General features: G+C 35.2%; 4 protein-coding genes across 11 annotated transcripts; 3 read left to right on the top strand and 1 right to left on the bottom strand.

Annotated features, from left to right (window-relative positions):
- The first annotated feature begins 6,257 nt into the window (after positions 1 to 6,257).
- On the top strand, positions 6,258 to 32,247 carry LOC126841488 (neurogenic protein mastermind-like). 3 transcript variants are annotated; one of them, XM_050577995.1, is made up of 9 exons: positions 6,258 to 6,328; positions 6,480 to 6,693; positions 7,240 to 7,615; positions 25,490 to 26,788; positions 29,844 to 30,155; positions 30,229 to 30,424; positions 30,513 to 30,800; positions 30,873 to 31,102; positions 31,172 to 32,247. In XM_050577995.1, the coding sequence occupies exons 3-9, from the start codon at positions 7,382 to 7,384 to the stop codon at positions 31,694 to 31,696; spliced, it is 3,084 nt and encodes a 1,027-aa protein (XP_050433952.1). In that variant the 5' UTR covers positions 6,258 to 6,328; positions 6,480 to 6,693; positions 7,240 to 7,381; the 3' UTR covers positions 31,697 to 32,247. The 3 variants fall into 3 exon arrangements, with proteins under 3 accessions (XP_050433952.1, XP_050433951.1, XP_050433953.1); XM_050577994.1 differs by having other exon boundaries at positions 6,280 to 6,693; XM_050577996.1 differs by having other exon boundaries at positions 6,280 to 6,700.
- A 2,352-nt stretch (positions 32,248 to 34,599) lies between these two features.
- LOC126841487 (alpha-tocopherol transfer protein-like) lies at positions 34,600 to 52,809 on the top strand. Of its 6 annotated transcripts, none has more exons than XM_050577990.1 (8): positions 34,600 to 34,742; positions 40,839 to 40,987; positions 41,079 to 41,235; positions 42,193 to 42,448; positions 42,946 to 43,056; positions 43,431 to 43,536; positions 43,624 to 44,725; positions 50,731 to 50,889. In XM_050577990.1, exons 2-7 carry the CDS (start codon positions 40,852 to 40,854, stop codon positions 43,680 to 43,682), a joined length of 825 nt encoding a protein of 274 aa, XP_050433947.1. In that variant the 5' UTR covers positions 34,600 to 34,742; positions 40,839 to 40,851; the 3' UTR covers positions 43,683 to 44,725; positions 50,731 to 50,889. The 6 variants fall into 6 exon arrangements, with proteins under 6 accessions (XP_050433947.1, XP_050433949.1, XP_050433948.1 ...); XM_050577992.1 differs by having other exon boundaries at positions 34,615 to 34,746; XM_050577991.1 differs by lacking the exon at positions 34,600 to 34,742 and adding an exon at positions 38,352 to 38,622.
- LOC126841486 (uncharacterized) lies at positions 45,953 to 50,663 on the top strand. The gene is made up of 2 exons (XM_050577985.1): positions 45,953 to 47,990; positions 50,119 to 50,663. Exons 1-2 carry the CDS (start codon positions 46,487 to 46,489, stop codon positions 50,154 to 50,156), a joined length of 1,542 nt encoding a protein of 513 aa, XP_050433942.1. The 5' UTR covers positions 45,953 to 46,486; the 3' UTR covers positions 50,157 to 50,663.
- A 997-nt stretch (positions 52,810 to 53,806) lies between the features above and the next one.
- Positions 53,807 to 55,503, bottom strand: LOC126841483 (uncharacterized). The gene is made up of 5 exons (XM_050577982.1): positions 55,500 to 55,503; positions 54,798 to 55,004; positions 54,629 to 54,685; positions 54,100 to 54,144; positions 53,807 to 53,967 (listed from the first exon to the last, which is right to left on the bottom strand). Exons 1-5 carry the CDS (start codon positions 55,501 to 55,503, stop codon positions 53,807 to 53,809), a joined length of 474 nt encoding a protein of 157 aa, XP_050433939.1.
- Between the last annotated feature and the right edge of the window lie 5,445 nt (positions 55,504 to 60,948).

The following is a 60,948-nucleotide window of genomic DNA, read 5'->3' as shown; positions in this document are numbered from 1 at the left end:
ATTTTTAAAACATCATCAAACACTATATTATAGTTAGTATTCGATAAAATATGTTAATGAAATTATTTAAATTAATTTAAACGATTATAAATTCTAGCCAGTGTAGAAAATTTCAAAAAGAACAAACACAATTTTTTCAAAAAGTGATACAAGACATATTTTTTTGAGTTATTACCAGTTGACACTCTGACTATCCATATTTTTGGCCATCGTTTGTACTTAGTAATCACACTGTTTTTTTAATTTAAAAAACTCATTTAATTGGTCGAGCTTGTATCAGTTAAATATTATTAAGCCATAGCCTGAAGGTCTTTATATAAATTTACATTGTCACTGAACAAGATCAGGAAACGATGATGGTAATGTGCCATTCCTACTAACCGTTTTTTTCGATTAAACAAATGGTTACCAAATGATATTCTAAACAAGAACTTCACAGCTCGAACAGATGTTTAGAACTAGCCTTATTAGCTAGTGTTGGTGTTGTTAAGGGTTGTACACGGTATAAAAAAATACTACTTAGTTTAATATACAAGCAAAACGCTATAACCTAACTTACTTTTTTGCACCTATTATGATTATTGTGCATATTTGGGCAATACAGATATGTACTTGTACAAATTCTATCCAAAATATACCCAATTACTGTTATTACATCATAATATAATTGGTTGTAATTTATCTAGACTAAAACAACAGACATTTTATTTTATTGCCCAATCACTGTTACTATTTAGAGCATTATGCTGTCTACATATTTATTATCTAACTTTTATCTACTACACTAAATACTGTTACCTAACTTGGCCTCGGGGACATCGTTTATTAAGGAGTAATGTTTAGGCAATATGCCGGCAGTTGTGAGTGTTTTTAGCAACGATAAATATATAAATGTTTGTAACTCCACATTTATTGTTATACATAAAACAAAAATGTCCACTTAATCGAGTACCATTCTAATTCACTAAAAAGTTCCCACTAACAATGATTGGTTCAATAATTACTTCAGAAATTTAACATTTACCTATTTATACAATTATTTTCGCTCAAAATTTTGAGTATGGATAATTTTATTAAATCAACATAATACACAGTCGACTCATGTTGTCTTATACTTATGACTTTTGTCACCAAGTAAAAAATAAAAAAAAAGTGTTTTGACATAAGCCTTTAAAAGATGCAATATCAAACATTTTATATTATTAAACGATTTTTACTTAAGCTTTTATTGTTTGTAAATATACTGCTTTGCTAATAACTGTGTATTGTTTAATATTTGAATTAACAGGCTTTAAATTATTAAAATCATAACAAACAACGCCGTTATATAACTATTTTTATAAAATTTAATACATATATTTAATATTATATATTCATATCATTTCTATGTGTGTTTCATAATGTCAGATTGTTTTATTTGCTACACATAATATTACAATTTCGACGTTAGGTAAATATTCTATTACAAGTCACACGAGTAGTTTACACATTTAACGTGTATTTTTGAATAGCTGTTACTCGAATTAATAAATAATTAATTAAATAATTATTCGTAAGTTGTGTGAACTTGTTTGTAAGGAGAAGGTCTTACACAACGAATAATGTATAATATGTAATTGTATTGTTTTTGTGGCATTGAAGCTATTTATCTTATTTTTAATAAAAATAAAAATAAACCAAGTCTGGTATGTTTTCTTACTACCTATTACGCACTACTAAATAATAATGTTGGATTATCTATTGTGACACGTTTAGATAGGTACCTGTTTATTTTTTGGTAGATACATGTACAATTAGTGTTATGCATTGATTTTTTAACATTACAATCAAGTACAGCATTTTGCTATCAAACACAACTTTACCCTATTCATGGCCAATGATTTAATACTGTTTTAAGTATACACATCTAGGGATGAGCCAACATGAGTTGTGTGGCCAAGTATACAACATAAGTGCACAGGACAGTTCTCTCTTATTTGGGGGGGGGGGGGGCAAAAAAATATAGGTACAATTTATTTTTCTAAAACGCTACTCATTTGACAATACATCTAAAGCACTAGCGATACATGCATTATGTTAACACGAAATTGCGTTATTAACTAAATCTATACAAAATAAATTTGTTTTATTAAAAACGAATAATAATACTTTTAACAATATTCCAATAACATACATACAATATCTCTACTGATGGTAGTTTCTATTATTTGCACAGGTTTTTCAATGTGAACCACATTTTCACACATTTAAAAAACAATATAATATCGGAAAATAAAACACAACGTTAACCGATTATAATATTATTTTTTTTTTTTAAATATTAATAACACGGCTTAAGTTAATAATCCCAACACTGTACTCGAGCCTCGGTTATCTACACATGCTATAGAATTCACCCCTGATGGTCCTGAAAGTACCAAGACACAATGCAAAGAAAACTAAGTATAATATGACCTATAAACTTGACAGATGCATCGTGCCGGTGCTTCGGTGAGAATACTGTTTTGAGTCAGAAAAAATAGGTCGAAAAACATATGTAAACGAATAGAAGCCACTCTAAAGACATGAGTCATGGCAAATATAGTTGATAATATGAATATTATAAGTTACAACCGTTATCTTCGATAATACCTGCTTGGTCTTGTACATAATTTGAACACAAAAACTTCAAGTCAGCCCTTAAAGGAGTCAGCCTTCAATAATTATACTATTTTCCTGTCCAAATTAATTCTTATTTTTTTAGATGTTTGTTCAAAAAAAATGTAAAATACGGTCACATACCATATTACTATTATTATTGTTTCAAACAAAGAGTTTAAATGGTTTCTTTTCAATTTTCTGTTTCTATTTTGGTGCCTGGACCCTATTTTTTCATACCAAAAATTTTACCACGATTTCAGGCATTTGAAAAAATGATAAATACAATATGAACTTGTACTCCAGCAAAAAGATAAATTGATAAATCGATAAATTGATACACCTATTTATATTGTAAAAATAATATTTAGCATAGGCACAATTAGAAGGGAGGACTTAGGGAGTATTAGCACCCCCAATTTTAAAATAAGCACCCTCTAATATTTTTCCTATTTATGTGTTAACACATTTGCTTATAAAAATGTTTAATATTATGAAAAAAACCTAAAGGTTATCGCAGAGTTGATAACAGTATTTATTATTCAGTACCTATTGTTTATCAACTTTAATTATCTATCACTTCCATTGGTTCTGCGTCAGAGCAAAAAAGATTTGGCTTAGGGTTTGAATGAGACAGGACGGACTTTGCCAATACTTTAAACAGAAAAATATATAAAAAATGTAATTAACATAAACAAAGTTATTGACACATTTTCAGAACAAGCAAAGCGTACAACTCTTGTATAAAAAATACTTGTAAAATGTAATATTGTATATTATATTTTTATTACTTTTTGTTATAAAATTAAAATGCTAATAAACTAGCTAAATGTGTTAAATGTTAAATTGATGTATGATATAGAACATCCTTGCTCGAAAACACATTAACCTCGTTAATTAAAATTAAAATTAAAATACATGCGTACTTAGAAGAAAACTTTGGGGGGTGTCCAATTTTTTTCTGTACTACCACTAAAAACTTACTTATGTTAGTAAATATTTATAACATAATTTTTTTATATAATTGTAAATTAAAGATTTTTACTCACATAATTTAATTATATTATATTCTTTGTATACTATGTAAATTTTGTTTATAACAAAACTAAATTAAATCAAATTACAAAATCAAAAAGTCTTTTTTTTTTTTTATTAAGTTCTTATTTAGTTAACAATTTGTTAAGATTTAACATATGGTTGAATGAAATAAGTTTCACCGTAACATTATTATTGTTAAGTTCTATTTGTTAAGTTAACAAAACGTCAGTTAGGTTACCTAAGCGGTTACCTCGATTCCAACGTTCTCATTGGTTATTAAGATATGTGATAACTGATAAGTGATTGTATATTTTAATTTGTCAGTTTGTTATTATTTGGCATTTAATTTTACTTTCTTTTAACGTTTCAGTTTATATAAATAATTTATATATTATAATTGTTTAGACAGTCTATACCTTTCTAAAAATAGTTTGTCATCAGTCATTAAAATAATTTTTTTCTATTTTGAAGGCCTAAAAGAACAAGTAGGTAGTGGTAAGAATTATTTCCATTGTTATACTCAGGACAGGCAAGACGTAATAATATTATCTAAATTAGGTATAAAATACAAATAAATAATAAATTTCGATATTTGAGCTTATAAAGCTAGTCTGTGCCATTCCTTTCTACCTAAGCTACATAAAATAACTTCTGCTTACCTAATATAGAGTTATCGAAGGTGTCTTTTCTATTGTTTCCCTATAAACTCAATATAAAGAAGTTCCTCATCAAATATGTAAATCATTAACATACATTATTACTAGTATACTCAGTCAACAAAAATTATAAGACAATTTCTGAACTATAATAATATAAATATTATATATAAGTACTACTATACATTGTAACATGGCGATTAACTTTTTAATAAGCCGATTTCGGGTGATTAATTTAACAATGTGTTAAGGCTAACAAATCTCGATGAAACCCAATTTTCACTAACTAGTTGTTATATATAATTAACAAATATTGGTGAAACCGGCTGTTGATGCATATTATGGGTAGTTTTTATATTTTAATTACAATAACAGGGTCAAAAGTTCATAAACCTCAATAATATGTAATAACCACTGAGTACTCCAAAAAAAAAAAAATGTTATTTAAATAATGTACAATAAGATCCCACTAAATATATATTTTTATTGATGTGAAGCCATTCTGGAGAGGGGATGGGATGGTAATTATGTGTGAATGGGAATTGTTTTACAATAAGTTCGAAGGGATGGATGATTTAGGAACGATGTTAAGAGGAAATTGGTAATTACTCAGAGATTTTTGATAAGAGAATCAGCTGATAAGACCGAATGACAACACTAACTAAATTACCGCGTCATAAATATTAAGTAACTTGTATACAGATCAAGTATGTAAATCCAATATAATTACAAACTAAACGGTTTTTAAAAATTAAAGGAAAAACTTAATATTGTTAAACTCGTTCTTTGACGAAAAGCGTTGAAAACGATGTGACTTTTTTTTTTAAGTTAAATTATCAACATGTTACGTTGCTGAAACCGGCCGAGGGTATTTCTCGTTAGCGGCTTGAATAGAGGGGGGTGGGGGGGGGGGTTATGTGAAAATCCGGATGATGTCTTACGATAATATTATTATTATTATTATTATTTCAAGTATCTTTTTATTATTATTATGTAAAAAAAAAATTACAAATACTAGTAGGCGAGTAACAAATATAATAATAAGGTCTCTCTCTCCCTCTCTCTTTCTCACTATACAACAGCTCTACAGGAACCAGATCGCATTTTTTTTCCACCGCGGAACGTCGAAAACCGTTTTCTCCGCCACCCCTCCCCGCCGCCCGCCATCACCTCCACCTCCGCCTCCTACACCGGCGGCGGCGACCCCACCGGTGTGTGTGGCAGGCAGGCAGGCAGGCAACGGTGCACGATCGACTTCTTGGGACCGTTCGGGCGGCGGCGGCGGCGGCGGTGAGCTTGGTGAAATTTCCGGTTAACCGTGTACTGCAGCAGTACACGAAACGTACGGCGCACAATCGCGGGATTCCAGTGAAACGGTTCCGTGCTTACTTGCACGCGCAAAACAATACCAACAATATTGATGTCACCGCCAACGGAAAGACAACCAGCAATCGATTGTTTGTCATCAAAAAAAAAAAACAAATTATATTATCTCGATAATTTCATTAAACCCGAAGGAGCGGAAAAAAACTAATATATTTAAAAAATGTTTTGAACATTTTCATACCTACGACCACGGCTTGACATGTTAATAATAACCGCGGTCTTTTTTCCCCCGTAGATCACAAAATATGATTATCATAATATCATGTTATCACGGTGGACGGTGAAACGCGACGGCCACAAAATCGATACACGATTGCTAATAATAATATAATTTTACGGTCCGCATAATATACTTGTTATATTTTATTGACTTATAGGTGGTACAGTGAAAATTATAATAATATTATTAAGCGGTCGCGTTTTCAATATGATATCACTATGTTGTGATGACGATCGGCCGTGTTGTAGTGGCAACACTGCGTCCAACGTACATGTATATGTATTGCGGCGGCGGCGGCGGCATGGCCGTCCGTTTCCTAACTGAAAACAATGGCGGCAGTCGTATGACGCGTCTCGCACCGGCATCACCGTACGTTACACCGTCGTCCGCTGTACGCACATAATAATATTATTTGTTATTCATTTATTTTTTTTCAATAATATATTATATTTTTCCTTGTAAACATTTCAACCGTAATTTAACGCTCGTTTAGCCCGTTCGTCCAGAGTGTGGGGAATTTTATATTTTTTTCTTTTAACTAGATCAACATGATTGTCCATCGGTGGCGCGACCGACAACACCGCAGACCGACTAAGGTTTGACCACCGTATCCGTTCCTGTGTTCAAGCTCCTGGAGGTTCTTCTGGATCGGTCTGGGAATCCATCCGGTTTGTCGACAAGACTGATTTGACATCACACGATGACCTGTAAATCCCGTTGACCCATACGGGGCCTGTCGTCATGAAGTGACTTGAAGTAAGTGGTACGCAACGATAAAGTCTGTCAGATACGTTGTCCGTAAACACAATGTCAATTTCAATTACAAACGTTTTCCTCGCCGGTGACGTTTGTACAAATAAGTTAAACGACGCTAGACTTTTGAAATCTTCTTGTTAACGTTAATTTCACCCAACTAATCGGTTCGCAATATGAATCGCTCACACGCTATTTGTAATGTTAGTCAACGTTTTTAATCGTTACAGTTTCATTCAATACTATCGACAGCACCCGATGATAAGTCATGATCTACTCTAATCCTATTGTAAACATTCAAATTTATTGTTAAGAACATTAACACATTTCTTTTACCCACCTTTATCGCTGTTTATAGCTTTTACACTTTATTAATGTAAAAAGTTAACAGAATATCCTAACAAGATACTATGTAAATACAAAGTAACGAGTTGAAAAAAAAAAAGAGATGTTTACATTGGAATGTTTTTATTGTTGAAAATAATTGATCGTTATCATGTGATGTTTATAATTTACCAATTACTACATCATTGTTCTGTTTGTTTCTAGTGCAAATGTAAGTGGCTGATATTAAATCCATACCACTAAACTGGCGAGCTACCACCTGAACTGCGGTCCCGAAGGATTGGACCAAGGTGCATTGTTGGGGGGCGGCTGTGGTGTGTTACAGCAACAATCCGCCGCCCCCGGCATGGCCGATGTCGTTGTCCATAAGCGACAAGCGGTGATCGACAGGTTGAAACGACGAATGGAAGGGTATAGGAGACACAACCAGGACTGCGTTCCCCGCTACAGCAATGCGTTTGCCGAGCAACAAAACGTCCAAGAGACTCTGATGCTCAAACAAAAGTACATGGAAACCAAGAGCAAGAGGAACGTCAAGAAGAACGATAAGAAACCAATCGAAAATGGCAACGCCATGTCGGTAAGTCGATTTGTGCCGTATTCAAATACCTAGTTATATAAATCCAATTTTTAAAACTCTAAATTTTTAAGAAAAACTCAAGTTTTTTTTGAAAGAAACTGATATATTATGAAGTGGGTTTACGGTAGCTTAACGGGCCAAGTGCAATTGCTTGATTCTGATAAATTTCACTTTCATACACACGTGACAATTTTTTCTTTCCATTTAATTTCGGACGTTCGTCTTAAGCGTGTTGTTTATTTTCGGGCTGTTGATAAGTAATTATTGTTTATTTCAAGACGTTTTCTTTTTTGAAATCAATGCATGTACCTATGCAATAACCTATTAGTTTTAGCTATTGCATTTATTTATCGGCACACGTTGTTTAGCCTTTCATAATTGTACATTTCAAGGTTGATAATTGCTGATGTCTGTACGTTCCGGGGACCTGATTGATTGTTGCAATGGAATTATATTATGTGCTGTGGTTTGATAAAAAAACTCTTTATCAGGAGACGCGTTTAATTTCGGTTTTCTATGCCTGAAAAAATGAAATCTTAGATTTGAAATAACGATTTTTATCAATCAATTACCTATGCCGAAACAATTTTGAATAATTATTATAATATAATACATTTGAAAGGTGGTGATCGACAACGAGCCAAAGGGGTTCTCTATTAAAACATTTTTGGGTGTGATTGGCTGACGAAATGGCAATGCAATGCAAAAAATATTCTATTCTATCAACAGTCGATTTAAAATAATAACACTAATGAGACTTAATGTGGAGAAACCGAAGGGGAGGGGACGAGTGTAACCTCTGTTAGCAACCGCTAGATGGCTCGTTTAACAGTGTGTGTGTAACAACAATTATTATTATCGAGTTGCCCATAAAAATGTGTACATAATCGCGACCTTGGTTTTTAAATTTTAAATGCATTTAAAAATCATTTATACGAAATGCGCTTTGTCGAAGAAAAGGTGTGTGCGTGTGTGTGGTCGTAAAACAATATAATAGCCGATGGATAAATAAATCTTATTGGCGGTTTCAAAAACATTAAAAAATAAAACGGAAACAATTTACTCGCTATAATAGTACGAGAGAAATTTAAAAAAAACAAAATGGAATATTATATTTTCTTATCAAAGGCCGTGTTATCATCTCTTATCAGCGGAAACCGCGACAAAAACATTTTCGTCACTTTGTCCCAATAATTAGCACGTCTGGCGGCCGGGGGGAGAGTGGGTGGGCGGCGTGGGGGGGGGAAAGGAGAGATGCACAATATACGTGTAAATTCACCAACGCTGCGTGTGCAGCAGCAGAGAGCTGTTGTGTGTGGTGCATTTCGAGAGGTGGACGACGATGGCCCAGTTAGGATAACAATAATAATAATAATATTGTATGCATGTGTATGATGTGTTGTATACGGCCGCCGCCGGTACCAGTTGCTGTCGGTGAAAGGTAAAAAAAAAAAAAAAAAAAATGATAATAATAATAATAATAAAAGAGTACAATATTATTATGATGGTCGGACGAAAGAAATAACACAAGAAAAAAAAAACGGGGATCCTCGATATTATAATAATAATTATTATTTAGGTTTAACGGAATACACTGGCTATGGCTATGATGACCGTGTGTGCCAACCGCGTTCGGTTGCATTTGACGTGTGGACGGCGCGCGGCCGGCCCCCCTTCGGGTGTGTGTGTTATTTTTCCACATAGTAAAACAACAACGGTGAACATAATATACAATATATAAATTTTTTTATTTTAATTTATAAAACGACGAAAAATATCGCGCGTTTAACCTTTTTTATCGCCACGGTGTCACCGCCCGACGAATTAATAACAATAATTATTGTCATTACCCGTATTGCGTATGCGTTGTGCGCGCGCAATTTCAAATATTTCACCGACAGATAAAAAATGCATAATATACATGTACACAATTTGACCAACGTACAGCGTGTGTAGACACACGTATTATACGTCATATGTATGATATGTGTGTGTTTATGAAATTCAGGCTTATCTGCTGTAGTCTTGGATTTTGCCCTTGAGCCACCGTCGCGGCCGCCGCCGCCGCCGCCGGTATAGGACACATGCACACGCGCGTTAACGATGATTGTGTTCGCGTTAAATATGCGCGAGTAGAAAATATTGTATTTATTTATTATTTTTTTTTTGGGGGAAAAAATCAAAATATTAGTAGCCGTTTTCTTATTGTCGAACACTTGAACACACACACACACAAGCAAGACTAGGTCGGACGGCGTTTTTGCGGCGTTAACGTGCAGATGGCGTTTCGCTTTATCCTTGGCCGTTTTTCCGCTTAAAATAAAATATTGTAGTAACGCGGTAAAATTGGGTTTTTTTTTTTTTTTATCAACGTCCTTCCGTTTTTAATGGGTAAATAAAAACAACGTTTGTGTGTGTGTGTGTGTGTATCCTTGTCGTTCGTTAACGACGGCACTTATTGTTGTTGTTATTATTGTTTATGCGCCGCTATTAGGCCTTCGATTTCAATATGTATATATATATAACGATGATGATTTAGCGATATCGGGTGTGTGTCTCTCTCTCTATTGTTATCGTCGTATCATTTCTGTGCGGCGCAATAATTATCCTTGCAAGTGGCTCGTGCGTAATTCGTGCTCGGTTTTTAAAAAAAAAAAAAAAACGAGCCATTTTTTTTTTTTTTGAGCTTATATGATGATTTTTTTTTTTAATATTTATTTATTTAGTTAATAGCGGTAGTAGTGTAGTAGTCTGCGGTGGCAACCGGTTGAACGGCCGCCTCGATCCCGTTGCTCGCGCGATTGACATGTGCCCCGGCGGTCGTGTAATCGGCTCGTAAAACCGACGGCACACGACGGCCGCGCGCCAGTGGACGACTATGGCACGGTGGCGGCGGTGTCGGTGGCCGCCGCACCGTACTGTTTTTGGTGGGAGCTGCGTGTGGACAAAGTGGAGGAGGAGGAGGAGGAGGTCGTCAACAGCGGCGGCGGCGGCGGCGTTGTGCGCCCACGCGCGGCCGTCGTACGCGAGCGAGACAAACGCCGCACACGCGTGTGTATTTTATATCAATAAGGCGCGCGAATACAAAGATGGCCGCGTAAACGAGTTGTACGCCGACCGCGCGTCCGATGCTGCATTATTGTTATTATATAATTTGTTTTAAGATTATTACATCTCGCCGTCTTTTTTCCGCGAGATCCACTTGTTGTAGACGTGTAAGACGTGTACCGGGCACATGCGCCGGCGGCAACAAGTTGTCGCGCCACGCGAGCGCGCGCGCGCCAACGATATTGTAGATATTTTCTGACGGAAAACAATATATATATATATATATAATATGACTCTGCAATCACCGCTTACACTACCGGCTTTTAGCGCCGCAAGGTTACAACACGTTTCTATTACCGCGGTGATGGCACACATCACCCTCGCCGCCGCTCACCGTCGGGTACGAATCACCCGATTCGGACGCGATCACACGCGGGCATCACCCGCGCGCGGATCGATATGGGTTTTTGCGCTTAACACTGCGGCTCGGTGTCCGTATTTATTTGTCATCATAACCGCGTGTGTCGTCCGTCCTTATTTTTGTATATTATACTATTATTGTGTGTGTGTGTGTGTGTTTGTGTCAAGGGTGTTTAACCCTCCGGATTATTCGCGTACGACGACGGCGCGACGGACCGTGATTCAGATGGAGGGGGGGGGGGTGGACGAGCGCGTGGGGAAGGTGATGCGGCGGCGGCGTTGAATCGATACCGATCTCTCATTCTGTGCCGCGTCCCCTCCTCCTCCTCCTCCTCCTCCGGTGCCACCGTCCGGCAGCGGTTCGCGTTCATCGGTGGCTGGCGCGCACCGTCACCGTCGCCGTGCTCTCCTCGCGCGCCGCCCGAACCTGTGATTTTGACATACGCGACTCGGCGGCGCACGTTGTGGACGCGCGTGTCCGCGACGTCGCCGTTACCCGTGCGGCGAGCAACGTCCCCGCCGCCACATGCCTTCTACCGCCTACCGCTATATATATGTATGTATATAGCGTTTTCAATACCCGTGTATCGTTATCATTTAGCCGTCCAATAGCGAACCGTTCGCCCGCCGCGAAGACGCCGTCCACAGCGCCACCGCCGTACTCGGCTCTGTTTATGTGTATACAGGGTGATTACGTTGTGCACCGTTGTTTTGACTAATAATTCGGCTCTGTTGGCAACGCGCGATAACTCTCAGTCGAAACGCTTAGGTTCTAGTTCAGTCTTAATTATATTCAGTGCGTTTGTATTTCCGGTGTTGTATTATTTCTTCGGAATAATAACAATATGTCGTCCTTCTAAATTGTTATTATTAACATAATAATATGATAATTATATTAATTTATGTCGCCCGATTAAAAAAAAAAACGTTGGCTGAAATTGCACTGAAAAACGATTTAAACAATATCTTGTTAATATTATTTTACTCGGTTATTAATATATAATATAATGTAATAACGTCGTTATACCTGAGGCGGCCGTCTTGGTATAGAAAAAAAACCTTTTGATATTTGGGTGTGAGGGGTCGGTCGATTTCCGGCCTGTGTGTGTGTGTTAACGTTGACAAAATGGTTTATACCCAAAGCGGTTGTACCGTTTTTGTGTTTTACACACACACACACACACACACTGGCGTTCAAGTGTTGTTTGTTGTGTGTATTATTATAATGGAGGAATCATCATCCTTATGTGCATTTATACAATATTATTATTATATTATATCCTCGTTGTTGTCGTTGTCGCCGCCGCCGCCGCCGTGTGTGTCTCTTCATTGTGCCTCGACAAGATAACATGTACACGGTGTGTGTGTTCAAGACCTTGAACTTGTGTTAACCCCAAAAAACTGTAGCATGCATAATCGAACAGGTATATGTCCGGTTGTGTGTGTATGGTGTTCGACACTATAATGATAGTATTATATTTAAACGACAAAGGTTTTTGGAGAACCGAGAGACCGAGCAAACCCGGTTGCTAAACCCGCTTGCTCGCTGCTTGTCCATGGAAAACAGCTGCTGTAAAAAAATAGTATTATTAATTTGTCTCTTTGGCCGTTATCATCGTCGTGTCTTGCATGTTCCAAGGGTCGGACGGATAACAAGGTCATCGTGCTATTGGGATAACGTTTTTTATGGTGTTGTTTGATTTTCGACGACGATATTCCTTCTTGACCTTTGAACGGCAAGAGAAAACTAAATAAAAGGAAAAATGCTGCGTGTCGAACCGCCGGCCTCGTGTGATAAATGATGGTTAAATGTAAAAACTCCGGTCCAAATAATAATATAATCGATAGCGTGTCCTGTGTTTAGCCTGACAAGTAGAATATTACTTTGTTTGTCTGTATCGATTGTGGGACGACCGTAGGCCTGAAAAAAAAAAATCAAAGGACCCAGAGAGTACCTCGTTTGGGGAAAGCAACTAGGCCGGGTCGCATGTAACGTTGACGATTTTAAATGATATGTCAAGATAGATAGATAGATAGATTTCCAAGTGTTATTTGTGGGGGGAATTAGGACCTTATCACATTGCTTATAGCACAAAATCAAATATATATTTTATTTTATACATACACATAAATGACCGACGTACACTTTCATTCCTATCACTGATCTGTTATCAGCCGTATCTTATCACTGATCTGTTATCAGCCGTTTCTTATCACTAAATTCTAATCTTTAATCCTTTATCGGCTGTTCTTATCACTATCGGAAATTCGACCGTATTGTGCACACTATTATTGTGCATAATATCGCGAAAAATATGGTCACAATTATTAAAATCGTTGCCGAGTATTATTTTTAAAACGCTATTGGCTTGTCGCACACACCGCGTACAAGCGACATAATAATATTATGACCCTGGGCCTTGCTCTGGTCGCCGTCGATCCTTGGAATTCTCTCTTCTACCTTCCCTCGTCTCGCCGTCGTCAGCTCGGCTCTATGCTCATCAGACGTCGCCGCATTCCTCTTATTTATTTATTTATTATTATTATTATTTTTCTCTCATTCTTTTATTACCCGTTCGCTGCTTAATTGGTCTCGCCGCGCCGTTTAAGCACAACACTTTGGTCGTCTCGTACACACACACACATATTGTGTGTGTAATAATAATAACAACAACGGCGGCGTAGGGTGGGTGTCGTCGTCGTCGTCGGTCGCGAACCAAACCTGTGTGTATATTATTGTATAACATTATAATATTATTATTATTATATATCCAACCGTATACGGTCGGGGCATCCTCCTCCGTGTATGCGGGGACCACCTGCGCCGCGCGCGATCCGCCGGCCGCGCCGTACGGTTATTTGGCTCGCCGCCCGTGGCAACACCGTAATGCCCCGTCGACCGGCGCAGTGCCGGCACCGTTTTGTTTTTCGGTACCTACCACCACCGTGACTATTATCCACTGCAGCTATAATATTATTATCGTCGTTACAGCTATAATACTACCGTGTATACACACGCACACACGCACACACACACATTCACTGTACTCTACTATGCGCGATTCAGACTACTTATTTTCTTCTCCTCTCCGCCGCCCGCCGCGCCCCGCAACATTACGATTTATTATCAGCCGACGGCCAGTGGTTCTCAAAAAGCCACATCTGTTGTAAACAAAATATATATGCCTCTATTATCGACCGCGATTCTCAACGACAACCACCACCCTAGTGTGATGAATGATGACGAGAGAGGAATGATCGAGAAACGCGCTGTCGATCGAAAGTGTAAAAAAAAAAATAACGTTACGATTGTTGCACGGTTGGCAGCCCTGTCCGCGATTACAATAAAATGATAATAGACAATATATTATAATAAAAATATGTGCCAGGATGTGCGGCGGCGGCGGCGACGGTCATGTTGCCGCGCTTCTCTCGGTATGTCCTTTTGCCTGGCTGTGACTGACGACGGTGCCCGCCGCCGTCCGGGTGGGGAGGGTCAAATTGTACCTTCTCACCTCTCTCACTTGTTGGTGTTCATTGGTCAATGTTTTACGGGTCAAACACCTGCTTTTTTTTTTGTCGTCCTTCTCTCTCGCGCTCACTTGCACCATCTGCGACCGTTCCTCCCAACGCCAGTCTCTCTCCGCATAGCCGCGGACCACATATTATACGCGAGCACAACTACACGCCGGTGGCGGCGGCGGCGGTTCATTATTGTTGTCTGTCTGTGGCCTGTGCGCGGGGGCCATTCGGGTCGACATGTCAGAGCGAAGAACAAGAAGAATAAGAAAGAAAAAGAAGAGAGACGAGTAGGGGGACGAAAAAATTCCATACTTGACAATAATATAACACACACACACACACAATGCACACACGGTTTGTGTACTGTACAACTAGAGTTTATTCTTCTTTTAAGATTATATTAAGATTTTCCTTGGAAAACAACATTTTCACCGGTTAGGTTTGGACATTTCTCCAAACCGAGTTATCCTTTCTCCCATTGCACGCGACAATCAACCCAATTTTGTATTAACACTACCAAAGGCTTATTAGAAAAATATCAAAAACTCAAGTGGTTAGGTTAAATTTAGGTTGGTTAGGTTTAGTTAGGTTTGGTTAGGTTTGGTTAGGTTTGGTTAGGTTAGGTTGGTTAGGTTAGGTTAGGTTAGGTTAGGTTAAGTGGTCGCTATCCGCGATTCGAGTGAAATATATTTGTCAATCAATGATTTACTCGTTTGCGCACGTTTTTTTCTTTGTTTTAATCCAACCGTTCCCTTGCGAGCCCTTTCATTTTTAAGTTATCCGGATAGGTTAGATTATACATATATATATATATATATTAGGATTATCCTTGGAAAACAACTTAATTGCCCTTCGGCTCGTTTGTTTTTCACCGGTTAAGTTTGGACATTTCCAATTATCGATGCCACTCAATTTTTGCGGTCCTGAACTGATAAGAAATTGAGGCCGTTTGTTAACAGTGCTCTGGATATTATCTTGTTTAGGTTATAAATTAAAAAAAAAATTGAAATCCATGTTTCTTATTATCTATGACTGTGTGTGTGTGTGTGTGTGTGTGTGTGACTCATCAATGGGCTATTCCATTGTGTTGTTTCGAAAAACCGATACACATTTTGGATTACACACTGTTCGAGGCGGCGGCGGCGGCCGTGTTTTATTATTACCACAAAACACACAAGTGTTTTCTATAAACACAAAATGTTGCCAGCAAATCCGATGCACAGTGGCGGCGGCGGAGACGGTGGCGGATCGATAATAATATTATCGTTGGCGTCATTAGTCTTATCGATTTTTTTTTTCATATAAATGTGTTATGTGTGTGTGTTGTGCACGCAGTGATTTATTTTTACAAAATGATCCTTGAGAAAACAGTGTCGGCGGTCCCTCACTCTGTGCTCTGATGAAACGGTATACAGTATTATACCCCAAGTGTTGGGCGGCCGGCCACTTGCCACAGTACCGTGTAATCTTATCATGCCGGAGAAACGGCAGACGTGACTGCGACAAAGAAAAAAAAAAATATTATGTTCTTATCGACGACAGCAGCGGATTTATAATAAATTTATACATAATACTCTAATAGAATTGTATATATATATATATATTAATTTTATTACTGTATATCACCGAACCGATAAAAAAAAAAAAAAAATTACTTTAGAGTTTTAAGTATCTTTCCGTTTTCGAGAACATGCACACGGTGGGATTATTATTATTATTGTGTATGTGTGTGTTTCATTGGACTGTACCACCTACCATATTGCAGAGGACAACATAATAATAATAATAATAATAATATGATCATCATCGTGTCCTCCGGGCGCCGTTTCGTTCATTAGTGTGAATTAGACGAGAAGAGCAAGAGCGAGACGGCGGAGGATGTGCATTATTTTATAGGGGTCAACAATCTGCTGTGTGTGTACTACTACTATGTGTATTATCCGTGTAGTACAATAATATTATTTCCAACCGAAATGTCTTTTCTACCGCCATTCGTGTGTAACAAGACGGATAGAATACGATTTTGTAGCGTCTTTGGGTTAAAAAGCTCCTTAGCAAGAGGTTCGGGGGGTGGTTTGACCCTTGGCAAGATTACCTACCACCCTCTGCTTGAACCGCACTAGTCCAAGTATGTGCTTGTTCTGCTCTGCGGCCACGACAACGGTATTTTTATATTGGTAAAACTTGAGTATTTATTTTTTATTTTTTATCCACTCGAGTCGATTTAATTGATCGCCGTCAAGTGCTGTTAAATCTGCTGGTGCAATGGGAATACCCGTCTTCGTCATGCCTACAGTGTTGGTTAAATACCGAAAAACCCGAATGACGTCTATACACAGTGTGTATAGTACAAATAAGAGAGACGGCTTGTGAGTGTATTTCAACCGGATGCGGATGATAACACTATAGGGGCTCTAGGATTCGCTAGGATAGGTAATTTTTACAGAAAAGTTTTTTTTAATCTGACCTATTTTATCTCGCCGTGTTTTCGTTGCACACAGAAGAAAAACGGTAACGGAATGCCAATTTGCCACTTTTTGGGGTCACCGGCTCAATTATTGGAAAATGCTTGGTTTTTTACACTATCAACCGCCGTTGCTCTGTGTTCATGGGCCGCTGAGTACACAGATAACCGTCGCGCTTTAATCGTTACATTAAATATTTAACAACATTACAGTGTATTATATTTTGAAGGCTTAAGTAGCCCCAATGCAGTTTGTGTACGAATGGCTGGTAAAAAATAGATTTTTCCTTCCTTGTCTTCTTTGTGCGTTTTAAACTCTATCTCTTAGTGCTGCACAACGTGTCTTGGTGCACTCTTTCTCTTTGTTTCTCTCTGTATACGGACCGCGTGTGTGTATGTGTGCTATATAACAACGTGTACGGTCATTGTAACGCGGCGATCGCTCTGTATGTCGTTGGCCGTGAGTGTGTTTTATAAACCTACACCACCGTGTGTGTGTGTGTGTGTTAATAGGCGGCGGCGGTGGTGGTGGTGGTGGTGGTATAGTATAGTGGTAGGGGTCAAAGGGTGCCAATATTGAATATCTGCAGCTGCTCTCATCCCCTCGGTTTTTATTTTATTATTATTAATACTATGTGTATGTGGGCTCTCCCCGTCGTCGTGGTCGTTGCTTCTCTCTGTAGCAGCAGCAACAAGCAAGCACAAGCCCCTTACGGCGAACACCGGTAGCGTTGTATAAAAGAGATGATCGAACTGAAAAAAAAAAATATTTATATTATTTTAAAAAAAGAAACGTCCGTCGAACAGGTGTTGGTCGGTGGAATATATATATATATTAGTGGTGTGTGCGCCGCTATATTTAAATTATCGTTTAGGTAGGTCGAACCGAACCGATTGAGAACTTTTTCGATGATGGAAAACAAAATGTGCACGTTATGAAACACAACACACAGCACATACAGCGGTCGTTGAGGTTGCGACACTGCACACAAATACATTTCTACACAAGAAACTCGGCTGTGACGACTTACAGGCGGCTTACTAGTGGCGGGCGGGGGTGGGGAAGTGTCGCAACTGTTTTTTTAACAGTCCGAGGTTAAAAGACAATAACGGTTCGGTGTTGTGTGTTGTTGTCTTGTCGTGGTCGTGGAAGGGAGAATGACAAATTGCGACCGAGATTTCGTGTATTGTAATAATATACACCCGGAGTAATGTTGTCGTTTATCGGGTTAAAATTTGGTAAAAATCTTTGGTCGAAAACAAACCGAGAGAGACAACAAGTAGTAAACAGTGGCTGTGGTGTGCACGCTCGTTGTTTGTTCCAGACTCGTCCCCTTGAACGTTTTTTTTTTTTTTTTGGGGGGGGGGGAAAGCCGCTCGCCCTCTTCGTCCTGCCCATTTGAGTAAATATAATATTGCGTTATTAGATTATGGCAAGACGGCGGCAAGTACTACTTGAAATTTGAGTGGAATAACACAAACAGATAACGGACACAAGGGATAGGCCTATATTATAATTGTGTGTGTGTGTGTCTATAGTTCCTAAAACTATCGTTGTACGGTGTTACGTAAAGCCCGGCGGTGTTATATACGAGAGAGGAAGTTATTGGAAAGTAAGTATGACGTGAAGCAAGCGGTTGTTGTCAACGTCGGCTAAACACACACTGTTGTGGTGCACGTTTATGGCGCTTCGGTGCAGCAACAATCGCAATCTGTGTATAATATTGTGTACCGCGTGCTCTATTAATATACCTCTACATGTCAATCGGCTGTATCATCCATGTGTCCGCGTGTGTGTGATTTTACACGGTTTGCCCTGGGAAACGATGACCCGTAATGACCTATTAAAATAGTCCATGAACTATTTGTGTGTATGTACATATTAATTCCAGTGTCGCGCGGTTTTTTATTTTTCCGCGTTTGTTGTGTGTTATTGTTTTCTCGTCGACCGGAATGTGTAAATAGACCGCAGTGTGTATTTGTATCAGATTTTTTTTTTTTTTTAGCGGCCGGCAATAAACGGCGATGGCCTGTTGATAACGGTACTAGCTAAGAAAATCGTTTTCTTGCATACAAACCGCCTTGCACGCCGCTGTACTACGTACAGCCGGCCAGTTCTCCTTTCTCCTATTGCACGCGACAATCGCGCATCAACCCAATTTTGTATTTAGGATGCTATTAAGATGTGACCCCGTCTTGGTCAGTGTACCTACACACGCTGTACAAGAGGAACGCGTGCTTTATCTCTTTTAACACTACCAAAGGCTTATTAAAATAATATCAAAAACTCGAGTGATTAGGTTAAATAGGTTTGGTTAGGTTAGGTAGGTTAGGTTTGGTTAGGTTTGGTTAGGTTAGGTTAGGTTTGGTTAGGTTTGGTTAGGTTTGGTTAGGTTAGGTTAACCCATCTGTGTCTCTATCCACGGTTGGAGTGAAATATAGTTGTCGATCAATGACTTCAGTTAGGTTTGTTTGCGCACATTATTTTCTCTGTTTTCATCTAACCGTTCCCTTGCGAGCCCTTTCATTTTTAAGTTATCCGGGTTATGTAAGCTCTTGGATTCCACAGAAATCACTATGTACAACAGACCGTTGCGTAACACGTGCCCCGCGAAAAAGTTTCGTGGAAATCCCTGGAAAGTTGGCCGAGTTGACGCCAACATGACCCAATTAAATGTCTGCCACGGTACGTACTCCTCGGTCCGGGGAATGTCTTATTTGATAGTAAAAGAGGTGGAAAACAACACGGTTGATTCTCACAACTCTGAGACGTTGTTATGAGACAATGTATGTGTATATATTCGAGGTTTGGACGTATGTGGGCTGACAAAAAATAAACCAAAAAAAAAAAAAAAATGACCGGTCTATCAAAAGTTTGCGTGCTCAGCTAGCTAGCACACCCCCCACCCACCCCCTGTCCATCGTCGACTTATTTGTGAAATTAAAATCGATCAAGCCCCAGATTCGGCAAAACGCCACTCGGACGACCTCGAGTTTTGATAAATAATTATTCGTTTTACCTTCGGGGGGTTTTTTTTACCAACCCTTTGCCGTTAAAAAGATAACGCGCCCCTCCCCCCTCCGCCGCCCTCCCAGCATTTATTTGAGTCAGCTCAGTGTGTGTGTGTGTGTGTTATCCTTCGGTCGGATCAATATGGGTTGGACAATTAACGGGTGGATATACATTGGTGTTTTATTTAATTATGCAGTAGCTATTAGCCAACTGTATGATGCTTTTTAAATAACCATACAATATTTGTCCCTATACTGTGTGGATTCGACAGTGCACTCGAATCTGATAAGCCTGACAATGTGTTTTGCAAATTGTACCTGCCGCCACAATGCCGAAAAACGACCTGTAGTATTTTACAGGTGTTTTTTTTTTTTTTTTTTTTAAATGTCCAATGTCGTTATGTCGAAACTACGATAATTGTGTATTAAAAAATAGTGTGTGAGAACATACGTGAAGTAGCGCCACGGGTATCATCGTCCGTTTGTGTTTTAATTGGTCGCATAAATATTCATAATATTATTTACTATGTGCGTCTGTGCGTTTGAACGCCTGCCAGGAGGAGTCGATCAACCCGTGCGAATTGTGTATAGTACTATGACATTACAACAAGGTTTGTGGAAAAAAAACCGACGATAAACCAGATTTGAACCGACCGCGCGTGGAGTCTAAAAAATCAGATAATTTACAAGAAAACCCGTTTTCCCGAAGAATATCGAGATTTTCCGTTACTCCGCCGAATGGCTGTTAATTAAAAGATTAATACTTACTTTCCAAACGCGTTAATTATTGTATTGCAGAAGAAACCGTTGGAGGATTTGTTTAGTTCACATAGGATAGTATAGGCTACTAAAATAAGTAGCAACAATCGACTTATGTGAAAAGGAAAACGGGGGGCAGCCATCTTTCTTCGATTTACCGTCGCGTGCGTTACATAATTTGTACACACAACCCATATGTCTATTATAGGTACATATTATAATAACATATATTCTGATCGATATCACATAGTCTAATTTCTATACGTTTTAAAGCTTTTTTCTTGTGTTCAATTGATTTTTTTTTCGATCATACCAATCGAATGAATTAGTTGATTTATATTTAAATCAATTAATAATATTAAGATTAAAAAAAAATACTAAAAGGTGGAAAAATGCACTGTGTGTGTTGCTGCACTCTACTACTTAAAACTATTGACTTTTTTTCGAACAGCTTCTCCTATGGCGGAGCCGAGGAGGTGTTTTTTTTTTTTTTTTTTTTAAGTGTAAGTGTCCCTTCTGATCTAACGTATTGTGTGCCGGCAGACTGCGCCGGACGGGGGCGGGGGGGGGTGGCGGCGTCAATATGCGTAATTAGGCGGCGCGACGTATCGCCGAACGAGGTGGATTTTCCGATGCTGGTCTATGGGGCAGAGGCCACGTTGTTGGTTTCCCTTGCATACCGTCAATACGTTTGTCCTCGTCCCTCCCTCACTCCGAGTACGTGGGTGCCACACACATGTTCTTCTTCCGCGGGACACGCTCTGAGAAACTGTTGTTTTTCACATTTAGCTTTTTCCCATTCGGAGACCCCCGCAGACCTCCAAACCGAGTTATCCTTTCTCCCATTGCACGCGACAATCAACCCAATTTTGTATTTACACTACCAAAGGCTTATTAAAAAAATATCAAAAACTCAAGTGGTTAGTTTAAATTTAGGTTTGGTTAGGTTTAGTTAAGTTTGGTTAGGTTTGGTTAGGTTAGGTTTGGTTAGGTTTGGTGAGGTTAGGTTAGGTTAAGTGGTCTCTATCCGCGATTCGAGTGAAATATATTTGTCAATCAATGATTTACTCGTTTGCGCACATTTTTTTCTTTGTTTTAAACCAACCGTTCCCTTGCGAGCCCTTTAATTTTTAAGTTATCCGGGTAGGTTAGATTATAAATATATATATTAGGATTATCCTTAGAAAACAACATTAATTGCCCTTCGGCTCGTTTGTTTTTCCCCGGTTAAGTTTGGACATTTCCAATTATCGAGGCCACTCAAGTTTTGCGGTCCTGGACTGATAAGAAATCGAGGCCGTTTGTTTACAGTCCTCTGGATATTATCTTGTTTAGATTATAAATTAAAAAAAAAAATTGAAATCTATGTTTCTTATTATCTATGACTTGTGTGTGTGTGTGTGTGTGCGACTCATCAATGGGCTATTCCGTTGTGTTGTTTCGAAAAACCGATACACATTTTGGATTACACACTGTTCGAGGCACGCTCTGAGAAACTGTTGTTTTTCCCATTCGGAGACCCGCAGACCGTTTTGTTGTCGGGCAATAGCGAGATTTTTATTAAAATTTTAAACGCCGTTGCCTGGTCACCGATAATAATATTGTTATTTGGCGTTTAAAAGGCGATATTATAATCTTATTGTAATTTCTTTGAGGGGACACAAACGGCGACCCGTTGGCTATCGGCCGCTTTCGTCGTCCCCCGGAGTATAGTTTACGCGCGCACACAAAGACGGGAAAGCCCCGCCGCCGCCGCCGCCGCTTGTGTTCCGAGTTAGTATTGATTAACCCTCAGCCCTCTATGCTTACTCTTTGTGTGTGTGTGTGTGTTTGTATACACGCTGAGCGTCATTCGCCCCATTACAATTATTATTAGGTGTACAATAATAAAAGTCAAGAGGATCTATTCACACTGCATGCAGACACATCGATACACGAATGTGTTCTGCAATCTATTATCTCCAATCCGCTATCTCTATTCCATTCGCCTCCACTCCACGATCCTCCGCCATAATTCCTTAATATTCCCTCCATGATCCTCCATAATCCATAATGACGTCTAATGTTCTGTACCGAGCGAGAGGGACCGCTCGTATTCAATTGTGTAACAATTTTTATCTGTAGATTACTGTATGGACGGACAATACGAGTAAGTAATAATTGCTCACCTCGCACCGTGGAAAGTATGATAGTTCTAATGAAAATTATCAATTAGTACATTTATACAAACCTAATAAACGTCTTGAATAGAAATCATCGACTGTTACACATAAATGCACAAAGAGTTGAAAATGAAAAAGAGACACAAAACGATGTGGAAAAAAAGTTAAGAGTATCCACACTTTTTGCAGATACATCACATCAATACATGGATATGTCCTGCAATCTAGTATCTTTAATATCTTATCTCTTATCCACTATCTCTATTAATTCACCTCCATAATGCATTAATACACCTCCATAATCCCTCCATAATTCTTCCATACTCATCCATAATTCATTAATACACCTCAGTAATCCATAACGATGAAATCTCATAAAAGTCTTTAACAAAAGTTAAAAGTATCCACACTTCATGCAGTTACATCATTACATGGATATGTCTTGCAATCTAGTATCTGTAATCTATTATCTCTTATCCACTATCTCTATTAATTTACCTCCATAATCCCTCCATGATCCTTTATAATTCCTTAATACTTCTCCATACTCGTCCATAATCATATTCCATACTCCTTCATAATCCCTCCACGATTACCCTCAATACTCCTCCATAATTCCGTAATACTCCTCCATACTGCCTCCACGATCCTCCTCCATAATCCATAATGACGTCAGCACTGTGACGGAAAAATTTCAAAATGACCTTCAGCCATAAGACATATCCATGTCAATAAGAAATGTATTATAAGAGGACATGCGGCCAGTTGTTGTATTATAACGGTTATTATAGGTACAGCCACTAGAATATTTTGTGTGTGGCAATCGTATGGCTGTTTTGTATGTTGTTATGATATATTGTATATTATGTGCATGTATATCAATCGATTACCATTACAGTAGTACACCTAATTTTACATAATATATCATACACAGTACGTACCACGATAAGGAGATACGGCTGTTCCGTTGGGCAGATAGCGCAGTTTTAACGTCGTGGTCGCGGATAACGATAAGTTCCCGCCAAAGTTTTGTGATCAATATATTTTCTCGTGTTTACCCTACGGAGATGGTGTACGGTTTACATTTGATCTTCCAGACGGGATACAAAAACCAAATTAGATACTCTCGTGTGTACTATTAGAGTTGCGTTCAAGATAATATCCCTTTTGATGTAGCATATAAATGAGTACAACGGACGGTAATCAGTGTACTCTTCTATTATGCGTTTTTTTTGTTTAACTAGTAGGTACCTAAAATACAAATAACGACAGTCGCCGCCTCATTAATTAACATACTCGTTTTAATAACATTATAAACCAAGAGGAATGTGATTCTTAAACTAGACATTTTACCTGTGGAGGAGTTTGGTGCTGCGTCTAGTCATAAAAAAAATATATATATATATATGTATATTAAATACTAATATGTTTAGCGGCATCAATTATAACTATGCGTTCTACAACGTTGCGTTTGAGATCAATAAAACTGTGTGTCTACATTGTAGTAAAGATAGGTAACATAAAGTTTTATAGGCGCTGTGAGTTTTGTGATTCGCGGTCAGCGGCTGATATGATGCTCAAGTGAAAGAAATTTGCTTTAAACGAGCGGATAGAGAGAGAGAGAGAGAGAGAGAGAGAGGTGAAGAGAAAGAGTAAAACAAATTGTGTGCAGGTTAACGACCGCGTCGACAGTTCTTACAGTGACGTTGCGTGGTATACGTGATTGGTAAACTTCTTGTGTTATTATTATTGTTATTATGTACAAGTAACAAGATTGCCAGGGCTAAATCACCACCCTGTATACGATTGTGTAACGGTACGATTTAAACAATATTTTCGCTTCAATCGTAGCTGTACTATACGATATTATTAGGCAGAGTAAATTTTACTCAACGTTGTCCTAGTAAAAAAATAACGCGGCCGTTAATCGACTCTCTTTGCGTTGTTGTTGTTGTTTTGACATTATTCGACACAGTCGTTGCACAGTTTGTGTGTGTGTGTGTGTGATAAACGAGACGGTGACATAAAGTAGGCCAACGCGTTTGGACTTTGCATAACCCACGCCGGATACACGATGTAGTTAAATTTTATTGAAATCTCTCGTTTTCAAGCACTTGCAAAGTATATTTTTAAGAGTTTACTGCACTTTTATTGATAAAAAATATTAACCACAATCAATAAAAAATGTGATATCAATATAAATAACCAAATGCACTATGCACTTACATGCAGTGAAGGGTTAATTGTTGTTGTTGTTCACTCCCCCGTACCACGTTCACGACAACATAACAGAGAAAGTATTTAATATTACGGTACCCGCTTACTACGTTATATGTTGTGTTTAATAAACGCGCTTTGTCATTTGCGTCGTTCCGCTATGATACGCGTTGCGTAGCGCATCTCTCTCTCGTCCGTGGCCGCCGCCGCCGCCGCCGCTACTTTCTTTACAATAATAATATTGACGATGTGCGTTTTGTGTGTTTACAGAAATTCGGCGTGAAGCGGCCGTCCAGCGAGGACCTGGAGGCCGGCCAGGACGGCGGCGGCCCGTACGGCAACCACGACGGCTTGCCGCCGCCGCCGAAATGCGTGCCGCTGGCCGGCGGCAACAACAGCCAGCAGTCGTCGTCGCCGCACTCCGGTAAAAACGACAACGGCAACAACGCCAAGTTCAGCGTGAAGATCGTCCAAGAGTTGGAGTTCAGCACCAGCGAGCACCAGCACAACGCCCAGATCTCCACCAACCTGACGCTGACGTCGGTCAACACGTCCGTGCAGAGCGACGTGACCACCAAGCAGTCGCCGACGGCCGCCGGTGCCGGGCCCACGACGGGCGGCCCGGCCGACCCGATGGAGTGCAAACAGGAACAACCGGACCTGATGGACTTCCCGGGCGACGGCGACCTCAACGACTTGTCGTTCATCAACAGCGACACCAACGAGCCAATGTTGGCCGTGGACACGGACACGCTGACCGAGATCATTTCCGACCTGAACAGCGAGGGCATCACGCCGGCCGATTTCAACCAGGTGGGCCTGTGCGACAAACGGCCCATCAAGACCGAGCCGGACCCGAGGTGCACGCCGCCGGTCAAGTCGCCGTTCGACCAACAGCCCCAACAACAACAACAACAACAACAAAGGGCAGGCGGCGGCGGCGGCAACGGAGGAAACGGCAACAACAACAACAACAACAACAACTATTCCAACTGCGTGGCCGCCGAGACGCTGAAACAGCTGGCCGAACAGCACAACAACCAGCAGCAGAGGCCGGAAAAATGCGGCTACGATTTCCCGTACCAGTCGCCCGGCTCGGTGCCCGACTTTATCCATTCGCCCAGCACGCCCGTGGGCACTCCCAATCCCGGCTACAACATGATGTCCCCCGTCAACTCCATGTACCACCAGGACAAGCAGCAGCAGCAGCAGCAACAGGAGAACAACAACTACTATCAGGAACCGCCCAAGCCCAGGATAAAGCAACCGGCGGCGCCCGCCGCGTCCCGGCAAAAACAGCCGCTCCCGCCGCCGCAACAACAACAACAACAGCAGCAGCAGCAGCAGCCACCCCAGCAACAACCCCAACCGTCGCCGCAATCCCGGTACAATCAGTTCAACGGGCACGGCAGTCCGCAGTATCCGGTCGGCGCCCGCAGGATAACGCCGTCTCCCGGCGCGGCTTCCGGTGTGCTGTCGCCGCAGCCCAACGTCGCCAGCCCGGACGTTACCACCTTCCAAATGTCTCAGTCCCAACAGGTGCACGTCAGCCAACAAGGCCAACAACAGGTAATTAAGATAACCATCTCTAAAATCTGCTCTATTTCCTTCTTACCGAATATCTTTTAATCCGTTTTCATCTGCTTATGACGATGTCCAACTTTCAGCTCCATAGTATAGCGACTACGGGTCTAATAAGAGCTGTGTTCTTTAAACGTTCGTCTTAGTAGCTCTCGCGTGATAGATCCGTTACATTCTTTCAATTATAGCAATTAATTCGGCTTGTTCAAATCTATTTGGCTTATTCACATGGCTGGGGGAAATTCTGAAAATTTGTCCGTCACGTTTTGTGTCACAGTGCTGACGTCATAGATTATGGAGGAGCATTAAGGAATTATCGATGAATATGGAGGAGTATTAAAGGAGTATTAAGAATTATGGAAGAGTATAGAGGAGAAACATGAGGAGTATGAAGTATTAAGGAATTATGGAAGAGTATGGATGAGTATTAAGGAATTATGGAAGAGTATGGAGGAGGATTATGGAGGCGAATTAATAGAGATAGTGGATTGGAGATAGTGAATAAGAGATACTAGATTGCAGGACATACATGTATTGATGTATCTGTAGATCCTCTTCACTTTTGTTGTTTCACATTGGTTTGTTTCTTTTCATTTTCCAACTATGTATGTGCATTTATGAGCAAACAACAGTCAATGATTTCTAAATTTCCATTAGAATTATCATACTTTCCACGATGGTAGTGAGCGATAATTATTACTTGTATTGTCCGTACATATAGTAGCTGTAGATAAAATTGTTACACAATTCAATACGAGTGGTCCCTCTCACTCGGTACAGAACATTTGTCAGTTAACACCCAACACCACTATCGTGTGCGTTCCAAGAGCTGTTATTCATTGCATATATCCTTCGCCAGACATTTGTCTCGGTCGACGTGGCGTTTATGATAGTTTTTTTATCTATTAAATGTGTTTTTTTTTTGTACTTATCCACTCGAGAAATGCTTGTACATCTCGACTCGTCCTACTATTGCCTTCTGAACTTGTGTGTGTGTGTGTGTGTGTACATTATGTCTCTCTCTCGTTGTTTGTTTATTATATTTTGATTTTTTTTTAGTCCGCTTCCTGCGCCGTTCGCTTTCTCCGCGCAATGAAGTAACTGTTACCCAACACAATACTTTTATATTATATTATTATATACCTACGTTCAGATAAATAGTTCACGATTTGACCGTGCTAATGTCTAATCATACAGTCATTACCGACGGTGGGGCTTTCTCTGCACTACTAGCAGTAGAAGGACTCTCGCGTGCGACACCACCTTCGCTCGATTCGTGTACTACTACTACTACTACTATTATTAGCTTGATTATTTTGGCCTAAATAGTTTGGACTATTAATGGTTAACAACAACTGTAAAACTTTATAATACACGTGTACACTTGGGATAGTATAACAGCTATACAATATTGTAACAGAGGCCCAGAAGATATTCGGTGTAATGGTTTTTTAATTAAATCCAAGTGTTGTCATCGTGTGAGTGTGTGCAGTTGGCAACAATGGACTACTCGCAGCAACGTGTGTGTGTGTGTCGCACTCGATCACAATAATAATAATAATTATTATGTATATTACACTATATGTGCACGTCCAGTATACCTACTATCATCGATGGCTTATTATGCAAGACAATGTCGACTTCCTGTAATATTAATATATATATATATATATTATTGTAATACTCGTTGGACGTGGTAGCGATTCGCCACTTAACGTTAGAGGAAAATTACACATGCGATTAAACTAAAAGTACCTACTGCAATAATAGTAAAAAAAAAAAATAGGTAACGCGTTCCCACGTCCTCGCACAGTAATTTATTGTAATATTCCACAGACAACTTCATCAACATCATTTTTTTTTTTTTTTTGGTATTCATTGGCCATTTTGTAGGTATTTTTATTATCAAACAGAACATATTGTATTGTTCGTGCAAAAGTCTGTAGGTACGGTTGGAATAATATGTGTGTTTTGTTGCAAACAATTAATATAGGGAAAATACAGAAAAATTCTGCAGTCGTTAGTAGAATATCAAAGTCACTTCCGGTTAGGTATAAAGACCGCAGTGTGTTTGTTATTGTTTTCGCATATTGTACCCGGGGAGGTGTTAGATAATCAGGAAGTAGTTTGCTGTACAAGAAAGTTTGCTCCTTATTTCTGTCAAAAACAAAATATAAAATGCCCTGTTCAGTTGGATCACAATTTGGTGTATACTTGATTGCACTATTGTTCCTGACTATCTGATACCTCCCTGAGTACAATGATAAACTCTGGTCTATGTTTATAACCGGAAGTGACTTTGATGTTTTACTAATGACTGTAATATTTCTGTGTTATAAATATAATAAACCTGTTATGCTTCGCGGTCAAGTAAACAAGTATAGTCCATCTTCTATGTCTTCGGGGTGTGTCAAAGTTAGTTGGGACGTTTAATTTTGTGACTTTTTCGATAGCTATTGTCGTGCCAAGTGCTACACAGGTGTGTTAATAATATTTTAATCTCGAAAATCGGCTGGTAATTACACAGCGCACAACGGACAAGTGCGTGAAACCTATCCCCATTGTTTATGATGATTGTTTTACACGGTTGACTGATCACTTTTAACTGCATTTCGGTAAACGCACTGTGGAAAATTCCAACGGCGTTATTATTATAATAATAACAATCAAATGCGAGCAACGTTAAAAAAAAAATTAGTAATATCCGGTTGTTGCACTACCGGAACTTGTGCAGTTGTGGTAGTGATCGTCGTTGGATCTTTTGTACTGTTCACTAATTTGTCCGTCACGTTTTGTGCTGACGTCATTGATTATGGAGGAGCATTAAGGAACTATCGATGAGTATTGAGGAATTATGGATGAGTATGGAAGAGCATTAAGGAATTATAGAGGATCATAGATGAGTATTAAGAATTATGGATGAGTATGGAAGTGTGTTAAGGAATTATAGAGGATCGTGGAGGGATTATGAAGTAGTATGGATGAGTATTAAGGAATTAATAACGTTCACTAATTTTTATATCTTTTTTCTTTTTCTTTCCAGGCCTTCGGTCAAGGTCCCGGCGGCATCCAGGACCGGCTCATAGGCCCGTCGGTCACATCTTCGGCCGCGCCCAACTGCGGAGGGCCCATGCAGCAGTACTACAACTCCAACTGCGGTGCCGACAACGGCGGACAACAACAGTCGTACATGCACATGAGCCAGTCGCAGAGCGTGACGTTCTCGCAGCAAAGGGCCCGGCTGCTGACCGCCGGAGCCAGTCCCACGAACATAAGGCCGCCCACTAGCGTTCAACAACAGTCCAACATGGCCAGCGAACATCACATGTTGCCCCAGCACATGAACAGGACACCCGTGAGTCGTTTAACTCAATAGGAGGAGGTCGATGACGATCAATTTTTTACCTTGTTTGTTTTTTTTTTAACAGATGAACATGATGAACGGCCCTGGAGCTTGCAGGCCACCGCCGCCCGAGTACAAACTCAACGTGGCCCAGAACATGGGCATGTGCCAGACGCCGCAGTATGCCGCCCAAGGCGGTTACATGCCACCTGCTCGACAACCCATGCTGCAGGCCGCCCAGACACGGCGACCCATGCAGCAACAACCCATACCGCCGTCGGGTAAGTTTTTTTTTATAAAATATAAGACAAAAAAAACATTAAGTGATTATATAATGTCTCTAAATATGTGCTTTTATACGATGCCCAGGCCCCATGCTCCGGTCGCAAATGGCCAATACTGGGGGCGGTGGAAACGCCAGTCCGATGGCCAGCGGATACGACCGGATGCCATCGGTCCAAAGGAACATGATGTACCCGAGCGGCGGCAACAACCTACAGCGACCGCCGAACGTAACGCCCAGCACAGAAGCGTTCAACAGCGATTGGCAACAGTTGCTGGCCGCAAGGCAGCAGCAGCAGCAGCAGCAACAACAACAGCAACAGCAGCATCAACAACAACAACAACAGTTCAGACCTGCGTTCACCCAGGCTTCGAGTAATTAACCTACGACAGTTTATAGAGCGGCATGAGAAATCGGTTTTAACGTGTATCGTTATTGTTTTTCAGTGGGCAACGTCAATCAGCCGAGTAACGCCGGCCCGGTCAACAATATTGTCGGCGGATTTGGCGGCAACAATCCGAACATGAATTCATGCCAGACCGGCGGGCCCGGCAGCGTTCACCTGATGGCCGGACAAATGCAACACATGTCTGCCCGTATGGGTAACGCACAACAAGCGATGGCGCAGCAGCAACAGCAACACGCCAGCATAAACATGCAGTCGCAAAATAATCAAGTAATGACCGATTTATAATTTTCCTCCTTTTTGTTTACCAAATATATATATATTTTTTTTCCCCTTAAGATGTCTGTTAATTTACAAATGACTCAAACCATGGGCATAAAGATGGGTGCGGGTGCACCGAGTCGAATGGCCGGCGGTAACCAAGGGCAAATGATCGCCCAACAACAGCATCACCATCAACAACAACAACAGCAACAGCCTCAACCGCAGCAGCAACATCAGTCCATGATACGCACGCAGCAGCAACAGTCTTTCGCCCAGCAACAGACGGCGATAAACAACGGTAATCCGTATCAGCAGCAGCGTAACATGGCGGCGGCGGCGGCTTCAAACTATTCGGCCAGTTCGCACCAACAGTTTGCGCAAGCGAGCGCGTCGTCGATGCAACAACCGACACCCGTGACGGGCCAATCGGCCATGCTCAACAACACCAACACCGGATTACCGGCCCGCAATACGTTTAGCCCTAGTGATTTTAATTTCGATTTTCTTGATCAGCCACTCGCTAACGACAGCAAGAACGGTTTTAACAACAAGCAACAGACCTTTGGCGATTTCAATTTTGACTTTCTCGATGCCCATTGAATAATGAATTTTGAAAAAGCATTATTTGTTGTTAGCCATAACGACCGATACGTTGTTAAATGTGGAAATGCTGTGATATCGAGAAATCGTTGGTAACGTTGACGTCGACACATCGACTATACGAAGTCGGTTTAAACTACTAATAATTAAACTTTTTTCCCGAGCGAAAAACAAATCGTAGCGTCGTTTAAAGATTATATTTTAAATATTTCTCTTTCGAAGAAACCGTTAAACGATAATCTTTATCTGTGATTTTGTTTTTAATTGAAATGCCATAATATAATTATTTTTAACTTTTTATTAACAATAATTATCGTGTTCTCGGCAAATGTTGTTGAAAGTTGACAAATGGCGTTTCATTAATCGTAATATATTAATTTTAAATAGCGAATGTATTAGAGAAATGACGACTAAAATTTTTAAAAAAATGATTCAAATCCAACAAATATGTGGAAGAAAACCATTAATGTTTTTATAGTAGTTATTTAATATTTAGTAAAAAAAAAAAAGGTTAACGTCGGGTATTAGACGTTTTTTGTTCCTACTTATAATATATGATGTCATACAATCACACGTACAAACTATATGGGCACTCCAAACAAAACAAACACCAATTAATAAGGTACCAAATAGAAAAATAACCAACAACCAAAGTATGATTTGTCATTAATATTGTGTTACGCGGTTTTTACGTTATACAATTATTATTCGATTGCCGCGGCCTTTGAGAACGGTATTCACGTCACGTAATACTAAACAAGGTAATAATTGTTTATAATAATGATTATTATTTATAATTTCGAATAATGTCATTGGAAATGCCAAAAGGAGTTGCACATGAGTTACCAGTGGTGGTCGGCTAAAGCGAAAAAAGAAAGATACAAAATTGTACGCAAGGGGGGGGGAGAAGAGTCTCGTTTGATCTCAACTAGTTATTCTTGCATATGTTTCCAAAGCGAGTGGCTCCCCTTTTTTATTTTATTATATTTTTTTTTTTTTTGATATTTGATTTTTATTATTGAAAACAAATGACTTTTCTTTCTTTTTTTTTCTTTTATTATAATATTAATAATAATATATTTTTTATTCGATTGCCATAAAATATTATTGTAATATTCCTCGTTACGCGTTTAAGTATAAAATAATATGTATAAAACGGAAAGACAATTTTTTTTATTTATTCTCTTGTCGGAGAGTATAACAACTTGCGTGCGAAATTCGGTGTAATTGTATAATTTATGAATTTTTTTTTTTCTATTATTATTATTATTATTATTATTATTATTATATGTAACTAAAAACGCCCAAATAAATATTTAAAAAAAAAATTATATTACATTTTGTAAATAATACGCTTTGAACAAAAAAAAAAAATTTAATAAAAATAAAATATATTTATTATTGTATTATTATATTATGATTATTAGAAATATATTATTATTCTCGTTTATAAATTATAATCCGTTTTATCTGTAAGTCATTATTATTATTATTATATTATTATTATTATTATTATTATTGTGTTGTTGACGAAAATTTTGAAAAAAAAAACCATTAAAAAAAATTACTTTTATATATATATATATATATAAACATTATATATTATAATTATTATGATTATTTATATATTGTCAGTTTTAATTTTTTTTAGTAATATAGTTGCCGATTGATATTCTAAAATACCAAGACTGAATGTTCAACCAGTGGCTAAACATAAAATATGAACTTTTTATTATTATTTTTTTTTTAAGTTTCATTTTAAAATAATCCAATAACTACCCGATCGTTTGGAGTTGTTTTCAATTATTTTACACTCATCGGTCGCCGTCGATAATGTGCGTTATTCCAATGACGCGTAACAAATCAAATAATACTCGACAACGTTTTAAACTCGATTGACCAATATAACAAGATATAATATTATAATAATTATCGTGTGATCAACGACAGCTGTTGTGTGTAATAGGTGTATTGTTTTTTTGAAAATTTCATTTATCCGATTTTTTATTTTTATACCAAATGTGCAAAAATATGTTTTATCGAGTACCGTTTGTCGAATACGATTGAAATGAATAACGAACGATATAAATTAAGTAGTTTTAATGTTGACGAGTTATCAATTATAGTCTGTAGAACGCTGACAATTTTTTTTACACCAATAACACCAATTTGTTTTCTGTCTATTCCTTGGCCATTTTCAATGTGCATTAAAACTTTGACAATCATTATTATTTCTCTGTACCGGCCCCGTTTAAAATTATATCGCACGCATTAGGCTACATTGTTTTGTTGGATTATTGTTATTTGGCCCGTGGCTTTCTTAAACTATTTTGTTTTTGTTTTTCTTTTCTTTTCCTGTCTTGTCCTGCGCTTGTTGTCGATAAAAAAACTATACAAGTGAAATATTATACATTATATTTAATATTATATTTATATGTTGTGTAGCCTATTTGATTATGACGCTGTTATATAGAGTTAAGATTTAATTTTTAACGCTATTATAAATATTATTATGTTCACTCCCAATTTTGTAAAAGTGTTGTGGTCAGACGTGCTACTAATAATTAATAACAATTGTCCATGTACAAACACAAAAACCAAATATACCGACGGGTTTTTTTTTTTTATTTGTTGAATCCGTTAGTCTAGTTAGATAAAATATAAATCGTTCAAAAAATATATAATTGTATAAATGTACAGTTGATTAATTCTCTTTGTTGCTCCTGATGTGGTGACGTTACCTATCGATGATTACGTATCAAATCTAGCGGCATGCATTTATCCACTACCGTATCGTGTCCAAAGTTCACTTCTTTTTTTTTTTTCAATAGGCCTTTGGCAATCCGTGCACCTTTGGCCGCCTCTTTATCTCAATACTCTATTGACATACATACTGTGTACATGGTGTATAAATTATAAATTACCTATTCCACCGGCAGACACCGACTAGCACTGTCGTAGAGTAGAATTAGTCCGCATCGTTCGCAACAGACCGTCGGTTTACTTGCCGGCATAGGAATAATATATATTAGCAATCGGCAACCAGGTAGGTAATATTAATTATTATTACTTTGTCGCTATTGTAAATAATTAGTGTACAAATAATTAATAATTGTGTGTGTGTGTGTGTGTGTGCAACTAAATATAATTTACTAGTCATAATAACAACATATAATATATTGCTATGTATAAAGTATATAATATAAAACAATTTTTTTTTTTTTTAAAGGCATTAATATTCTAATGACTAATAACGCACAGCAAAGCCTTCAAGTGACGCATATAGGAAAATATCTTAGAATTGAGGAAGTACTATAAAGTTGCAATTTTTTTGCAACAAAAATATAAAAAAAAATTCTTCTAACAGATAATATTCCAGTAATTGTTATTAGGTTACATTTGTAATTGCGGAGTTTAGAAATTTACATTTATTTAAATCGGTAGAAACAAAAAAACAATAGTTATTAGTTATTTTTTCTTAAGAAAAAGTCCTTGTGTATCACGCCATACATTAATTAGATGGTGAAATTTATTTGTGTCGTTTTAAAACTAGTAAATTGTCAACTATAAGAAAATATTATGTTCTATCTGACAAATCTGGCTAAACCTCTGCCACTTATTTTGTTTAGTTAGGAAAAATTAATGTTCATTTATCTTTACCATATTTAGAATGACTTGTTGATCAATTCATGTCAAATTTTACCTCTTGTTGAAAATATAGTACTTTTCACTTTAATTGCACATTTTTCTCAACATAAAAAGTTAATAAAATACAAAATTTTAAATGTTTATTTTAAACGTTCCTGTTTAAATTTCACAAGTCGTTACTGTTCTTGAAAATTTTCTACTTAAAAAGACAAGAAATAAAAGAAAACGTAATATATTATTGTAAAATTATCTAAACTAAAAAATGTCTTAAAAACTAAAAAATATTCTTATAAAAAAAATTGTCCAAGTGTTAAATTGATCACAAAGTATATTTTTACAATACTATTGTTTTACTAGCGTTGCCAACAATAATTATGTTGGTAACACTGGTGTAAGTAATATACAGAAAATCAAAATTGTTAATAACAAATATTTTTTTTTTACAAACTTGAACAAAAAGGTTCAGAACATTTGTGCGGATTGCTCTTTTCTTATAACAGTTTGACGTGTAACAGATTACAGATTTGCTCTTTTTTTTTTGTGATGAAATTCAATAAAATTGAGTTATAAATAAAAAATGGCAAGTCATTGAGAACTATTAATTTTATGTAGCCATCATATAATCTGATTTTACAAAAAAGACTATATCGACCATGACTGTGATGAGACTACAGAATTTGGCACTGATAAATTAGACAATATAATGAATATGAGTTTTCAAGTGAGCCTTCACACTGTCTTGTGTGAAAACCGAGCAAAATGTAGATTATTAGGTATAGTTATGACTGGGTTATTTATTGTTTTAACATTTACATTTAAATTTAACGCCCATAAATATTCAGCGATTCAAAGTAGCTGCTAAAAACTGTTTTGCAGCAGCATCTTGCATATATGCAAGAATAATATTATGATCTTTACTCCCAAAGTCACCAACAAAAATAATATTATGTCTTACATGCATTGTTGTATAGGTACTCTGGTTCATAGAAATCTATTTCTGTTTAAATCATATTTTTGTTCATCAGCACACTGTAGTAATGAAAATTACAAAAAAATGAAACGTTTCATATAGGTATTATATTCTGTTAAAACGCAGTAACTGGTAATAAAATTGAAAACAACGAACAAGTTGTTAACAAAAAAGGTTCTTTGGTGAAGAAAGAAAGGTTATTCACAAACAAATTGCACAGCTATACCATTTAGCACATTAAACAAACTGGCACAAAGGAAAGGCCAACTCGACTTAAATTCCACCGTGGTCTTTGGCCGGTTCACTTGTGTCTTACAATAATTATTATCATATTGTTGTTGTTGGGCTATTAGGTATAAGAAACAGTAGGTCAAGGAACAAAAAATTTGTCCAGTCTTCAATCAATCTTTAATATTAATACTTGTCAATAAACACTATGTTAATTTACATTAATTTGTCATTAATATTATATATAACACATAATTGATATTGGAAATGTTTCTAGAAATCTGTTAGCTTTTATTTCCAGACATAATCAAATCAAAAATGTAACAATTGTTAATAGGTATATATTGTTAAATCATATTGAAACTTACAAAAGTGACATTCTTTAAGTCATTATCTACATTTAAATTTGAAAATAATAAATCTTATCTACTTTAATACGAGACGATTCAAACAGTCTAGTAAATATTTGCATTATATTGTTGATTACGGTTTACCTATGTCCCCAATCGGTTCAGGTCTGTTTAAGGACATAGTCCACAAGATGATAATATTATTAAAATTGTACAAACACAATATGATTAGCTTCCAAGCAGAGCTGAGAAGGTATTGTCTTTACAGTGAAGTGTTTTTTTTTTTGTGTTTCTGGATCTATTTCTAAGTTATCAATTTATAAAACTTTTTAAATAACAACAATAACTGTTTATTTGTGATATCAATTTTGTGGCTCGATGTAGAAATATTTAATGGTTTAGAAAACCTTAGATAACGCTTTGAGACCAGACTAATATTGTTGTTTACTTCAATTTTCAAACGTTACTTATTTGGTCTAATTAAATCAATTTAAAAGGTTCAAAATCCATTTAACATGCACAATATAATAGCGCAGAAAGATAAATATTTGTTTTCCAAATGTGCAAGGTGAATGTGTTTTGGTTCTTCGCAGTCAATGAACTATTGTTCTTTAGTTGTTTTTTTTTTTTATCGAAAAGAAAAAGTGCGATTCCTTAATGATGTCTTAAATTCGGTATTTGTATTTCAACATGATAACAATATGTATGAAACCCGTGTTGGAATAAGACAGTGTAAAATATTAACCATATCAGCTTACAGCTGTATACAATAGCACAGAGATGTATATTTTAATTTACTAATTATTTGTTCTTTGCATTAAAATTATACTAACAGTAATAATTTAAACTAAAAATAATAATTAACTTCACGTGTATTTTCTTATGATGATAATCATTTTTTTTTTCTGTTATATGTATGTAAAAGTGCATTGAGGTTAGTAAAGTGCTCAGATATATGGTCAAAGCTAATACAGCTCTTGAGAAAAAATGTAAATGGGCAAAATCTTAATTTTAAGGTCAACCCTTGCAAAATGGAGAAAAACGCCTAAAAAATGTACATGTTTTTCAACTCAAACAGAAGGGTTGGGTACTTTTGGTTTACTTCTCTTTGTCAGGAGAGGTTATGGGGTGTAAGATCTGAGAGTTAGACCAAAGGTACACAATTTTTGTCAAAATATAAACCAATGGATTCAAAATTGTTTCCTAGAAATTAATGAGTTTGAAATCAAATTTGATTACCTACCTGTTTAAGTACAACAACGACCGGCTTGGCCAGTCATCGTAATAAATACCAGTTTGACTAAACTACTTGCAAGTAAGAAGAAAAAAGTACCTACAAACAAATGACAACAGCCTTCATAATTAATTATTCAATGACGTCATATTGTACTCAGTCATGTGATTTTGATGCTGTTGTTAAAACTAATATACCCGAGCGGGTTAGCCCACTGTGTGTGTGTGTAGGTAATGAGTACAGCATTAGCGCTCTGTGTTTGGGTGATGATTGATAAAAAAATAACTAATTACAAATCGTTTTTTTTTTCAATTTCTTAATTACATTGTTGAATCTTATGTAATCGTTTTAAATATTTTATAATTCGTCACGTGTCGACGGTTTTTACTTGAACGCTTTTTTCCTACTTACAAATAAAACCGCCTGATCAGATTTGTGAAATCAATCTTGAAAATTAATCGACAAATCAACTAGACGGTTTTTCGTGAGGCATTCAGTAAGTGTGTTTAAAGTACATTTTTAGAATACAATGTGTCGTTTATCAATCAATAATGGTTTATGCAAATATATATATATATTATATTCCCATGAAGATTATCGCCTATTCTTCTCTAGATTGCCACAGCTTATCAAGGTCACGTTTTAAATTTGACCTTTACAAAATTGATAACTGCAAATAGCACATAATATACATACAACTGTTACTATTCAAACTGCTCTTGGTGTACATTGTTTTACATCACTCATATTCCAATACTTTCTAACGTTTAATATAGGTACCCCTGTCTAAGTTTTGTAAATGAAAATTTCTATATATTTTTTTTATTGGTATAAGAAATGAGAAATTTAGAAGAAGAAAAAAACTCTAACAAAACCCAAGTAGGGTTTTTTTAGTTTTCGAAGATGTGATGTTAGTTGCTAATAAAATGATTTATGGCAAAACTTTTTTTTACAATTAAATACAAAAAACTACCAAACATCTTAGCTTCACACTTTTTTTAACTGTCTATTATTTATAACAGCTATAAGTAACCATAACATGTTACTAGTTTAAAAGTACTATAATAGTAGTATATTAATTATGTTACATTTTATAATTACAACTCGACAACTACCTAAGTAATTTTGACCTGTATTGTAAAAATACAATTTTTAACTCAAAATTACATTGAATGGGTGTTTTAAGTAATTGTAAATACATTTGGGCTAAAATAATAGATTTGACCAAACAAACCAAAACCGAACCTGACATTACTGTTTTTGAATTTTACAACAGCTGTTTTAAGAAATATAATATTCAGCTAACGACCGTCGCTGTCGTACCTAGCTTTTTAAAAAGTACAAAATATTAACATGGTGTTTGTTTGTTTGAGCAAATGTGTGGGGATCGTTCAAGAGGTTTTCTGCGTGAGGCTTGTATTGTATTTTTTTTCTCATTTTTCGTCGATAAATCAATAGCTAAAATACGGCTCGACATATGCCTTATATTGATTTTGACAATAGGCAAAAGTATACGTTACAACTATATTGTATTGTGACGTACACAAACCGGTATGGCCTTATGTATACTAATCTTGATAATGACCTTACAGGCAGACTTAATAATTTACTTGTTACACGTTGACGTCACATAGTTGGATTAAAACGAAAATATTAAAGCGTTGCTAATTGGATAAGGAGATAGGTTGGAAAAGGAAATAATATAGCGGTTTCATACTTGAAACATTCGGCTCTATTGTATTTTTACAGTAGATTATTTATCATTGATTATTGGTTGGGTTAGATTAGATTAGGTTAGGTTAACCTAACCTTGGATGAAAAACAAATTAACGAAGCACACTATAGATAATACAGGGTGTCCCACAGAGATTTTTACAAATTAAATAACTTTTGTGCTCTAGTGAATATTTTTAAGATTTTTTTTTAAATTTTAAATAGCCATTTTATTAAGAATAATTTGCTTCGAATTTTCTTGCTGGTCGTGATTAGTTTTTTTTAAAAAGCTTTAAAATTTAGGAAGGGTGAACCGCATCTACCGCACACCACCTCTTGTCTTACTCAAATAACCTTAAAAGTAATTATCCAAAACTGGTTGTCGGCCAGTCAATATTTTCAGCAAATTATTGTTAATAAAATGACTATCTTAAAATTGAAAAAAACTAAAGCTGCCAGAAATGTACAGCGCAAATTAGTATAAATTGATTTAATAAAAAAAAAACATCTTAAAAATATTCACCAGAGCAAAAGTAATTTCATTTGTCAAATCTTTGTTGGACAACCTGTGTAGTATAAACTATATAAAATATACAAAATTACCAGTTCAATGTTAATGAGCTGTTCTCAAAACTTAAGACCATTATTTTTAATCAAATTTTTGGAATTATTTAAAACATATACTTTATGTAAATTATTATTATATAATATATTATTAAATATTTTATTTTATTTGTATTAAATAATGTGTGTTATTTTTTATAATTAGTTTAACGATATGTGCAATATTATTAATTAATAATTTTAAACGAAGAAATATTATCTATATCTGGAAACAGATAATAACCGAAACAGTTGTACAGCCCTTTTTTATCTAAATTAACAACCGCCACATCTAGGTGTAATAATGTTTTGTTTGAAAAATGATAACATACTCTCATAGCTTCGACTGCTGTGGGAATAGTATATAGTTTTTGACCACTGTATTTGTTATTACAGAGTTGATATCATCATGACGTACGCGATCGAAACGACTTATGAGGAATTTCTCAAACTAGAACAAGAAAAATATCCCGAATTAAATTTGGAAGATATCGAAGCGTTGAAAGAACTAGTAGATGCCAACAAAAATTTACCACCAGTCAAAGGTACGGTGTTTACCACGATGCTGTTTGTTTTTTTTTTTGATATTATTCTTAATAACTATTGTCTATGAAACTAAAACATAATTATTTCCAGACAAAGAAATCGTCATGTTCCTGCACAGTGCCTTTTTCGACGTGAAAAAAGCATACAAGACTCTGGTGGCCAATTACAAGTACCGATCCGAATTGACACAAATATTCAGCAATACAGATCCAATGTCGGAAGAGATGAAAGAAGTCTACGAAACAATGTAAGCAAACCACCGCTGTTGATGATATAGTTTTAGCGCTGTTATTTATCATTAGTTTATCGACAAGCCTTAACTTAACACGAATCATAGACAATGCGAGCGATGACAATCAAATCAATCAACGTGTTATCACTACTGATAACAATGCGTTGGTTAACTATGGTTGACGGTGATAACCACGATCGTATAACCGGGTCTGGTAACTCCCTACGCGGAAAAGGGCAGCCGTTTTTTTCCAACATGGCGGCCACCGGCGTGCATCGATCAGCCGACACGTTTTTGTGCGCAAAAGGTAACGCCGGCGGCCGCCATGTTGGAAAAAAACGGCTGCCCTTTTCCGTGTAGGGAGTTACCAAACTTGGTCAAAGAACTCGGTGATAACATTACACATGTTTGATGACATTTCTTTGACCAGACTGTATTACACAAGGATTAGTTTTTTTTTTATATGTTGGTCACACTGATCTGAAATTATTAGGGTTTGTTTACATTAATCTAGTTTTTTTTTAATCTGTACTAATTACAATTCTTAGCTCTACACGTGTCCGGAAAATTTATTATACTTAATTAAGCAATGATTATTTAATTTCTAAAAGTATTATTTACCTTTATAGGTACTCAATTACGCTTGTATACTACGTTCTCTAATAAAATTTGTTTCAATTGAATAGAAATTGCCATAATAACAATCCGATCAGTTGGCTAGTTAACTTTATTAGTAAACAATTTAGACTAGGTTAATCAATAAATGTATAGTAATATGTTCATATAATAATAAAATGAGTTTTGATTGAGTAATTATGTCAGAAATAACTTTTCGAAGTTAATTTTTCGATTGGCAAGTGTATTATGGGGTTTTTTTTTTTGAATTCTGTCAATAGGCTTGTTGTAGCTATATTTTGGCTGTGGTGACAGAATTTGACAGTTGAATTAATTGATTATAAATGGGATTTTCAGGAGTTTGTCTATAGTGACTGTTCCGTACAAAGGTAAGCACGAAAGATATGTGTACACGCAATTCAAAAACGAAGATCCCAACGTTTTTAACTACGTGAACAGTGTTAAATACTTCTTTATGATGATGGAAGTGTTAATTATACAACACGGAACGTTCGACGGTGTGATACTCACCATGAATGGCAAAGGCCTTAACTGGAGGCATTTAACAAAAATCCCAATGAAATTGGCCAAAAATTTAATGGGCTTTGTACAAGTACGTACGACCAACCACTCGACAGGGTTATTTTATGTCTTTAAAATATACAAATCTGTACAGTGCGATTCATTGAGGATAAGATACTCATTATTTTGTTAAAATCATGACAATTTTGTAGTTGTTCTTTTTAGAGACACTTTAGCTTATGGTTTTTTATTTTAAATATTTTTAAATAGTAAATATACCTGATTTACCTGATCTTTTAAGTTTAAAAATTAGTACGAGAGGAAGAGTTAAATGTAGTATTGTTTTTATTTGCACAAGTTACTCAATCCCGCTCAAGTTCCAAAAGTTGTTAGAGCTGTAGAAAAAAAAACCAGAAAGGATAAAAATTTAAATATTGTCTAATGTTGTAAAATAACATAAATTAAAGTATTTCCAAAAAAAAAAAAACACTACAAAATTGCAATCATTCTAAGAGATAATGAATGTATTATTCTTAAACGTATCGCCCTGTATATTTTAATTGATATTATTAATCTTTGATTTTAAAGGAAGCTCTGCCAGTGAGATTAAAAGAAGTGCACGTTATCAATGCTGGATCCATCTCGACCATGTTGTTTAATTTAATGAAACCTTTCATGTGGGGCAATTTCCTAGACAGGGTGAGGTTTACGTTTGATATATTTAAAAAAAAAAAAAAGCTTTAGATCCGAAAAAAAAAAAGGATTACTGTATTATTTACAAGTCTTTTGGTGTTTAACATAACGAAGGTATAGAAATAGACCATACTGCTTGCGTGTGGCTTTATTAAATCAGCAAAAAAACAAAAACAAAATTAAGTATAATGAACATAAGGTTATAATATATGAGTAAACAGTTGAAATTAGACCATAACCATCCACGTCACTGTGCAATAAATGGCCAAGTGAAGTTGATTACTCAAGGATGTCAGCGTTAGACCCAGAGTTGGAAATTGCACGAAACCAGCATGGATCTAGATCTTTTTTTAATCACTATAATATTTGTTTTGCAACAGGTTACGTTATACTCTGAAGGATCTGATGAATTTTTCAATCACGTCCCAGTGGAGTTTATGCCCGAGGAAATGGGTGGCAGAGGAAAAAGTCACATGACTTATTCTGGTAATACAAGTCATAATATTATCTTCCTGTTGACAATTTTTCCATTTTTTTTTTTTTTATTAATTCACAAATTTTTGCGTTGTGCAGAAGATACATACAATCATATGTGTTCATACCGCGATTGGTATACGACGAAAAATAACTGAAGACACCGACGACGATAACTGGATACACGCATAATAAAAGTAATTGGTTATAAGAACAAAATTATTGTTTTGAAAATTTTAGGAGTCGTATTCGTATTTCTGTACTCAGCTACAGGCTTACTACTTCAACATACTGATGTGATTTGGAAAAATATGTTTAAGCTAATTAACTCTTGTGTAAATATATCAATACATGTGTTTGTTACCGTTTATACTTATGTTTTTTTTATGTGTTCCTACGCCACAGTTATTTATATTAATTTTGTTTTAGAAAATATTATGTTTTTTCACACATTTCAAATTAAAATAACTTTACAGGTGCAACCATAATAATTATATTGTTGGGGCGTGCGATCTCGTAGCCTTCGTGGTAAATACATATTATAATGGTAACCTTCAAAGTCGATTAAATTTAGCATTTTTAATATCACTGTTTTCGGCCAATCTATGTTTATAAGTATATAATTGTACTATAGTAGTAATCAGTAGCCAGATGATGGGCCAGAATTTAATTTGAAGGACTAACTTCCTCTCTTAAGCTTCTATTTAAATTAAACATTTTACTTATATTATTATAAACATTTTTAGTTTATGAAAAATTATAATTATGTTAAGCTTAAGAACGTGGTAAGTACCTAAGTCTAAAATGTAAGTACTATTACTAATTATATACAGAAATATGATCACAGATAAAAAATATACATACAACGTTCGTTTAGGCTATTTTTTCCAACCTATTATATCAAGATGTACACCTAATCAAACAAGCATGATTTAATACAAGTTTCCTGCAACGAGAATGGTAGGTACTGTAACTGTAGGCTTTATAATGTAAACTGTATAAACTGTAAACAATTATTTAAATGTACTCATTATAATGTATATACTTTAAACGCCACAGGAAAATTGTTGTTTTCATTTATTTCAACTGTTAAATTTTCGGTTCTACAGACACTGTTTAGTAGATTACCCGAAGAAAATCATGGAAGGTCAATTTAAAATTCGTTTGGCAATGTTATGTGTTTATGTTTCAATACTCCAAGGTAATGTGATTAAAAGTTATTTTAATTAATACCCTGGCTTAATCATGCCACTTCGTATACAGTGTAAAACCAAGTCAAAACCAGCCATAAGTAATTTTTGAAGTTTCTCAAAAACAAAAAAAAAACCATTATAAGGTTAAGACATGGAGTGTACATACTCGTTGTGTATGAAGATTTATTTGATAAATATATCATTGCAAGAGTTAATTAATAGATTTATAATTGTTGACTATGGCTAGTTTTGCAATAATCATTGGCAGGTGAGTGATTTTGAAACCAACCTTGAATTTTTCATTATCAGTTTACATCAGTTATAACTTTGTTCGATATGTAAATTATAATAAGTCTCAATAATAAGCAAGCAGGACAGAACATTATGTACAGGTTTGTATTGTTATATTCGATACCGGTTTAGAACTATAAAGTTCCAATAGTTAGTTGAGGGAAATATTGTGAAACGGAAGTTTATATTATATAACTCTAATAGGTTTGTCGTGGTCTTGGTCGACGATTAAGCTATAATGGCAAGCAGTGTAGATCATAATTTAGCTTCTACCTATGTTCAAGATCACCTACTCCTTCTTAAAAACTAGTACAAAACTAGTACATTTACCCTTCGCCAGTGAGTATGTCCAACTCCCTTAATCATAATATATTTGTTAAATTTGTATTTAATACATATTTTATAACAGCACTATACATTCAGGTTGAAGTACCCCAGTCTATAAAAATAATACTACACTCCACCTTTCCTCTTGTCCGATAAACTTGAAACTTCAGTAACTACAAAAACAGTTATCTAAAACTGGTTAAAGATCCAGTAAAAATGTTCAGTACATTATTGTCAAAAGTTAATTAAATGTATGCGTTTACCGTTTAAGTTTCAAGAGTAGGTATAAGAATAATCAGTTTGGTAGTGGGGTAGGAACATATAAGTTTATTGACAATTGAGATCACATTATGAAAATAAAAATAAAATAATTAATTAAACCCAATGAGATATTGAGTGGTTCACGATAAAATGATCATCCTGTATAATCAATAGGTTTTATTAGCAACTCGACTGATGTTGACAGTTGACTATTTTTTTTTTTTTTGTTATTTTGGTATAATATTATATGTACAAGAGGTCTGCCGTCTGAGATGTATTTGTATATTATAGTTTTATACAGTTGTAAATAATAATTTTATAAAACGAGTAACAGAAAAAAATGAGTGTTTTGTATTAGTTTTATACTCTTATTAATGTTCCATTTATAAGATTTTAAATCTTCAAACAAAACTACTCCAATAATTGTTAAATCGTTCGATGCAAATCTGTTGCTGATGATAAAAATCGAGACCAATTAATAACGATTCAAAAAATTGAACGTTTTAATAATTATTTGCAGAAAGTAAATGATTTTGCTTTCCTACCGTTATAATATTATTGTAGTCTAGTGAAATATCGGTCATAATTCGATAGTGTTTTGTACAAAAAAGCCTACAATAAAAAATCCTGTATGTTTACACAGTTTTAAAAACCATCATGTTTCTTCCAACGTCTCTTTAGTGCCGAATTTAAAAAAAAAACACATTTTTATAAATGTACTATTTGCTGCGAACATATTTCAAGGTGTACCTGTATAATTATTAATTTATTGTAATTGTCGACGTTAAGTGTAGTAGTGTAGGGTTATGCCGAAGCTCTAGAAACTCAAGTGAACTGTAACAAACTCGAGTTAACCGTTTGTGTATTTCTTTGTTCGTCTACTTTGCATAATGTTGTTTGACAAAGCATATTCGTTGAAAACGTTAAGCAACGTAGTTTTGATTTTATTATCTCTGAGGTTTTCGTTTGTCCAATCCGAATCACTTCTCGATATGGAAAGAATAAGCTGTTACTACTCGAGGTACGCCCACTATTATTTATTTTTGACCAACATGGTTTACGACCTTACCATTGGTTCATTTCAAATTGGCTCTTTTCCTTTGGACGCACCCAAGCAGGTGATCATTGACTACGAGGAAATTCTCGAATCTCAAGGCTATATCTTCATGGCCATGCTCGAAGATCTCAGACTTACAAGGCCGGACTACAGGATACCGCCTGATTTAATGAAAATCAATTTATATCTAAACCACGTGTCTGGCTACACACGGGTGTTGGCCAAAACTCTTTTCCCGGACAAGGAGCCCACGAAGAGAGTGCCCTACGAAATAGGATACAAAATGGCCCAAAATCAAACTTGGCTCGAAATCAAAAACAATCTTAGCAGATGTATGAATTACCGTCCTGCTAACGACAGAAACTTAGAGTGGTATGTTCAAGATCAAGAAGGCCCTCTAGACAGCCCGAGATTAAGACAATTGAACCGACTGTTGCTGCCGAAGGGTCAGGTACTGACGAATTTAAAACCTAATATCTTACAACAATTGAATGAAAACAAGCGGAAATTCGATACCATCTTTGCGGCGATCTTCAAGCACGGAGGACATCTGAAGTTCCATCCGAACAACATGCTATTCAGAGTGTTCATGTCGCCCGAAAGGGTGTCTACTTCCAATGCTGTTGACAAGTCGCATTTAATCCAATCCGTCACGGTTACAATGGCAGAAGGCGGCAACGACAATAACAAATCGATAAACGACCTATTCATCGGCGGGACGACCAACTTTAGCAAACATTTCGTTTTGTCTTTCCAACACCGGGTCACGGCAGCTGCCATACACCCTGTATTCATGTGTGTGAGCACATTCCTCACGGTTATCGACAGGCTGTTTTATGCGGGGGAAGACAAATTCGGCGGCGTGGCTTCTAGAGTGGCTGCGCACGAAAATACATTGAAAACACACGGCACCACTCTGCTAGGCCATTTCGGCACATTCGTCGGTTTGAGATTGTTCCCCGGATTAACGCAAGAGTACCTGGTCTACATGCATCGTTGCTTTGCCAAGTTTGTCGGCGGTCTGGGGCAAAATTTGCATCTCCAGTCCGACATGGATATCCCTAGACTTTTGAGAATGTGCCACAGGCCTATGGAAGTGAATAGGTTCCGGTACGAAATCAAAGCACAGACGTTGCCTATGGACACCGAGGACGGGGTGCTGCGACTCGTGAGAACCGCCAAAAGAGATATCGACGAAATCGAACTGTACGTTGGGTTTTTGGGAAAACACAGAGCAGCTTTTGAAATGGTCACCGACACGTTTTATCACGACGAAATGTTCTTACGTGACCCGTCCGTCCCAAGACCTATAAACAACAGTGGTGTAACCAACAGTGGTGAGTAAATAATATGTATTTTGTTAGCTGTTCATGATAAATTACACTGGTCTACAATATCTAACTTTTTGTATGCCTTTTAAATAAACGCTATATGGGGTTGTGGGTGGGGGCAGAGACGTATTTAGGGGGGCAGGGGGGGCTTGGGCCCCGGGCGGTAAATTTTGGAGAGCATTTTGATATAATACGGTAGGTCGTTTGGGTGATAAAAAGAAAAGTAATGATACTAATAAATTTATTACTGTGGTTTTCATTTGTCACGAAACATGTATTGAAAATACCAGGACATGGAAAAGTATATTGTAGTTGGAGAATTAAGATACACAGAATATGGCCGCCCAAAAATATTTCGTAGACATGTTTTAACGGTCGTGCCAACTGCCAGTATTCGAAAAAAAAAAAAATAGTAAAAAGTGAACTAAAAAGTAAAAATAATTTTATTACAAGAACAATTTTCCAATCAGTTGTAGCATATTTTATTTAAAATGTCAATCACTTTGAAAACAACTGAAAATTAATTTTTGGCTAAAAAAAAAAGCGTGGGCCCTATTCAACAAAGTCCCTATTAAATTTATCAGATAATGTCTTATATTGTAAGTTTTTTTAGCTTCGATGCGGAGCTGAGAAGGTATTGTTTTTACAATGATGTGTTTTTATTTATTTTTTTTGTGTCTGGACCCACGATATCTCGTAAACCGCTGAGCCGATTTCTTCGTGTAGCAACTCTATAGATCAAAACTCATACCTGGAAGGTACTTTAGCAGGCCAAAAATTAAAAAAAGTCACCCCTTCCTCATCAAAATCGAAAAAAACTCCTAAAAAATTTACAAATTTTTCAGCTTAAAATTACAATGCTCTATAACTTTTTTAAAAATAGTCGAAAATGTTCCAAATTTGTATGAATTTAAGTATATTATTGCTGGTCTCACGATATCTTCTAGACCACTAAAACTATGAATGTGTTGAAACTTTCGCGGATTGAAATATCACATAACTATAACTAGTTTGAACATACTATCCACAGATTCGCATCGAAGCGTTTATTTAAAAGTGATTTTATCACTTTCAGTTTTAATAAAATCTGTAGACTTGTGATCTCTCCGTCCCCACTATGCCCCGACCCCAGTGTACTGGCTTTTTTGTAATTTAAATTTGGTTTAATACTAGTGTGTGACACATACATTTCTTAATACTTAAATCAATAAATTTAGACTTTGTTGAATAAGGCCCACGCTTTTCTTTTTAGTCAAAAATTAATTTTCGATTGTTTTCAAAGTAATTGTCATTTTAAATAAAATATGCTACAATTGATTGGTAAATTGTTCTTGTAATAAAATTATTTTTACTTTTTAGTTCACTTTTTACTTTTTTTTTTTTAGAAAAGTATGTTTTTTAAAACGTTTTTTTTTATGTATACCTAATATACGTTTCAGATTATGAGTGTAGCGATAAATACATTGGTTTCACTATCATTTGTTTTTTTTTACAAATACACCTATTGATGAAGAAATATAGGTTTGGAAGGGGGTGTTTATTTTTCTTACCTGGGGCCAAAATTCCTAATTACGTCTCTGGGTATGGGTAAGAGATATGAGATAAACTAAGAGATAGGGGGTAGGGTAAGAATTTCACTTGTGTTGTTCTACGTCTTAGTCCTACATCTTAAGTTAAACCATACTATTTAATATTGTTGTTTAATGTTATTCTATGTCCATCGTGTAACTAACATTATTTTTGTTGCGTTAATTCTATTAAATCAATTCTAATTCATACGGAAACGAGTGTTGTTTCAACTTATTTACTTTGGTCACCTTGGAGCCCTAGGCCCGCATAACATATTGGAATGCGCTGGTTCATCATTGTTGAGAGCCTTGACAAAGTTCTTCATTAGTCCCCCTACTGGGATTCCCTGAAAACTTTGAACTCTCATCATAAATATGACACATCTATCAAGCTACCTGCTATCATATTAAATATGGCACGAATGGAAAATAACAGCTAACTATCAATTTTAAGTTCCATATTTAAACTCAGCGAATTTTCATGTTGAACAGTGTTATTATTGTTACAGCAGAAGATATTTTTTGTTGTTATAACTACTTAATAAAATCTACTTAATTTATTCTAGAATACAAGATAATCAGAGAAGATGCAGACAATTTTTAGGAGTAGAAGAAAACATCTACCAGAATTATTCGAACATTTCACCCTCGAATAACTTTAATTTAGTAGATAAGTAAATTTTATTTGTTTAATAATTATAACGCATTATACTTTGGGCGGTTATTGTCTTTGATTTTGTAGCTTTTGAAAGCATTATTTGTAAGGGTAATTTTTCTTTCTAAATTGTAAGTCGTGCCATTGTATCATTTCATAAATTTTGTTGAATACAAATATATTTTAGTTGGTAAAAATGAATTAAATTTTATATATAACATTTTGTGTTTTGAAAAGAAATAATAATTAGAATTATATTGGAAACTATGATCTATAGTCCATGTAGTGTGTAATCCAGGTGATTTCAATGATTTAATCAATTAAAAACTTTGTGCTTAGTGGTTAGCGTTTTGTTTTTTTAAATCCTTGACACTTTTTAATGCAAAAAAATTACAATATTATTCAAGACATTTGATTTAATATAATTGATAGTCTTGATTGTTCGTGTAGTACAAATTTGGAGATATGTCATTGCGTTTTGTTTAGACTACTTGTTTTTTTTTTATATATATCAGAATAGTAGTTTCAGGTGTCGTTACTTTGTACGAAAGAAAAACTACCATGGAAGAATTTTTCTCCGGAGAACATGAGAAATATCCACTGCTGCTGATGGACGACGTCAACAAGTTGGATGAACGTGTAAAAGCCAATAAAGATGTTGACAAGTTGTCTTCTAAAATTAGTAAGCCAATTCAATTGTATTTCTACAAACAAATAATTATATTCTTAACTATAACTAGTAAAAATACTTAAAACATATTGGTAGTTGAATATACTTACAAATGTATTCCGAATGTCTATGTTGACAGACAAAAAAATGCTCATCATGTTTTTGCACAGTGGTTTATTTAATGTGGATGAAGCTTACAAGATAATAGTCAATAACCAAAAGTACTCGGCTAAGATATTAGCCTATTTCCCAGAAAGCAAAATTCTTAATATAAAAGAAATGGAATCCGTTCATAAACATGTGTGAGTAAAATCCTTATGAATCTAAAATCGCCAGTAAAATGTAGGATAACGGTATTCTATATCCGATAACTTCCTCACTACTAAACTTAAATCCTAATTCCCGGTGCTTTTGGTGAGGTGTTTATTTTTAAGTAATTATTCATCTAAACGTTTATTCCAAAAATGATTTGAATAAAATATCAACTAAATAATACCCAACTCTGATGTCATCCAATATTTAAATCTATCAAATCTTTAGTAATGAGTTTGGAAATTTCTGTACAATTTTACAAAACCATAATACTTATTTTAGGAGTATTTCTATAGTACCAGTTCCATATGAAGGCAAAGATGATCGCCACGTCTACTTGCAACTAAAGCAAACTGAATCGGTGTATTTTGCTTTCGAGATGATCTCACAATATTTTTTAATGCTGACCCGTTTTTTAATATCGACAAACGGGACATTTGACGGTCTGGTTGTGACCGTCAACGCTGATGGATTAAATTTCATACACTGTTACCAAGCAATGACAAAAACATCATTTGTCAAAACTTTAGTAAAATACTTACAAGTATGTATTATCTGAGAACAATTGGTACATTATCCATTAAGACCCTGTCGCGCCAAGCCGTATAAAAGTGGGTAAATTAAAAACCCTATCATAGTTAGTCCAAACCAAATGTGTCATGGTCAGGGCTTTATTAGATTAGAAATTTAAGTTGTAGCACCTCTTTTGCATTGGCTAATTGTTATTTTCATTAAAAGAGGGCCATTGCGTTTCTATCAATTAATTACTATCTCTATTGCATCAACCCTCATTGGCAACATATTTTTAACCGTTACCTAAATATGGATTTCCACTACTTTTATTGCGGCTTTGGAAAAAAAGAAACCAGTATATTTGTCCCTTTTTGAAAATATTACTTGAATGGACTTGCGCCCTTCTACCTCACATTATGAAAAATTATTACATTAATAAAATATTAAAAATATATTTTCAAAGACTGGACTACCGATACGGTTAAAAGCAATACATTTTGTTAACGCTGGGATAAAAATGAGACTGTTTAATGCACTATCATTTAGTGAGTATACGTCACAGCAAGTTAAAGACAAAGTAAGAATATATTATTCGCTGTTGTTTTATTAAGATTTGTTTTTTTTTATTTTCGCATTACTTAAAATGGTAACACATTTCCCATAGATTTATATGTATAAAACAGAAGAAATGCAAAATGTTTTTGACCATGTTCCGGTGGAATACATGCCTTGTGAAATTGGCGGACGAGGAAAAAGCCACGTCGATTATTCTGGTAGTATAATAGAATTAAAAAAAGAACTACCTTTGCCTATAAGTAGAACTACATTATTATATTATTTTCTAATACATTGAACGATGATTTGTTTTGATTTACAGAAGAAACGCATCTGCAAATGATATCGTTTTTCTATCCACCATATCCGGTAAAAAATAATAATGATAACAGCAGTATTACTATAGAGAGTTGAGTTGAACTGTATTAAACCGTACTGTAATCACTTGAATGGTTGTTATTCTTTGTTTTAGTACTTTAAAATGCTCGGTGGCTTTCTATTAATTATAATTTTTATGTTTAGCTTCGATGAGAAGGTATTGATTCTTAAAAATGATGTGTGTGTGTTTTTTTTTGTGTCTTTACGACAACTCATTTTTCCTCTTTACCGATTCACTTGAGCTCTACAGCTCTAACAGGTGGTTCTAAAGTTGTCTGGTTCATTTATTATCTTGTATTTGCCGTTGAACATCAAAGATTAGCAAATAATTGACACAATAACCAAAACGGCAGAAAAAATAACACATTTTTTTATGATTTATGGTAATGAATTTTTTAAAATTTTAAATTTAGCTTTTCAAGAATTACATAATATGATATTAAACAGTTTTTTTTTTATAATAATGATTAGAAAATTGAATTTAAAAAAAAATTAACATCGATGAGATTTAGTATCGGTTATCATATATACATATCAAATGTATAAGGAATAAGATCCAATTGGACAATGCTAACATAAGTATGAATTTTTGTGCTACCGGTTTTGGAAAACCGAAGAAATATGATAATTATTAAGAGGAAATGTTGTACCTTTGCAAAGTCATAGCTAGTAAACTCATAAATGAAAATATAAAATTTTAACGCTAACATATATTTAAATTTTTTGTCTACAAATTAATGTAATTAAAAAAAAATATGTTGCCGTTTAAAAAAACCAAAAATCCCCCTTTTCGGCTTACTAGGGTTGGTGATAAAAATGTTCAAAATATTGAAAAATGTAGTAAAACATGTACCTAAAAGTTAAGGAAATTTTTTTTGTTAAATATTCATATTTTCAGAGAAAATAAGTGTCTTACGTTAGTTGGACCGCCTTGTATAATTGAAGTCTAGTTCATTTATTATCATGTTAGATTAAAAAATAATTGACACAATAACCAAAACGGCAGAAAAAATAACACATTTTTTTATGATTTATGGTAAAGAATTTTTTAAAATTTAAAATTTAGCTTTTCAAGAATTACATAATATAATATTAAACAGTTTTTTTTTTATAATAATGATTAGAAAATTGAATTTAAAAAAAAATTAACATCGATGAGATTTCTTTGAACTTACTCATCGTCCGAAGCTTCTACGCCATTGACTATCATGCGGTCATCTTTTGTAAAGACTACATTTGAAGTACCACTAGTGTTTGCGGTTTTGATTATTTTGAGCCCCCTTGGCACTGCTGGCGGTTGTTGTGACGCTGATGGTGGTTGCTGTGACCCTGCTGGTGGTGGTTGTTGGCAATGATTAAAAATGTTAATCAGGATTGAACAAGTTAATCGTGGGCAATACTTGAATAACTTAAACTAAATAATGCCCAACATTGTCTACTACATATGGTAAAAAAAAATCTTACCACAATATTCACTGCTCGTCATAGCTGCTGACTGTTGAAAGGCCTCTGAAAAATTATTTATCTCTTCAAATAGACTTTTAAATACTGGTCTAATATCATTTTTTAATACCAATAAATAGTATCGAATCGTGTCTAATTTAACCCTGCGTTGCTACACCGGGTCTAACACACCGAATTGTAAATACCATTTTGGATTTTCTTATGTTGGCTTGACTGTAAAATGTTATCGTTCTCAGTACCTTCGTTGTGTAGGATATAGATTATTATTTATTTACATTTTTTAACCTTTATCATACATATATATATATTATAAATAAAGTGGGAATTTGCTTATGCTATGTTAAATAAACGTTCTAGAAGTATATTTGGGAATTTGAGTTGAGAAATTGTCAAATTTGAGGTAAATTTGAGAAATTGGGTCCAGGAGACCCAGAGTAGCAGCGGTGTAACACTTGTATAGAATAGTAACGCAGGGTTAATTTTCGTTTCGAACAAATCTTAATCTACTAACGACGGTTGTATCAATTACCCGAAAAGTTATTCTCGTCACTGTCGTAAGTTGGTTTTGGTGGCTGTTGAAAGTTCTCTGAAAAATAATTTTTAATTCTTGAGCTGTACTTTTGTAATAGTTTAATATAATTTTATAAATACAAAAAAATGCTATCGAGTTTCGTCCAAATTACAGTTGTATCAATTACCCGAAAGTGTATTCCAGCTGTTGTCGAAAAATGGTGGTGGAGGTGGAGATGGTGGAGACGGTGGAGGTGGCGGAGATGGTGGAAATGTTAGAGATAGTGGAGATGGTGGAGATGGTGGAAATGTTGGAGATGTTGGAGATGGTGGAGTTTGTGAAGATGGTGGAGATGGTGGAGATGGTGGAGATGGTGGTCCGTATGGATAATTATCTACAAAAAAAAAAAACAATTTAACGAATTATCTTCTCCGTGGTCGTACAATATTCCCAAATAAAAATATAGAATCAATAGCTAATAATAAATGAAGCTTCACACTTGTTACACATGCCTACGGTGCAATGCTAGCAAAGTGTGTCAAAAGCTTTAAGCTTTTTTCTTATTATGTTTGGGACGGATTAAAAGAACCGTCACAATGACATCAAAGCAAGTGCGTACATATTTTTGTAAACACTATAAACATTCACTAACATGAAGAAGACGCCGCAATGGTCTGAAAGTGAATTCTAACCGCTTAAAAGAAATAATGTACAATTTCAAGGTCATATGTACACTTAGGCGTTTTTGTAGCTATTTGAAGTTCAGTTATTGTAGTTTAACAGTTATTTTTATTTCGAAAAAATAATATTTCGTTTAAACTTTTTAATGGAAAATTTAAGATATTTTAAATATTTTATTTTTATTTTAGAGAGTAGTACTATAATTTACCCATTTTTACTCATACATATCAATACTTAAATGTTGTATAGTAAGTATTCAGGTTTTCAAAAATATTAATTTTTTTTTTAAAAGACAAAAATTGATTAGTACATAAGGCAAATTAAAAAATACGATTTTTAAGTTTTATTTTAATTTTAGAAAATAATATTTCGTTCACAACTTTTTAAATCTCTAATATTTTTAAAAATTTGCTTAATTTTATCTTTTAACACGTTCACTGTCCTAATTTTAAATTAAATCAAAAGTTATCAGTCCTATGATCCATGTATGGGTCACGTTAAACCTATTTTAGTAGTCCATGATCCACATGTGGTTCATTGCAAACAATTATTTCTCTAGAGATTTATTTGACTTTATTATATGAAATTCATAATAACACAGTTGGACAGGTGAGATGATAGGGACTTAATTAGTTAATTAATTAACAAATTAGGGACTTATCTATAAATAAATCATGAAACACATAGGGGTCATCGGACGGTGAACGTGTTAACTTAACTTGAATACAATAACCATACTACAATAACTGAACTTTAAAAAGCAATAAAAAACGTCCAAGTACACATTTAACCTTGATATTTTATATTATTATGTCTAAAAAACATATAAAAATTAATAATTTATAATTGTTATAAATTTGATATTTTTTGCTTATTTAAGAATAGGACTTTTAAGCGACTAGAATTCACTTTCGGACCACAGTGTAGACGGTTGGATTACTCTAAAAAAAAATATTTTAAGTAGAAGTTATTTATAAGCCATTAAAAGTAAAATTTGTCTAGTTTTTGTAAAAATATTTTGAACAAGAAAATACTTACTTTGCATACGCTGCTAGGCCGAGCAAAAGAAATATTTTAATATTGAACATTTTACCAGTGTTATACTTTATTCAGTTACTAGTTGAAGTGGAATTCGACTGAATAATGAAACATTCTGGGTGCTCTGGGTATCTTTTTATAAGACACAATTGATTTGGTATGTCTATCAGCGATTTGCATGTGACTGATGTTTGTTTGCACGAATGTGTTGTTTTTCTATTGGTAGCGCTAAAAAGAACATTCACAATATTTCAATAGTTTTCTGACGACTCAAAAAAATCGCTTTAACAATGCGATTCTACTACCTTAGCTATGTAATGGTAATAGTTATTACTAGGACCAACACTGGGAAGCATGAAAGGAGGGAAGGGGAGGAGTGTCAAAATGAAATACCGACTTAAAAGTTTGTTTGACACGTTAAACGGTTGTAATATTATAATACTAATGTGAATTAATAGTTTTTTAGTTCTATATATTTGGTTATAACATTATTATTAAGACTTATTATAACAGAAAGTCATAAATTACTTATTTCTTTGATAACAACATATTATAGTGTCGCTACAGATTTTTGAGAAAATTGTACATGCTATAGATCTACCTTGAGTCAGGCGTCAAGTCTTAAAACTGTATCCAAGAAAAAATATTGAAAAAAAAATTTTCCCAGCCTAACCCTAACCAAAAATCATAATATGATATTTTGGTTTGACATACCGTTATTGATAGTAATCTATTTATATAATTTTCCATTTATGTTTGGAACTAATTGAACTGTTTTTACTACAAATTTAAACTACAATAAAAAATTAGTACGGGCAAAAATTAATAGATTACCAAGTCAAGTAACCAACTATAAGAATAATGTTTTTTTAGGTTACAACATTGTCATCGGTAGACTATATTACATAAAAACTTTAATCAACCCCTTTCAATTCTTTTGTAAATTTTTTAATAGAAGGACTACTAGCCCTGTACCTTTGTCAATTTTAGTTTTACAAACTATATTTTGTTTAACTGTTACTATAATTATTAAATTTAAAATTTCAGTTAAAAAATACTACTACTTTATGATTAAATATTTCATTTATTTAACAAAGGTTAAAAAGAAACGAGGTATCAAGAGATAGTAATAGAAATATTACTGTCTTTTTTGGTGAACTGATGTAGATCGTGTATTGGGAACAGCACGCTCACTTATTAGATATTGAAGAAAATGCTCATAAGTCAGTATTTATGGTAGCCAAAAACTGTTGTAAAAATTATAAGCTTGATTCCAGTGAATAGGTTTTGACCTGTTTTTTGGACATTTTAGGCCTAAAAGCCTGACATAATTACACTAACTCAGGATGGTTAGATTTAAATTCTGAAAAAAAATTTGAATTAATCGGCCACTTTTCTAGGATAATGTAGAAATCGACTAATGGTATTTCATTTAATATTGTGTTTAAATCCTATTTTATTTGCATTCATGCATTCAATACCTTCAAGGTAGTCGTTGAGCAATTGATATTTCCTAATTTGTATAAAATGCCTAATTTAGCATACATGTTATATCACAATATTTGTATAATCCACATTATTATCCAAACATTTATATTAATTTATAAATATTCCATAAGAGATGGAATGTATTCTGTAAGTATTAAAATATCATTTTTTTCTATACATTTATAAAACTAAATTCGGAACACTGACAATTGCCCTACAATTTTAACTACTCAAGTAAAAAATACATGGACCCAAAATATAATAATAATCAAAACCGTTTTAACGTTGGAGACTTCAAATAATACAACTAGGTCGATGATTAAAGATGTTGTTTTGGTTTTCGAATATTTTCTTATTTAGGACATGGGTGTATGACTGTGACTGTTTGAACAAGCATACAAAACACAACAAGTCAAAACAAGTAGTCTTCTTACTTTAAATAAATAGTACAGCTTCAAAAGTGTTTTCAATACGTTTTCCCGTTTAAGAAAGTGAATATACAATTATTTAGAAAAGTAATGATAAAGGTTTTAAATTATGAATATAAAAATAATATAGTAACATTATTCATGACCGGATGTAGACATTTTTAGGTGTTCTCAGACCAATTGTAGGAATATGGATAATAATAGAATAGAATAGAATACAAAAAAAAAAAAAATACATGTATTCATAATAGTTTATAATTTTTTTTATTATTATAGAAATAATAGTATATCACAAATGTATTTACAATTTTCTCATTTCTGTAAATTCTGCCTAAAGGTATACGACACATTTGTGTCTATATCGAGCATGTTTAACATAATAAAACTCCTAGGCCTTTTCATATGTTTTTCCATACCGATACGAATTTAAGGTAAATTGAACGCAAAAAAAAAATATTACCAACCGTGTAATGTTAACGCGTTTATATCGTACAACAAAAAATGTAGAGCATAAAATAAAACCTTACATAATATGGTTTCGAAACCCAAATTTGGGCCTCATACGGCAATCCAGTGATCACAGATAAAAATACAAATATCGATAATGGCATTGTACCTAAAAACAATTATGTGCTTGAAAATGAATGTTTAGTTCAAGGGTGCATATGATGAGGGTTACTTTTATTACATTTTTGTTCTAAATGTATTCACTTTTTGTAATCTCTGGTGGAACCAGTTGACATTGACTTAAAACCATTCAATTAAACAATTTTTAGTCATTAGATAAAACTTCTCTTCTATATTGGAATCTTTAATGTAACAGTGACTAAAGAATTAAATGCTCTCGGTTTGTTAGTTGTACATTCACTGTTTACATACTCAACATACTACAATACATTTAAATGACAATTACACATTAAAGGACTTGCTTCCACAAGGAGTTGAACAAAAGTAAAAAAAAACAAAGCACAGTTTAAACATTATGTTATCTTTATAAATTAGTTACAAATATAAAGTGGGTTTATTTATTATCCACAAATTACAAAGCAATAAATATTTACAATGTGCGTTATTTTTTCGTAAGCTTTAGAGGAACTATACTCATCGATTAATATGTCATCATACTCTAAACTTTTTGTGATGTGCTATTCAATATTTAATACAGCGATACTGTTTATTTAATGCACTAAATTGTCGCTCTGAAGAGAAGTTTGATACGGGACAACATAGATACATTCTCAGAGCAATATTTGCATAAGGGTTGGAAGGGTCTTGAAATCCTTAATTTTTAAGTGTTAGACACATCTCTATAATTGATACACCAACAGAAGATGGGCTATGTACAAATCTGATGGTGCCTCTAGAAAATTGCCCCCCACCCCCTCAAAACGAGACAGTGGTGATTAAGTATAAAAAACTGTAGCAGTTTTGTATTTTTTTTAATTGAAAAAACCAAGAAATTTACTACAGAAATGTTGGTTGGGTTAAACGTCAATTCGTGTCTGGCCGGACACGAGGGCATTTGTTCCCTTAACCCTTTTTTTTTTCATCTACCAATTAAATTATAATAAAGACAATTATTGATCTGATATAGCATTACTTAAAAAAAGCAAATGTAGGTAATAAATGTTACAATTTGCACGCCAGGAACCAAAAGAACTTTTTAGACCTTCAGGAAAAGTTTTATGCCTTTCCGGTCGTTATTTTGCTAAATTCGCTTCTTATGACTACAATTTGCACATCTATAAAGAAAACAAAATGATAAATCGTTGTAAAGCAAACACCCAGTATTAATACACGTGTACCTTCGAGTATATCGCAAAAAACATGTTATTCTACTATTTTCGATAAATCAAAATATACTAGAAAATTGATTGATTCGTTAAGGGCAGGATACTAGTTTTCTCTTAAAATAATAGCATTTTTGTAGCTTTATAATAATTGAGACACTTAAGTTGGTGTTATTTCACAATACTATAAAACTATTACAAAAACATTTACCTTTTCTATTTTTTTTTTCACAGCTCAGTATTTTTACAGAAGCTTAGTGTTCCAGCAGAAAAAATAATATTTCACTCCACCCTTGCTCTCGTCCTAATTTTTAATGTTTAATAACTCCCAAAGTAATTAGCCATAACTGGTTATCGACCGGTATACTATTCAGAAAATAATTCTCAACTTAAATAGTAAATTAAATGTGTACACAAGTTACTATTTAGGTTTTTAAAAGTTGACAGGCTTATGGAAAATAATTTTAAAAAAAGTTTAATTTTTAGTATTTTCATTGTATTTTTAGTATTATTTATATTGTAAAATATAATGACGAAAAATGTTTTCAAAAAAGAAATACTACAAAATTGCAATTATTCTAAAGCGTACTCATCTCATAAATCATGACGAAAACATTCGGTTTAAGTTCAATAACATGTTTTTTAAAAAATGTTTAAAAACACCCATTGCTGCTTCGTGTTCCGCTCATTTTGAAAATATTTAAAACGGCAGAGACCATAAAAGATGGTGGACAATTTTCAACAAATTTGGGGTTCCGTTTTAGGCCAATACGAATCAACAAGTCATTAATGATATGGCCATTGCATAGGTGTATAAATTATTTTAATAATTGTTAGAAAGCGAGGATTTTGTATAATTTCGCACATTGGCGCGTGTGTTTCAAAAGTTACACCGAATTTAAAAGTAAATAAA

The sequence above is a fragment of the Adelges cooleyi genome, unplaced genomic scaffold (genome assembly GCF_023614345.1).
Source record: "Adelges cooleyi isolate 19-005CV unplaced genomic scaffold, UGA_ACOO_1.1 ACOO_flye_CR_arks_rails_tigmint_CR_PRNA_384, whole genome shotgun sequence".
Lineage (NCBI taxonomy): Eukaryota > Metazoa > Arthropoda > Insecta > Hemiptera > Adelgidae > Adelges > Adelges cooleyi.
Note: the sequence above shows the minus strand (reverse complement) of the source record. Positions and strands in the feature narration are given on the sequence as shown.

Excerpts from the sequence above, each read along its gene's own strand:
- LOC126841487 (XM_050577986.1), top strand. The coding sequence starts at position 44,665 with ATGGAAGGTCAATTTAAAATTCGTTTGGCAATGTTATGTGTTTATGTT. Across the intron at positions 51,180-51,471 it reads GAATCCGTTCATAAACATGT|GAGTATTTCTATAGTACCAG; the intron begins GTGAGTAAAATC and ends TACTTATTTTAG. Across the intron at positions 52,280-52,366 it reads CACAGCAAGTTAAAGACAAA|ATTTATATGTATAAAACAGA; the intron begins GTAAGAATATAT and ends CATTTCCCATAG.
- LOC126841483 (XM_050577982.1), bottom strand. Across the intron at positions 54,145-54,628 it reads TGACGAGAATAACTTTTCGG|AGGCCTTTCAACAGTCAGCA; the intron begins GTAATTGATACA and ends ATAATTTTTCAG. Across the intron at positions 53,968-54,099 it reads GACGAGCAGTGAATATTGTG|CAGGGTCACAGCAACCACCA; the intron begins GTAAGATTTTTT and ends AACCACCACCAG.
- LOC126841486 (XM_050577985.1), top strand. The coding sequence starts at position 46,487 with ATGTTGTTTGACAAAGCATATTCGTTGAAAACGTTAAGCAACGTAGTT. Across the intron at positions 47,991-50,118 it reads CAGTGGTGTAACCAACAGTG|AATACAAGATAATCAGAGAA; the intron begins GTGAGTAAATAA and ends AATTTATTCTAG.
- LOC126841488 (XM_050577995.1), top strand. The coding sequence starts at position 7,382 with ATGGCCGATGTCGTTGTCCATAAGCGACAAGCGGTGATCGACAGGTTG. Across the intron at positions 26,789-29,843 it reads GCCAACAAGGCCAACAACAG|GCCTTCGGTCAAGGTCCCGG; the intron begins GTAATTAAGATA and ends TTTTCTTTCCAG. Across the intron at positions 31,103-31,171 it reads TGCAGTCGCAAAATAATCAA|ATGTCTGTTAATTTACAAAT; the intron begins GTAATGACCGAT and ends TTTCCCCTTAAG.